This window comes from Symphodus melops (assembly GCF_947650265.1).
Source record: "Symphodus melops genome assembly, chromosome: 6".
In the NCBI taxonomy this organism is placed as follows: domain Eukaryota; kingdom Metazoa; phylum Chordata; class Actinopteri; order Labriformes; family Labridae; genus Symphodus; species Symphodus melops.
In genome coordinates this window covers 25,462,445-25,534,533 of record NC_136696.1, presented here as the reverse complement: position 1 = coordinate 25,534,533, position 72,089 = coordinate 25,462,445, and the positions used below count along the sequence as shown (strand labels likewise).

Genomic DNA, 72,089 nt, shown 5'->3' with positions numbered 1-72,089 from the left:
AATGGTACTCATGCTATTGGTACATCACAGCATGGCACTCTGAAAACTCCTGATTCAATTGCTTTATTTTACGCAAAGATTAACAACCTTGCTGACATACTGCGTATTGTCCTTCTATCTCAGTGTCTGTTCTCTTTCCTTTGTTTCTCTTGAAAGAATGATCCCTCTTTATGTGACCTAAAAACAATCTATTGTGTGTGTGTGTGTGTGTGTGTGTGTGTGTGTGTGTGTGTGTGTGGTGGGGGGGTGTCGGTAGGATTTAACGGTCTCTGTTCTCCACATACATGTAAATATATATACGAGCACTATCACCCATAAACCTTGTGAAAGCTTGTTCAGAAAAGATTTGCATATACAGTAGAGGCAGGAAGGACTCTACATGTGTGGCAAATTCTTTCGCCGAACTATTAGAAGAATGTTTGCTCCAGGGGGAGCACACCCGAGCTTGAAAGCAAACCTACGATTATAGGAAGACGTAAAAAAAAAAAAAAAAAAACGTTTAAAGTGGCGCAATTCTGCAGGAAATAGTCGGGGGTGGGGAGGGGTTCTGGGTGGTATGACGAACATTAAAATTGGCTCAAAATAAAAGTTTTGTTGATGTGACACAACTTAATAAATTAACTTAATAAATCAATAAGTTTGGGTTCGGAAACACAACTAAATCTCTTCATAGTGAACTGACCCTTCTTCTTTTATATTAAAGGTTAACACCTGGTGAGGCTCAAGAATTTGACAGTGGTCAGTTCATTATGTAGATAACGTTGTACTTGTAGTTCAAACATTTGTCACTTATATATGAGTGAGAAATAAAGGGACTGGGCCACATTTCCTTGCAGACAAAAAACAATGTGATAAGACTCCATGCTGATTTCCAGGGAAAGTCCTTCCCCTGTCTTGTAAATATTAGTCACTTTTGCATCTGGATCATTTTGTGTGTGCGCTTCGTGCTGTTCCTGTGTTGATTTTCATGACAAGCAGTATTCTGGGAAAAAGAAAATAATCTGCGTTCGATTATACAGTCTTTAATAATGAGCAATTTGTGACTATCCCACTGCCTTTTATTTACACAACAGGCTGAACGTGTTGCAGAGAGAAATAAGTAATATTCTCTTTAAGCAGAAAAATTGTATTTGAGGACATAGAACTAGCTTAGGTGTGTTCTGTTGTTTTATGCTCAAAAGCACATGAGAGCTTTGTAACTAAAATTGTTTGTCAAGTGACGAACACCATCCATGACAACTCTGTTGACAATGAGAGGAATCCTCAGGACAAATGTCTGCAATTCTTAACTTGATAGTATTTTAAAAACCCTATTATTGCTCTGTGGAGGCAATAATTAGACTCTCGTTTGTACCTTAGAGAAGCTCTAGAGATCGCTGTTACGTTCCCTGCATTACGAGGCGATGTGGGGAGCAACAATAAATAATAAGCTTGCATCATTAAAAAAAAAAAATCAGAGTGTTATGAATAGAAGGATGTAAGGATTCATTCACACCGAAAAATCACCAACAAAAACTTCGTTAAATGCACCAGCTGGAAAATGACTGAGAAACCAATGATGTTGGTTAAACAACGGAATCCAAGTCAAGAAACAAACTAAACTAAACTCTCAACAACAGTGGAGACTAGTCAGATAGAATAGAACAATAAAGCAACGTCAACTCTTAAAAAAAACAGATTAACAGCTTGCACTCCTGCAGCCTGAAGGTCCAGATTAAAAGATGCAGTAACTCTACACTTAGAAAGCTGCCTTGTAGCTGTGGGGGTTTGTCAAACTTTTTATGAGAGTTATACCTCATTCAACCTTAAAAAAAAGAAGAGATCTGGCGGGTTTGGTTTTCCTGCACATAATTTGGATACCAACCTCTAAGTCTGTTTTAGTCTGACCTTAGAAGTTCTAACTGTTATCATCATTAAAGAGGAACGATGTCCCCCTGAGGTTCGAGAATTACACCTGCACCAAATGAACCTTTCCATTTCCAGGCCTCATGCCAGTGGATGATGGAGATAAACCAGGATGGCATGAGTAGGGTTGGAAAAAGAATAAATAACATTTAGAATATTTCCAAAATTCCCAAGCTTGACTTTCCATGGAAAGTTTCTGGAAATTTACCGGAAACTTTCCACCCCTTTGCAACCCTAGGCATTAGGGATGTGTGTTCAGACCCTCTTAAAGCTGTCACTTAAGGAAGGTCATGGGTGCAACTCATGTAAAGGAGTAGTAGTAGTAGGAGTTATGACTGTGAATGCCCTATCAGCAAATTTAGCCATGAAAAGAAGGGTACATTTTAGAGGAAGGCTTTTTTTGGTTGTCCTTGTGTGAGCCATAGAAACACTTCATCATAATAATTTACAGCCAAAGCCTTGGGAGTCTGACTGGATGTCTTTTGGTAAGCATTTGAAAAGCTTATTTGAAAAACTTGTGAAGTTTGTACTGGGTGTGTGAATTTGCACTCGGAACGGATATACATGGCTGCGGGGAGAGAAAGTTGGTTTGCTCGTACACGAGCTGTATTCACACGTGCAAGCATTCAAAGCTTTTCCCAACATCTATCCAACAAGTGTTTTGCACATTTCCCAACGCTGGCCACCCTGGATGTGCCTTCCGGCCACGCCAACAGATACGCAGCTACTTTTACAGACCTCCTTGCTGAGTTTGACCAACGTGTCTTTGACTGTTAAGATTGAAGAAGAGCTGGAGCTGATGTCATCACCGCTCTCATTTGGCACATAAGCACTAATGCAACAGATTGACAGTTTGACCTTGCTCTCAGAGAGACTTTTCCCTTTCGGTTAAATGTCATGGATATTGAGCAGGGTGTTGCTTTTGTATGTTAATGATTTATATCTTGCATGTTTAATTCATTTTCATAGTTTCGTTGCAGTTACATCTTAGAACAGAAATAATGTTGTTGTGTTGTTTTGATGAATTGTTAATATTAGCCCGATGTTTACTTCGTTTAGTGCTGTTTGTCTGTTTTGCATTTCGTACTCAATTCATTTTAGATGGCACAAGATAAAACTGTCACACACAGACAATTAATAACAGAACAAAATGTGATGTGAGTAAAATGAATTCACATTTCATGGACATGACTGTGTATTTGTTCATGATCACAGGGTCTGTGGATGATATGTTCTGCATTGGTTGAAATATGTCCTCTTATGGTGGAAATTCAATTTTAACTATTGTGACACAGTCAGCCTCGAGTCCATTTTTGAAATTTAATGTAATTTGTCTTATCAGTAGCTTGTGCAGGAGCGCACATCAAACAATTGGCAAGATATAAGCAAATTTAAACTTTCACAAGTTGTGACTGTCCCAGTTTTACACATTCAGCAGGTCTTCAACTTTGAAAGATGAGCAGGCCATCCGTCAGCCAATCGCTCACGTCTGTCATCTGTCTGTATATTTTAAAAGAGGTAAAGAAACGTTCAAACTCTGCCTTTTTTTACACTTTGTGTTGAATGCTTTGATTCAATTGTCCAGTTTGTGACCACTTGCTCACCTTTTCAGTATACGGCCCTAAAATGTTCCCACCCTGCTCTTGCGCTTTTCATGTTAATGTTGTATGTACTATTTTTCTCCTTTCACAGTCTTGAGGGGGAATTGCTGGCAGAGGAGAGCTTTTGTTCAATAATTCAATAATAAAAAAAAACCTTTTAACTACTGGAACATTTACAGGAAGAAAATGTCAAATCAATAAAAACTGTCATCCTCTTTTAATGTAGTTCACCATGTGGTTTTTTATGTCATTCATTTCCCCTGATTTATTTCAAACGATTGCTCAGCTTTAAAGTTTGCTTGAACAATTTGTGTGTGACAGGATATTAACAGCGCTTAAAACAAGTACTGTCAAATAATATTTATATATCCAGGATTAACACTGTAAGCCTATGAATACATTTCTTCAATGTGTCTAAAAGCGCAGCGGACAAAACTGAAAGTGTGGTGAACATGAATCTGAGTAATACTCATCCACTAAGTCTAATTCTGTCTCTATAGTATTGATATTTACTTATATAATTTGAGTGGAAACCTTGACTGTGTTTCTACCTGAAGAAGTTTTTTTGTCTGTGCAGGACAGCGCAGATTATTTATAGATCCTCAACAGCAGAAACTTCCCTTTCTGACTGTTCCTGAAACAGGTTTAACATCCACTCGACATCACCGTGAAATGGAGACCGAGAGAAACATGTGAAGGCACGAGGTGTCAACAGTTTGAAAATACTTGATTTGGGTAATCATGTAATTGAGAGGAGAAAAGGAATGCAGTGATGGCGGCTTGATTGACAAACACGGCAAAGCAACACAAAAAAGTAAAAATCCCCACGGGAGGTGTCCATTTCCACAGCCGCCCACCACTTAGTTGAATGATTGTCATACACACTCGAGAGGCCTGTCTCTGCCAGCACAGCTAACCAACAGTTTTTGTAATAGCTGTCCTCCTCTTGACACTATAAAAACCAGAAGAGCAGCAGCAATAACATGACCTGTTCCATGCACGTTTGTTTTTTCATGTTGAAGTGAAAATTGACCCGTGCGCTCCTTCAGTGTTTTACTCTCAGCAGTAATTTAACATAACAGCATTTCTCAGATCATCAGTGATACAGAATGATAATACAGCAACAAGACATCGAGATCTGTTCACACCGAACATTTCCCAGCTGAACAAAGGCACGTGAAGAGAATTGCCAAAGTCCTCAGGACAGACGAAAGAGAGTCAGGCCAACATTTACTTCTCGTGCAGCGCACAGTTAGCGTTGTGTGCGTCACAAGCTGTTTCAGACAGCGAGCTTCAGATTGATTAGAAGTTACAATCATAAGGTCGGCCCCTTTTGAATAAACATGACTTTGAACATCGTCAAAAAAAGTTGGTCCACCTAAGGCTGGCTCTGAAAAACAGAAATCTGATACACACTCCATATTACAAATGGAAAGCAGAAATAAGGTTTTCCTCCTCGTACGAAATGTGTCGTGTTTTTATGGGCACACACTTGAATTCACTTTTCCATAAACCACCCGTTTAAATTCTATGAAGGATTCGAGTTATGCGCAATGAGGGGACTGATCTGTCTGAAAGGTATGTCAGGATGCCAAAGGCCTGTCTGACCGTGAGTATGATAGAGTTAGCATTTCCAATAGATAGATATTGTATTGATCCCGAGGGAAATTCAATATGACAACTGCCATGGATGGGCCCTTCAAAAACCAACAGATAAAGCCACTGAGACATTGCGGAAAATTTTAATTGATGTACATCCAAAGACCTTGCATTAATCTGTTATTATCTTTACTTTAAAACTGCATTATGTGTTGCAAAAAAAAAAAAAAAAAACGTCTTTGCAAGTTTGATTCACCGTTCAGCCATAGTTGTTTTAATGTGTAATGTTACTGCTCCAGAAGTTACACAAGACATGCATCAGCTCAGAGCACTTCTAAAAAATAGTAATAATAAAAAAAAAAAACGAGTTCTAAACTAATCCCTCCGCCTGGACATTCCTTTAATCTTAGTGTCTGCACAGAGTTACTGTCGAACATTTAATGCTGGGCATTATGGCATCCCATGTGCTACATCTGTTTCTGGTTGAAAATAATAAAATGCTCCAACTGTGACAATGACTCCTGGCCAGGTATGCTGGGCTGAGGTTGCGTCATGAAACATGATTTCAATTGAATATGTGTGTTGAGGTGGGAGTTTTTTTTTCAACAACACGATTAGTTATGTTTTCATTCAAACTGTAAATCAGATTCATCAATAGCTCTGCAGAAAAGCTTCAAAGACTCAGACAGAGATTAAGATTTACTTTATTGATCCCGCAAGAGGAACTTGTGTGTCTCCACTCTGACAAACACGCTACACACACATAGGCTGAAAAATATACACGTGCACAAACAGGACATGCACTAATGGAGAAAAAGTGTGAAAAGTTTTTAGTCTGTGACAAAGCACAGTTCAAACAGCCAGCCATCCTTTGAAGAGAGCTTCAGCTACATCACAGATGTAGAGGTGATCATCAGTCTCTCCAGGCGATGTTTAAGGGAAGTCGTTAGTATTGGTTGGCATGTTATGAATCAGTATTTGCATTATTTGAACACTATAACCGTGAGACTTAAAGGACAATAAAGTCAGCCAAATATAGCTTGAGTCTTTATATGGAGTTTGAATTTGAAGTGGCGACATTCAAGTAGCTAATATCACGCTAGATGAGGAATAGCAAACTGGAGTCTCATCGTGACTACGTGCACTCTCACCATCGCAGGCTGAAACAGCAGAAATGTTTATTCAGTGTTACGCATTTTGAGCAATGTTTGAACTTGCAGAGGTATGTTCAGAGTATTAGAAAAAGTGAGTTGCGACATTGATTGTTGTGCGGTTAGTACAAAACTATTTGACTCTCTTTGAAATGACGTCTTACAGAATGCTAAGTCAAACGTTTGGCTCATATATTATTTGTGTGGTGAATGAGAGAAAAAGCCGTAGCTGTCCTGAGGATTACGTCTTGTTTGAGCTGTGCAGGAAAGGGGAAACAACTTTGTAGCCAGGCAATGAGCACACAAGCAAACAAATGTGTTCTTCTGACTTTTTATAAAACGATGGATCTCTATCTCTTGTAGAATCCCACTTTTTTTTCTCAACACTTCGACCTTGTTAAATGACTAGCTGTCCCTATGCCCCCTCTTTTTAAATTGCACGCTATGTTCCAGGCTTAATCCTATTTTTTATCTGATCAGAAAATGAACCAATGTTTCGGGCTACCGTTGTGACATAAACAAGCATTGATTTGTTTTTAAAATGTCCCTTTTTTTTTTTTTTTTTTTACGAACAACACAGGCCCTTTCACACTTCTGCTGAACATGAACTGGAGCGACTTGCCCGTTTATTTTTTCATGTGAGAACATTTTGTTAAGCCAATTTGAGGTGCAAAGAAAACAGAAAGAGCTACTCACTGCTGGGAAAATGTTTCAGAATGTAAGCAGCTTCAGCGAACGCAAGGAGTATCTTTTAAACATCTGTAGATTATCATACATTTACATCCTTTTCAAGACAGGTTTGGATTTTTTTTTTTTTATGCTGCCTTTATGTGATTTGAGACAGTTATTGATGTAAACATTTCTCTGACCATTAAAATGATCCAAGCTGTCCGACAAAAGAAGTAAGAAATAGGGAGCAACATACAAAGTCAATATTCTGTAAAAAAAATAAAAATACAGTCTAAAAGTGGAGCAAATCTAATGTGGGGATTCTGCAGTTTAATTTGCACTGATCATGTGTTGTTGTATTTTTTAAAAAGTAGCTTTGTTTCAAAATGAGATTCACAGTTTGAGCCTGGAGATTAAGCTGTTCTTTTCATGGCTGGAGTGAAATCCTAGTAATTGTGTGTTTTATGTGTTTGTCGCCAGAAGAAAACTCTACAAGTAAATTTGATTTTTTATGGACAAAAAATACAGCCACACCAAGAGTGGCTTCCTGGCTATTTAGAAAAAAATCTCTCTTTTTCTTGGAAAAGTCACATTTCTAGTCGGACATTAAGGCCATTGATTTCTTTAAGTGCCGACAGCTACTAGTGATACTGGCTAAGAGGTAGGGACGTTGAGATTAATCATACAATCGTAAAACATTGATTCAAAGATGTCTAGGTTCACCTCAGTACACCGAAGCTGTAGAGCAAGATTTAGAAATTGAGGACGCACCAGGAAATCATTTTGGCTTTCCTGAAGCAGAAAATTAAAGAGGTGAGAAGAAGACAAGACGAGACAAAACATTGAACAGGCAGTGAACGACCCAAACAGCACAACCAACATGATGCAGCATTCAATCGACATCACAGTGAGAAGCTCCAATCACCTTCCCTTGTTGAGATGTAATGTACACCCTGAAACCAACATGGTGAACTTCCATCATCTTCAAGCTTTGAAAATTCTGTCATTATGATTGCACATACAGCAAGTGTGATGACTTAGATCTACATGCCAGAAGTCATGTTGGACACTCAAACAGCTCTTTTTTGACCCGTATGTCATTCATCTTGTTTGTTTGTCTTTGGCGGGGCCAGTGAAAAACAAGGCAAAGTAATATGCTTTGGTAATTAACAGCCATGTTTGGATGGTTTCAGTCTTATTCTTAGCAGACTCAACAGGCAAGGCAGACATTTGCCTGCTTGGGGCCCCAGGGCCAGTCGGAGTCCTCCCAACAGCTGACAAACTTTAAACCACAGCATTGCCTCAAAATGTACACATTTTGCAATGACAGAACCCCCCCCCCCCTTGCTGTGTTGCATGCATTAATGTTGTTAAAATAATAATGTACTATGGTTAGAGGGGCCCCCAATGAATGTTTGCAAATGTACCCATTTTACTGATGGGTACATTTGCTCCACATAATTTCACTTGCATTATCCTGTAAGGAAATCATTTGACAGTGCTTTACTTTACCGCTACCCTTTATTTTAGCAATACTTCAACTCACTGCATGGCCTACAAATTCTTCCGCTGGCAGTGCACCGAAGGACAGGAGGAATACTAAGTTACCTGAATGTGCAGGTTGTAACGAGGACTGTCGCTGGGAAGGAATTCCCACCGTTGTGATCCAGGGTGGCTCAATAGCATATGTGGTGTTATCAAACCATCCCTTTTTCTCATATAACCTCATTTAAACAATACTGAACTATCTCTTTAATTCATCATACAGCAGCCCTGTCTGGAGCTTTCTATGGGACGACACAGACATGAGCCGTTAAAACACCCTTTAACCTCAGCCAGTAATTCTATTGATTTTAACTCTGCTCTATTGCAAAATCAATGTGCACCTCACACTCTATTAAACAAACCAAGTGGGTCATGTTTCTTATGAGGGAGGCTCAGATTACTGGTGGTAGAGGTAACACAAAATACTGAATGGGAGTCAAACATGTGGGCTATTAGTCCCACACATTTGGTGAAGTATGGAGTTAGGAGAAATGAATAATGGGAATCCAGGGAGGTAGGGAGGGATACTCTAAAGGGACCACTGAGGAGTTTACTCTGTAATTAGTTAACTGTCACTTTGACCACCATGAAAGATGAAAAAGTAAAGGGAAGTCCTGTTTATGCTTGCCCTTCTCGCTGACTTTCCTTACGCTGGACCCTGGATGAATTGAATTTTTCTTGGTGATACTTCACCTTCAGCAGCACACACTGTAGGACAGCAAATTATGAGTGAAGGTGTGAACAGATAACATCTTAGTTATTCACTTTTGCAGTGTTGAAGGTCAACCTAGTTGTTTAGAGGATGTATTTCACACAATCAAAGGTTTAATTATTTTCCTTGAGACAGATTTGAGTAAACACACAAGTAGCAGATCTTTTATTTATTTGGTTTTAAACCATTATTTTGGTACATGAAAACACTGAGAGACTCACTTTTCTTTTTTTCATTCCATCCAGCCTCTCTCTTTTCCTCAGTAGGTTTATGATTTATTTTTTGATGTTAGACATGAACACTTAACGTGAGAATAAGGGTGTATGGTAACTGGTTCCATTGTATTCTGTTTAGCCAACGAGGAAGTGCAGAAAACTGGCGTTCTTTAGTATCTCCTCAATAAATGGCTTCAAGCCAATAAATCCCCATTAGATCTCGGTGTTTCTCCTTAGATGTACAGCTTGTGGGAAGTCCTCTAAGCCAGCAGCCTGGGTTCAAATCTGACCTGTGGCTCCTTTCCTGCACACCATTCCCCACTTTCTTTCCCTGATTTCCGACTCTATCCCCCATCCTATCACTACAATAAAGGCACACAAAGCCCCCTAATATAATGGACACTGAATGCCCACCTTTAGAGCACGAATAAACTTTTTTTCACCTTAATCTTGATGCTGATGATGTTGTGTGTGAAGCATTTTAAATCGCCTTGCTGCTGAAATGCGCTCTATAGATAAACTTGCTGGAAAAGACTGGTACACAAAAATTAACGTTGTACCAAGAGATCTTTATTATTATCACACTGTATGGGGGAAACATTGTTAATAACTTGTCCGTTTTGAATTTTAAAAATAAGTTAGATCACATTTGCATAACTTGGGATGTGGCCAAGTTTATATGTAAGCGGTTTGCCAGGAGTCAAAAGGCCCAACCCAGTTTGTCGTTTGATTCAATATTAGGTGGAGATAGAATCGTTCAGCTTTGACATTACTTTTCTTATGCAAATAAACTCTGAACAATCCCAGCTCCTTTGAAACATTTGACCTGCTGTTGTGCAGTTTGGTTTAATAACTGAGTGTACAGCATGCCTCTCTGCTCCAAATACTTTCTTTTTTTAAAACTGAATTCCTGGCCTGGACTCTGCTGTTATATTTAAAACTCGACTGGGCCATTGACCATGCCGCTATATTTAACATTTCTCACAGCACACAAGGGAGTAATTTGAAAGGGAAGTGGCAACTTCAGCCAACCCTGCTTCTTACTGCTGCACTGGTTGATATTTGTCGAGATGTGTAACATTAGTTCCAAATAGAAGATTTGTATCTTTTCAAAAACAGAAATACACACTCCCTATCCAGGTTCATCACATATCGACAGTCTGTCCGTCATGGAGGAATAAAGGGCCTGCAGCAAAGACATACTGTACAATGCATCTCAGTCGTCATATTACATTAACTCCTAAAATATAAGTTTTTATAGAACTGAAGCCGTGGTTCTTAAAAGTCTGCAAACTTTTTTCATGCATTGTATTCTTAACCTCTGTATTTCAGCTTAACTAAATTATGCATTCCTAATAGGTCAATATGAAAACATTTTTTAACTCCTAACTCGGCACCAGTCAAATGTGAGCTTCATCAGAGTACTTCAAAGGTGTGTGAATGCTAAGAACAGCAGCACTGGGGTATTCTATAAAAAAGGCAGTAAAAGCTCCACAGCTGGTTATGTATATGCTGTTGAGGAATGCTAGATTGTAACAAGTGGTTTCTCAGGATGGTGTTATCTAGTGATCTAAATAAAATTTGCCATGATTGTGCACTAGCAAGAAAGAAAGAAAAAAAGATGCATAAAAAAATAAACAGTCAAGTAAATGATGGCTGGTTTTCCATTTGGCAAGGCCAAAACAATGACTGAATTTTACTTTTTATACCTTCCATAACAAAGCAATATCACAATTAGATGACATAAAATGCTACGCCCCACACTAACTTATACACTTTTTACACAGTTCGAAGGCGGTTCCTAAATTGCCTTTTCAAATAAAAAGGTCAAAGTAAACCCCACAGCTCTCTACAGCGGAGCAAAGGTACAGAAATGGATGATTACTCCACTCAAATTTTTCTCAACTCAGTTTTGCTTTGTGTCAAACAAAATGTTGTTCCCCAACACATTTGTATCCATTTTAATAAAGTAAATACATGATTAAGCAGTTGTAAAAATGTTATGTCCAGACAATTAGTAACTGCTGTTAGCCCTCAGGCTTACAAGCTTTTGTCTGTGTAAATTTATATCAAAGTGGTTGACGGTGTTGGCACAATAAACTTTTTAAATCTGCTAATCTAATGAAAAAAAGAACAACTCAGAGGATGGGGGTTAAAGAGGAATTATAATAATGGAAAATAAACTAGTTTTGTTGTGGTTAGGCTTTGAGGAAACTAAACACTTCACTCAAAAAACAAACATTGTAGGTCTATAAAAGGACACAAACACATAAAGACACTCTATTTCCTGAGTCTGTACACCCTAAGGTGCCGTTTCATGCAATATGAAAGTCATTTTTTTGTGGTTTGTGGGCTGTGCGAGTCACAAACAGCTGGGAAAGGTTTTACTTTCTTGACCTGGTTCAAAGGCATTTGAATTTTTTTACATGAAAGGGACTTCTAGCACACAGATAAAAGTACATAGTTGACTAAAATATTTTTTGGGGTACATCTGTAAGATTTTTGAGCACAATTAAGTCCAAACCATCAGAAAGAGAACACTGAGTAATTTCAACAACCTAACAACTGTTGTATAACCATCAATAACAAGCTTATACAACAACTACACATCTTTTTTTTTTTTTTTGGCAATAATTAATGGACTTCTGCTACATTTCTTGAGCCACACACACGTCAACGTCGTGTTAAGATAGAAAAATCTCTTTTCCAAGAGAGACCTGGCGAAGGCAGCAGCGAAACACAATTCATTGTAACGTAATGTGAATTATTGGGATGGTCAGGTTTTTCAGATTTTCCTCTTTGGAGAGAAAAATGAATTGCGCCATGAAATCTGCAAAGTATTTGTCCTTTGTCCAAAAAGGTTTTTCTTTCTTTCTCTCTCTCCTAGACCTTATTTTGTTTAAAAGTGAAGCTCAGTCATTTAATTTTCATCAGATCTGAAGTCTGGGATTAATGACATCTTCTTACATCCTCCGATGACTAATGGAGGTTCAGGGTTATATACAATCTGAACTGTGTTCAAATGAGTATTTGAGATTTTTTTTCCCCACTGTTTATGACTTTGACCAGATAAATGATTATTTTGAGTTATTTGTTTATTATATACAAAATGTTCATCATCCCAGCCTTCCAATGTCGCTGACGTCCATTTTAAAAGAATCCTGTATTTAAACAGCACCTAATATTTTGTCCAGATTTAATGTCACTGCTCTCCCCAAAGAGAATCACAGTGGCAGAAGAAAAAAGCATTGTTGAAGTTGACGATTGAAATCAATGAATCCTACCATATGTCCGTTACATAGCGATTTTGTTAATGGCTGTTTAAATAATTTTTAAAATGGGAACTAAATGCAGAAAATAAATTAAAAGTATTATTTTAATAGATAATTCAATATATTCTTGATGTCATTTTATATAGAATAAAAATGTGTCCACTGTAAATGAGTACAGGAAATAAAGGGTTTCATATTCAACATTGTCTGGGAGGAAAGTTTAAGAAGAAGATTATTTAACCTGGTGCGGTTAATCAACTGTTAAATTATTCATTCTAAATCAATTATAATCAATTTCCATTAAAGAAAAGTTCCAAAAGTTATGTGTTTAGTTGTCAATAACAGACAATCGTAATCAGCCCAAATCTCTGCAAGTCACACAAGGAAAACATCTGTAAATATAATCTCACATGTAGCAAACCATGCAGCTGTGTCTTCTTGTGCAACAGTGACAGATTAATAGGATTTAGAAACGGCCAATCTTGTCGCTGATGGCAAGTTTGCTTGAATAGAGGCGCCATTATTCATTTTGGTCTATTTCACAACCAGCTAAAAAGTCTTCCTGGGAGTGCTGAAATTAAGTTTTATAAGTGTGAAAAAGCACAGCCTGGTCAGGGAAGTGTACAAAGGGACATTGCAAGTGAGGACGAGCTGTAGAGGGATTTTACAACCTTACAAAGTCGATCCTTGATGCAACTCCAGGCAAATATTTGTGAAGATTAGGGGCCCAGGCCAAAACACGCTCAAACTTCACCTTCAGAAGGAAAGTGAAGACGTTGCTTTGACTGCGTCAATGTAACAGAGTGCGTGTCTGTGGTTTGTCAGTGAGATGGAAGTGAGGTTGTGAGGGGGTTGGTGTTGTTCTGTGGTTAGTCTATGCACATTGGGTCGACTTTTACAATAAAATGCGTCATAATACATAGTACAGTGATTATGATTTGACTTGACTTGCCAAACGTATACAATTACTTTATAGATGTAATAAACTGATATGGTAAAGGGGCTGAATGAACCCAATAAAATTAAAAAAAAAAAAACCAAAAAAAACATATCAGCATATATGCGCAGAAATAAAATCAAACATCTGGTACAAAACCATACATATTGGGTTTAACTGAGCAGTCCCATGATTTTAACTACATGCATACCGGTTGGCTACTCGCCGAGTACAGTAAAAATGTAGAAGGCTTATGTAAATAACTTATTAGCCCTTAACAGTGCCAAGCAGTAAAATATTACTCTTGTAAAAGTAATTATTACAATGACTCTTCAATGAAATAACACATAAAGCCATGGCCGCCCCTGGCCAATTGGGGGCCCTAAACTGGATTTTATTTTGGGGGGCCCCCTTCCAATAACATAATAATAATGAAAAATTACAATAACTAACGAATCAAATGAACAGCCTCTGTCAACAGTGGAACAAGAACTTTAAGATCAAAAGTGGAACAATAAAAGCATAGATTGATAGGCTATAAATCTGAGCCAACACATGACCACCAACTGGTCAATTCTCCTTTTTTTCAATGAAGCTGAATATATTCAGTTAACAAGACATTTAATAAATGGTCATCAGGGCCGCTTGAAAATGTAATCTCCAGTCCACATCTCAACACAGTTATCATCTCTTCTGTCTCATGATTAGCACGAGCAGACATGCCAGCAGTTTATGTTTATATGCCACAAAGTTTATTCTTTTTTATTTCAACAACAAGCACGAGCCTCTTCTTGTTTGGACTTTTTCCTTCTTTTGCTAGCTCCCGAATTGTATTGACGTTTGGAAGTCATCTCTCTCTCTCTCTACTCTCTACCTGCAAACAACTGCCTGCCGGCCCATCTGACCGCTGATTGGTCAGATGGTGATGCTTCGCGCTTTCAATCATTGCGTCTCTTTTTTTTTTTTCTCTCCTGCCTCCGGCTGACTTGGTCAACCCCCCCCTCATTCATTAACAGTCAAACTCTGCTTCATGTGCAACCTGTGTAGGTTATTGTTGTCAAGACCACACTTACAGAGACCATAGTGCTACAAGACCAAGCCAGATAAGAACAGGACAAAGACCATAAATCACTGAAAAATCTGCAACTAGTCTGCAGTGGACATTTCACAAACTTAGACCGTAACAATTGCTATCAGTGGTGGACTTCAGCAGGGCTGTATTGGAGGGCTGCCTGTGTCCTGGTAAGACAGCAAATGAAAACCGTTCAAGGTGACTGACTTGTAAAATGGGGATCAGCATACGTAATATATCAGCTTCAGGAGAACTCAGATCTCTCCTGACAAAAAAAAGCAATACAATTGTTCCCTGGGGGAAATTCATGACATGTCCTGTTAGATAGATGAAGTATACTTGTTTGACTGAACAGACTAACAATTGTCGACTCAGCTTTTCTCGATTTGTGGAAAAACAGTGTATTTGGAAACATGAATTGTTAACCAAGATTTTCTTTTATACTTACGTATTGAATATTTTTTCTTTCTGTTTAGCAGTTGCTTTGTATGTTCGGCTCCTGTTTATAAAAATCTCATCTAAAACGTGGATTCATGAATGCCCTAAGCTTTACTTGTCTAATATAAATTGTGTTTGATCACTGCTGTCATAATTTAAAGAAAGAAAAAAAAAATCTGTGGTTTATGATGTAATTGCTTCAAGGAATACATACAATGTTTCTTAGAATGAATTAAACATGTTTGAACAAAAGAGTTTCCTTCCAGGGGTGAAGAAATTTCATATAGTACTCAAAAGACCTACCAGTTTGAGAACAGCTACTGATAATATGAATGAGTCGTGAAGTAACCTTTTTTCAGGTCAAAAGATAATACCACATCACTCACCAGTTCAATCAATCATGAGGTGTTAAGATGTTCTCGCTAGCTCTTGCGTGGTAGATGAATCCTCAGAACTGTCCTTCAGGAAACCAAAGCTCAGATGTGTTGACATATTCAGAGATATGTATAGGTTCCCCATACATTTGTTCCTGAACTGATATGGTTGACGTGTACTATGTCACACAAAGTAAAAAAAAAAAACCTCAGCATGCAGTTGCTCACGGATCACTGCATAGAACAGCCAGGTGAAGACTAGGAACTCAAACAAACACGGCTTCTGCCTGAAGGTGCTTGCTCAAACACTGAACAGTAGCAGTTTAAATGACCACACGAGGAGGCTCTAGATCTAGATCTCTGGAGGCATCAAGTCTGCTGCCAAAGATACAGCCTACATAAAACTGAGGTACAACAAGCATGTATGATTTATAAAAAGGAGGGCAAATAAAATACACATGAGTCTGGCAGACTGCACTTCGTCAGCTTTTGGGTGATGGGCAGTGGGTTGAGGGCTTTAACCAGAATTTTGACGCATCGTATTTTCCGCACTATAGGGCGCACTTCAAAAAGCCTTTAATTTTCTCAAAAAGCGACAGTGCGCCTTATAATCCGGTGCGCCTTTTATATGGATTACGGTAATTCTGGTTGTTATGGCTACCGTAGTAAGGAGCGTCGCGGAGTAATACACACGTGCTTCACCATAACATTGCAGTGTGTGTGTATAAAGACCCTTTCAAGAGACACGCTTACGGCACGGACTTAAAACTCAAAGCTATCAGTCACGACATCAGACTGCGGTTTTTACGTGTTACAACAGAACCAGGTTGGGAGTCAATGTGAATACGGTACGCTCATTAACATTTGAACAATGAATTGTGAATGTGTTTAATAAAGTTTGACTGACTGATTTATCTGACTGTTTTGTTTTGCTTAATGCACCTTATAGTCCGGTGCGCTTTATATATTAAAGAAGTATGAAAATAGACCATCCATTTACAGTGCGGCTTATAATCCAGTGCGCCCTATAGTGTGGAAAATACGGTAGTAGGGTCAAGAGGTCATGAACTTTGAGTAATGTCAGAAAGAACGAGATCCCTGATACAAGTGGCTGAAATGGGTTTCCTCCGAAGAGTGGCTGCGTGCTCCCTTAGAGAGATAGGGTGAGGAGGTCGGTCACCAGGGAGGAGCTCGGAGTTGAGTCGCTACTCCTCCACTTTGAGAGGCGTCAGCTGAGGTGGCTCGGGCTCTGTTCCGGATGTCTCCTAGACACCTACCTAGGGAGGTGTTCCGGGCGTGTCCTTCCAGGAGGAGGCCTCGGGGTAGACCCAGGACACGCTGGCTGGCCTGGGAACGCCTTAGGGTTCCACCAGAAGAGCTGGAGGAAGTGTCTGGGGTGAAGGAAGTCTGGGTGTCTCTGCTTAAACTGCCGCCCCCGCGACCCGGCCCCAGGTAAGGGGTGGAAAATGGATGGATGGATAGGTCAGGGGGTATAGTAACCCCAGGGGATACATTATTGTAGAAAAGTCCAAATGTGATGGCCTATGGCTCTTTCTAATTACAAGATTCAAACTTAAACACAGTTTCAAAATCATTCTTTTGATAATATTTGAAGTCTGCCTTCCCACGTGTAAACATGGAGAGTATTGTTATGAGGAAATGTAAACAACCTGTGCAATTTTAGGGAAGAATAGGGCAAGAGATGACTTAGAAATTAATTTGAGGCTGAAAATCAATCTTCACCAGATGCCACAAATCTGTTTCCCCTGTAAAAGTGGCTTGTTAGTTTTTTCTCAGTTTATTGTCACACACTACACTTCCTATTCTATAAATTTGAGGAATGTGCATGTTGATATAGGTTGATGTGTATGCTGTTTGGGAATCGACTGTGTTAGGCACATGCTAATATTTTCTGTTTGCATTTGATCAGTACAAAGTGCCTCTCCTATTGTCTATACCAAACATCTGCACAAGAACTTGCATATATAACCAACTGAAAGGCAGGGTTGGTCATTTTTGAAAAGCTAGCATGATTTTGAAAGTAGCATTCTCTCTGTGTGCTGTCTTCACTTACCCCCTCCCCTCTGTGCTCTCTCAGTGTAGTGCACGCACAGAGAACAGACAGGGCGGCGTGAGGCTTTTCACATGTTTAATACTGCTACAGATAATGGACTTTCTTGGTTTTCTTTTCAGAGCACATCAATTATTAATTTCTGTCATGACCTACTGTGAATTTCATCCAAAATATTAACAAATGTATTTGGAGAAAATTTCTAACCCTGCCTACAACCTTTTATTTAAACAAGGCCTCTTTTTTTTCGCTTCCAGTACTCGGGTACTCATAGACATTATAATTGAGTAATGTTTTATTTTTAACTGCAACACTTGATTTGAAACAGATAACAAAGGTTTGACCGTTTCAATCAAAAGTGAACATTAGTTGCCGAGAGCAGTCTGGAGAATATTTTTAGTTTTACACAGAATGATTGTTGTTCAGTGAGAGGGAAGCAGAGTCAACACCCACTGACACAAGACAAGTATAAACTGCTGCTTAGCCACAGACTGTATTGGCAACGTGTAATGCAACTATATGTATATGAAATCTTCAAATCTGCTGCCTGCAAATCCATGAATTAAGTTTCCACCCAGTTTAAGGCCCAATCACATCAATTGTAACAACAAAGAAAGACACCAATCAATTCAAGGCAACAGAAGAAGATGACTTCTTTGACGAGGCAAAGGATAATTTGATGTATTTAAATTTTATAAAGTTGAAAGTCTGAACTGAATGGTTTTAATTGTTTTAAATATTTAACATCAGGCCATAAGCTATATTCATCTTATATTATGTTTAGGCCTAGCACCATAGTGGTTATGATTACTGAAACTGAAAAGTGCCTTCATTCATTGATGTCAAAGGCATGGCACTAAAACCTTCCTCCCTCTTATACACAGATAAAACAGCATTGTGGGTGTTGAAAGAAGCACCCATAGGTTATCTCCACAATCTCCTTATGCCTCTGGCAATTAGTCATTACTGTCACAGTCGGGCTGCTATCAGAAAGATTTATGCTGTTTGCAGGAAAACTATTTGCATTGCAGGTTGATCTCTGATGATGATATTGAATTTATCAAACAACAGTAATGTTAACAACTTGAGTTTACAGTACTCTGAGTACTGTTGTTGCTTTCCTTTTAAAATTCCATTTGGAAAACCAGTCCGCAAATAGTGTGGATTGAAAAACGGAGTTCATCACATTGTTTTACTTTCTTTGAGGATTGCATGAAATACGCAACGTGACCCTGGAAGAAAATCATTTCGCTACGGTGATACCAGGTTCAATCACACAATGACAGATTGAACAGGCAATCTAATTTGGATGTTTACATGTTCCTGAATCATTTCTCAGTACTTGTGTTAGTAGTTAACAGACAAATGGAAAGGATAAGGAGCTGTTTATTTAAGCTTTCTGGTTCTTTTGACAACCCATAAATGTTGGTTGAAAGTAGTTGATTTAGCCCTGCAGCCGTTATGCACATTGTTTTTGTTATAATGTTTGATTTGGACAGGGAAGGTTGAAAGCCATTCAATAGATAATTAAAGTGTTGCTGGGTTGGTTAAAAAAGGGTGGGGTATGCCCACAGGGTGAAGAGCAGGCCAGGTCAAAGAAGAGAGGCTTGAGTTTTATGTCAAAGGAAGGAGCAGGATAGTTAAAAGCTTTATTGCTTGACAAATTCATCTTTGATCTTTTGACTCATAAGGAGGCCTGATGTGCGTCCTTTACAAAGCCCTGTTCAATCCAACTGAAAATAAGGAGAAGCATTTTTTATTTATTCATGTAACTCCTAATGAAATCAGTTATATCATGTTGATTTAAAACCACTCATGTTGAATGTCCATCTCGGGAACCTGTGCTGGGCTTAAAAAGTCGGATAGAGGGAAATAACTTGCCTTCCTGACTAACCGGTGCATGTGTGTACAGTCACGTAGGGCGAAGATCTCAGAAAGGAACCGGAGCAGGAAGTTCCCAACAACCAGCCTGAGAGTCGATAAAGCAAAAGCAGACTGTGAAGATTACAAGGTTGTTTTCCCCTGGTGTTGACGCCTATAGCAGGGTTTGGCCCAAGCAAGGCCTTAACCAACCCCTTACTTTGAAATGAAACAAAACAAAGCACATTAAGGCCTCCTTTTTTAAAGTAAAAAGGTTTCTGCTTCCTGTCTATGAACTGGTAAATAAAACATTTAGACCAATTGCAGCTGCACTTGCTCATTGAACTATTTGAATTCTAAAAATAAAAAAAAATCACAGACAATTCACGGAGACGCCAGAGGACAGTTGTGATTTGTGGTCTCCTACTAATCTTTTCTACTTACAAGTCAATACTCGTCTTAATCAGAGTCATCTTCAGCACATTTATTAGCATATTATGAGACTATTATTGCTGTCTTGGGTTCACCATAATATTTAGCATTTTGGTAAACAATCCCAGCCACTGATTAAAGCCGACTTCCACAGCACCATCACCTGACTCTAATAATGCAATCAATAATTTTACACAGCGTTTTTAATGAGAACTGTCCCCTGTTTTTCCACAAGTGGAAGTGGGTAAAGTGCATGCCTATTATTATGTTCTCTCTATTTGTATTTTTCTTGACATATTATTAAAATGTTTGTTTTTTTAACTTTTGGCTTTTTTTTTTGCTAATTATAAAGTTGTTTTTGAGCTGTTGTAACAACTACATTTCCCCCAATGGGCGATCAATAACGTTTATCTTTATCTATAATACTAGTGACTCTGAAGTGTGGCTACAAATTTGCCGCCCAGCTCAGTGCTTTCCTAGGGAAATGTCTGAAAGCACAACTAAGCATTGTTGTCAAAAGCTATGAAAAGTTACAAAAGGCGAGCATTTTGCAAAAATTACAACAATGTCAGTCAGCCATGAACATCTAAGGCCCTGATTGCACGACAACGATTTCATCCAAAAACAGAAACAGGTTTTGAAAACAGGTGCTAGAGTGCAAACGTTTAGGAAAGGCAGACTACAACAACAATGGCAGACTCTAAACTGTTTTTTTTTTTTTTGAGAAAGTCACGCTCTAACAACTGGTCTGGTTTGTATACTACACAGTTTTCAGTTGTTTTTGCAGAGCTGTGTGCATGGCAGTTGTTATCAAGGCGTAGTCAGGACTTTCTTGTAAAAGATTAGAGACTCAGTTTTAATACATGCACGCGAGAACAAATGGTTGCGATGTTTGTCTTATGGATAAATTGCAATGTTGCGTCGATCAATAATTTTGTTTAAAGGTCACATATACTCGTCCTTTTCTAATTAAATAAGTCTAAATAAGTCACAGAGTGCCCGATCTTGATAATTTTTTTGACATATCTTTTAATTGTGTCAACAATCCAAGAGTAATTCTTCTTTTTGGTTTGTGAAGCTGTATTACATACAGCATGTGTAAAAGAGATCCTACAGCAGCAGAGTTCAGTTTGGAGCCAACTGTCCATTGTAAGAGAAGAATGTATGTCCGACATTTACGAGTCAAGCCAATGTCTTCATTCAAGCCTTATAAAGAAGCACACAAATAGAAAAGAATTTTTGGGCAGTACTTCTAGCAAAATATAAGCAACACTATTGCGATGAATACTTTGCCAGTGATCGTGAGATCCTGGTCCATAGATTGGCAGTAATGTTAACATCCTATTCAGCATAGCCAGTAATTGCGAGATCCTGGTCAGCATGTGACAGTCATTGTGAGATCTTGGTCAAGCAAGTTTAAGTAATTGTCTGTAATGTATGTTGTGTTGTTTGATCGTGGCTAAATAAATCCACAGTCTGTTTAATGATGATGTTATTGTTCATTTAACACAGAAACAGAAACCCCCACCATAAAACCTATAAAGCCCTCTATTTCAGCCCTGCTCAGAACAGGCTGTTTCTGTGTCTGTAGCTTTAAATATGTAAATAAGCTGTGTCTGACCACGCCCCCTCTCTGGAAGGGCTTGGGTGGCTCCGGCTTTCTCGCTCCATTTCTTATCGTTTTTTATGGTGAGAAGGCTGACACAGAGGGCAGAACAAACACCTAAGTGTGAGAGTGTCACCCACCTGGGGGAGGAGTTACTGCCCCTTGTGATGTCATTAAGGGAAAACGGCCTGATTGAGCACACATTTTCTGTGGAGCAGGCAAAAGACAGAGAAATCAGAATTGCTTTTTTTTTATTTTAGAAAGGATAGACTTTTCAAACTTGGAAGGGTTCTGGGACAGATTATGGATACATTGGTGTTAGAAAAAACATGGTGAAGTGTGCTTAGCATAATATGTGACCTTTAGAGACACCACATGAGCAAGGCCCAGCCTCTTTCAGAAAAAAAAAAAATTCATTAAAAACAACAAAGTGAAAGTGAGACAGGAGGGAGTGCCACTCAAACTCAAACAAGTCAAGCCACACACAACTTAGAACAAATGACGCAGATGCAAACTTCATAGCTGTTGGCATCACTGCATGTTGGGGGAATTACGTAGGAATAATGAGCGTGATGTTTCTTTGAACATGTTTTTGATAGTTGTCAAAATACAAGAAGCAAAGACAAAAAAACTGAAAATTGAGTTAGTGATTGGCTGAACTTGGTGTTATACTCGCTAAATCAGAAATTAAAGACTGTTTACTGCATAGTGTTGCCAGATTAAATGGAAATAAAAGCAAACAATTTACAACAGGGATGGTATGTGTGCAATTATCATCAGGCAGAATCACTTTTCCCCATCACCCCAATTACTGTGATTTTTTATTTATTTAACTAACTTCGATTGGATACATTAAAATTGACTAAACAAGTATAACCATGCTACTGGGAATATAAACAATATAGTGAGAACAAATAATGCTAACTATTTACCATATAATAAGCATGACATGGTGGTATATAACATTCATGAGAAAAATAACCTTTTCTTGAGTTGATTGACGTTTGTAAATTGCCCAACAGTGCATGTGCCCGTAAGTGACCTCTTGAGTTCACAGTCACACTTTTTTTTCAATACATTGCTTATTTAATCCACTGTGAGGTAATCCCTAACAGATTAAAGTGCTGTGATCTCTTGATGATGGATTTAGATGATGGATTCTGAGTCGTTCTCGGTCAGCCTGAGGGCGTTTCTGTTTTCTAAATTGTAATCGCAGGCTCACTCTGACTCACCCGCTGACTCACACAAACACTTTTTTTTTTAAAAAAGAAAGAAAGAAGGAAGAAGATTTGTAGTCTGAGGTTACAAAACAGAACGTGTAAATGTGGCTCCCTCATTTAAACAGCTGCTTTGTTTAACCTGATGTTTAAAACTGCAGCTCCAGAGCTTTCATCTTCTCGCCACTGAGTGGAGCGCAGGGTAAGGCTGGCTGTTCTTGGGCTCCGTGGAAAAGATAAAACATTTTCCACGTTGAGTGCAGCACATCCTAACATCACCTCTTCGTGTCGAACAGGAGGGTAGCTCAAATCAAACGGTGTCTCACTGTCCAGAGCTCTAGTTCAAAGTCCGACCGTGACATCGGCAAGAAAGCTCTTGTTTGGTTTGGTTTCCAACAGTTTGGGCGTAGCAGGTGTGTTTGAAACAGAGCAGTAATGTATGTCATGCTCGTGTAGCAGTTGTTTTAGCGCAGCAGCTCCTCGATGAGCCAAAACTCTGCCACATCCTGAAGTGCCCTGAGGATTACATGAGCACACGCCCTCTTCATCTTTGCTCCTTGACTCCACCTCCACGGCAGAAGGAAACCCGGGCCTTTTTGTGGACACATAGTTCTGCGGCATAAGCTACTTTCTCGAGCTATTTTCCTGAGCATTATTTCGGTCACCTAGCAACGCGCACTGCAGCTTTTTGCTCGTGTGCGCTCTCTCCATTCGCTCTGCGCACTTCGTTCTATCCGAAAGGCCCTTTAGAGAGGCACACAAAAAAAGAATGTATGTATTTGTTTAACTGCAGGAGAAAGATGTTAAATCCTGTCTCTTTGAAAAACAAGACGACGTTTTAAGACAACGTTCTTCTGTGGACTTAGGACCACTGTAAAACTTTCTCCTTTAATGTCGGCCTCTTGTTTTCATGTCTTTTGTGGCTCCAAATGGTAGACATAGTGTCATGGTTTGGTTTTGTTTCATTCTGTCCTTAGTGTACTTGTTTCCTCGTGTTGATTGTTTTTCCTTGGGTGCTTTAATGTTTCTTAGTCTTGTGGTTTACTTTAGTCCTTAGTGTGTTTCCCTGTGTCCTTGTGTTCTTCTACGTTGTCTGTAGGCTTGTTTTCCTGTTACTTGTGTTTTCAGTTTCTTAGTTTGGTGTTTAATGTTTCCAAGTCTAGTCTTTAGTGTTTCCTGTTTTATTTTGTATATCTGGTTTTGGTTGTGGTGTCAGTGTCAGGTTGTACTTTGTACTTGTCCTCAGTGTTATTTGTTCCTTGTGTTTCCCGCCTTAGTGATTACCCTGATGTTCCTCACCTGTCTCGTTAGTCTCACCTGTGTCTGATTACCCCATGTCTATTTAGTCTCTGTGTCTGCCTCAGTTCTTGTCGGTTCATTGTATTGTCAACGTCATTGTCTCACGGTTTGTCGTGTTCCTGGAACGTCTTTCATCTCCCTGTGTTTCTCATCGTGGTTTTGGATTTTGGTAGTGATGGTGAGATGAAGCCTCACGAGGCATTGAACCACTTGAGCCAATTGGTTCGAGAAAGGGTTCATCTCACGAAGCTTCATGTGCACACGAAACCACCTACTGGCCAGGTTTATAATTACAGGCAGCTGTATCTTAATCTATGATCTTAACCACATAATGTGTGATGCATTGAATTTTTGTGTCTGTAATGGCTCTTGAGAATTACTATGAATTACAAAAAAATGTATGACCAAATAATTTCTCTACATAAATTATCACATGTGTATAATAAAGTATTTGTAATTTTTTTCTGTGTACATTTTCAAAAAATGGTAGTATATATATGACGAGTTGTGTAGTTTTTTTCTGTCACTTTAGGAAAATGGCATGGCCTTAAGCAGGCATAGGACAGTTAAAGGGCTTGTGGAACTAGGAAAAGGGCACTGAATATGCTTGTGTAACTTGGACAATGATGTACAGAAAAGGGGAAATTTTATTCATTTTTATTCAGAAATAACAGTTTCTCAACAGTTTTTGGTTTTAAGCGATTCATTTTTTTTTTTGACACAACCTCTCCGGCCATTGAAAACACCCTTTCACAGGGTACAGAAGATGCCGGTGTGCACAAAAACGCAAAAGCTAGATCGTATAAAGTTGGGTACAGTAATTTTTGCCTCTCCCAGTCCTCCAGAGGGTTTTCCAGCCTCCGCGGCAAAATCTGAACCACTTCCCGAAGCAGTCACGTGGTACAGCCGGGCAGCGAGGCTTCAGACGTCATCATTTTCTGCTCCTCCCCTAAATGAAGCAAACCTCGATATGCGCTTCGCAGAACCGCCCCCTCCATTACTCGACGCACGCTTCAAAGCCTCGGCACATCTCGTAACATCACTAGATTTTGGTTTTTTCGAAGTAAGTTTTTGTTTGCCTTTTTGTTAAAATAAATTAAGTTATCCTGCACTTGGGTCCACCTCTCCTGTTTCCTACCCGGAATCGTGACACATAGTAACTGATTCATGCAAACATTTGAATGAATTGTGGGACAGCCTGTAGGTGCATCACATTCTGTGTCCTGTGTTGCATTATCTTGTTCTACGGTCAAAATTTTCTCCTAAAATGGGATGTAGGGCTTCAACTAACAGTCTTTCATATGTTTTCTTTTTCTCGATTATTCAGATTACATTTTTTGTTTCAGAAATAAAACAGAGATTTTCTAACAACATGTCCCGTAGCAGTTAAACCTGGAATTATAAATACACAAAAAAAGATCAATAACGAAAAGAAAACTAAATGTTGACAGACCGGTCAGATAGCTTTAAGAGGCCAAATACAACCACACAATGTGTGTAAAAGCTCTATGCTTTACCCCACTTGAAAAAGGACTTACTTCAAGTGGGATACTAAATTCTGAATATTATCTTCAGCTGTGTTTGCTGTTTATCCTGTCGTTATTCCTTTTTCTGATGTTTCGTTTGCCTGCTATTTATATCAAACACATGAACACAGATTTACTGTTGTTCTTCGGGCTCTGTCTGCAGCACAAATATATAACAGATTTTGAATCTCTGACAGCCCACCAGTAACGCAATCCTTGTCTTGCAACCAAAAACCAAACTTTGTTTTGTTTCGTTGTTTTTAAAGATGTATTTTAAACTCCCTGACCTCTCTGCTTCAAGGAAAAAAAAAAGTTCATATTTCTTTTCATATTTTTTGTTAATTTTTTACAGTATTACAATTATTGTAATAAATGAACGTTTAGATTTGTTTAAAGCACATGAACAGTTTATGCTGACCAAGTAGCTCGCTCTTTTGTAACCGCTGCTAATCTGGATAGAGGTTACAAAGTGCTGCATAAAAAAATATGTTGTAAAATGCAACTCTGAATCTTTAAAGTAAGTAACGAAGTAACGTTTATTTATATCTCACCTCTCAAGAGAAGATGTCACAAAACGCTTTACACTATGCCCCCCCCCCCAAAAAAGGAAATAAAATAAAATAAAACAGAGATAATACAAACAGTTTCATAAAATCAAATACAGACTGTTCAAACAAAGGCAATTCTAAACAGATGGGTCTTCAGCTGCTTTTTAAAGTATTGTGCAACCCCCCAGCTTGTTGATTATTGATGACGATATAAAATAAAATGTTTTTACAGTAATTAAATGGTTTCTCAGGAGCCGATTCCAGCTGTCATTAGGCAAGAAGCTCGGTTCTGTTCTCCAGTCAATCACAGAGACAGATAACCAGCCACACTCACATTCACAGCTACAGGCAATGTAGAGTCACCAATTAACCTAATAAGCACGTCTTTGAACTATTGAAGGCAGTGCCGGATTATTTAAACAGGACCCCGACGTGCACAGGGAGAACATACAAAAGTCCCACAGTGAGGCCCCGCCTGCTCGGGATTTGAACCATGAAACTTCTCGCTGTAAGGCAACAGCGCTCTGGATATTTTCTATCTAAACTTTAAGAGAGTTTAACATGACTCAGATTTTTATAAATATCTAAATCAGCTTTGTTAGAATATTATATGAAGTTCTAGCGTAAGTTCCATAAGGAAACTATAAGTGATCCGCGATCAGGTCTTTCTCATCTCTTTTACATGCTATCACGTCTACGCCATCAGTTTGGGCTTGTTTTGGGTAAATCAGCTGTCCTGTCATCTAACCAATGGTATGGTATATCTCCTTCATTCCTAGCCTATCGTTGAGCTCCCCTTTTAAATATGATTCTTTCTCTGCCCTAGGTCCTTCATGCTGGTTTTTCGTGTGCCCCTCCACCTCCCCATCACCGCCATCTTCATCAGCAGAATCATCATACATCAATTCTTCATCCCACTCGGTCTCATCAAGTCATCAACCTCACCACCATGGACTCCATGGTGGGATCTATCCTAATGACGCTCAGAAATGAATTCTCCAAACTCATCACAGACCTGCATATTTACAAAGACATGTCGAAAAGTTGAAGGAATTTGCTGGGAGGGACAATGTCAGGAGGGTGAGTGTATGCTAGGAACTTTGACTCAACCAGTGCAGTCATCTCGGTACCAACAAATGAAACTTTGGACACTAGAATGGAATCTCAAATAGTTTCCTGAATCGCTTGATTTTTTTTTATTAATGCTATCATATTGAAAACGTGAATAATTAGGTAGATGCTGTAAAGAATTACCTTTCAGTACCAGGGCTAGCTTAACACCTGTATTGTTTGATTGACAAGACAAGCCAGTCGTCGGGTTTAGTTGCAGTGGCAGCATGCTGAGCACTGAGTATTTCAGACATTCCTTTCCCCAGATAAATTCTCAGCTTGTCCTTTGGGATACTGAGACGCTCCCAGGCAAAAGGAGATTGTTAGGTCAGTGACTTCTGAGTCTACCTGGGGGCGTCTTCCAAATTAGACGTGCCTAGAAAACTTTGGAAGAAGCAGTTGGTGTAAGCTGAATACAACACACTCTTAAAAAGCCTCGCCTTAAAACCCTTTCATTTTGGGGAGATTTCACAGGGTATACTTGTACTTTTCCTACTTAGTACAGCTGTTCATCCATAGTTTAAGACCTTCTTCCCAAGAAGAAGGTCTCAAACATTTCATCAAAAGGACATCAAGGCCAAAACTCAGCTGTGGCCATCAGTTATTTCCCCTTGCTTCTGTTATTTTCTGTCATACCCTGTTTGTCACAGTTTGTCACAAAGTGTTATGTTCGTGTGACACTGTTTGTTTTTTTCCACACTCAACATGCATGCTTGGCATTGCCAGCAGCCGACCTTTAGACACAAGACAATCGTAAGAATAAATTTATCCTGGCATCAACATCTTCAGTGAGCTCTGAAAGCAACTGAAAGTCTTCTGACTGTTGCACAATGCAAAGTTTAAAATCCAAAATATAGATTTGAAAATATAGGTTTAATGTGCATATTTGTTGAATGCTGACCAAAAATAAAAATCAGCATTTGGTAGTTTCCTTCATCCTAAAGGATGTTAATTTGTGTAAGTTGGTTGAACTTAAATAGCCAAATCGTGAAATGGGGAAACTTAAATGTATTCGAACAGAAGGGGGCTTGATGCCTATAGGCATCTGAGCCTTGGAACAGTGGCTTGGCTCTGACCCAGAGATACAGAAAGATATTACTGGTCGTTACACAAGCTGTTCAATTGTGCTGACATAACAAAAACGTTCAATTTGAGCATGGTCATCAAAATCCGATACTCTGTGTTTGAACTCATTATTTTTCCTGGAACTTAATTATGTTGTTTTCTACAGTTGCTGCTTTTGATTAATCTTTCCATGGGTCATTAGTATTAAGCTCCAAGGCCAATGTTACACAAGCCTTGGTATGTATGTGTTTGTGCATGCGTGTGTGTGTGTCAGAAAGCAACGATTCTCGCCTTGGTAATCCAACAGAATTTTTGATTAACTTGACAACAGAATCAATTTTCCAAAGCTCCTGTCTAATTATTGAATCTCAGACTGGTGCTTTTGCAAAGAGCCATTAGAAAATGTCATTTTTACTTTTTTTTAATTCAGGGAAGGCCATCATACACATATATCTAATAGGTTTTGTAGAGTTCCAATTTAGAATATATATTTTATTAAGAGTATTTTAGGATGACACACAGCTGAAGTGAAGCCAATTAATGGTTGATCTTATTTGAGGATTTTTGTCGTAGGGACTTTCCTTTTTACGTTATCCCCCGAGGGAGCAGAAAGTGGAGAGTACTGTTTATTAACGTAATGGAAAACTGCTGATTTAATTTTCTAAGAATTGTGTTTGAACTTGATTCTGGAAATGTCAATTTAAAAAAAACACTGGTCAGGTTGACGTACAAAACAGGCGCATGAACTCAAAACTACAGGAAAGAAGTCAGGATGCACCGAGTGACCCGGTCCTATGTCTATCAGACTCAGGCAAACAAGCTGTTACATGCCCCACACACACAACACAAACACTGACAGATGGCCAAACACAACAAGCTAACATGTCGGCTGTGTTGACAGGAGGTGGCTAATAGTAGAAGACAAAAAGGTTCAACATATAGAGGGAGAAACACAACTGTTTTCCTGCACTAGCCTGTGCTGCCTGTATGAATACACGCTGAGTGAAGCACGTCAACATCTAATAAATATTCCTGTAATATTATTTGGTTAAGGAGGGACACTTGAATGAATGAAAAAATGTTCTGTAGTCACAGACAGCCGGACTCACTGTAGACAGTCATGAGTCAGAGAGTTTGTTTCAGAGGATATACTGGATTTCTGCCATATTTAATGTTGCACATTCTGCCTTTAACAGTCAGTGTTTTATTATAAACAAAAAATGAATCCAAGACATTTTCCAAAAAATTGTTTGCTTTCGCATAATAGAACTTTGAAGACAGAAAATCGGTATTGGCCAAAATCGGTATTGGCAGGTCAGAGCAGGTAAGAACCAGAATCAGCCAGAAAAATTGTGATCAGTGCATCTCTAGAAAGAAGCCAAACTGAGTGTTGTAACAATACAAAGGTTTTTTGTGAGAGTTGGCTTGGGTTAAAGTATTGTTGTGTCACACATGTATACAGTAGGTGGACTCGTAATCCTCCCCTGACAGAAAACGGGGGCTTACATCTTTAAAAATAGATAATGGGGACAATAACAATCACCTCATGATTTATGTATCACATGCAACAAGGCAGAAGGTGTGAGGAGGACATGTAATGATAAAATAATGCATTTTATTTAAAGGCACCTTTGAAAACTCTCAAGGTCACAGTACAAAGCAAAGAGAGTGTTAGGGTTTCTCAAATCTTTAATTTGAATAAACTGTGAACGGAGAGTAAATGATGCTCTAACTCTAACCAACCCCAGTTTGTGTGAAATACACATGCTTTGCCTTACCCCAAACATGTCATAGTTGCCTATTTTACAAAAATGTTATGTGAAGAAAGAAAACTGGAACCTGGCCCAAAATATTTCAAGTATGGTGTTTAACAGCAGATGTTTAAGATAGTGGAGATAAGGTTAAATCTCCTGGGATTAAACACAAGTCAACACCATTTCCTTCAAATAAAAAAAAGCACTTTCAGACAGCAAACAAGTCTCTCATCAGTCGCTCATCCACTGAGATGTTGGTGGGCTCACTTACAATCTGTTCCCAAAGGAACTTATACAATTGTTAAACCAACATCACAGCGTCTTAAATAAGAATATTTAAAGAAAACATTTATAACATGTTTGAATGTGTTATCCCTAAAAACGTGTCTCTTCTGGGAAGTAGCCTGGGAACCAGAGGAATCTGTAACATCATGTTTGTTTGCTCAGATATGTCTCGCCAACCTCCTGTTTACTCAGATTTCCACATTAAATACCAACTAATTTAATATACGTTGGTTATAATACATTCATAACTGAGCAGTGTTTGATGCATTTCTAGAAGCAAACAATATGGCCGCTGTGATGTGGATTTCGTCGAAGTATTAAACACTGGGTGGTATTTTAAGTTACAAGCAAATGGGAAGTTTTAAGTCGGAAATCGTGTAATTCCAAGCTCCTGTGACAAACCATAGAAGATTCATTTGGACATGTAAATGGGCCACCTTGCCTTACAGCCTTCATCACATGTTCTGTTTCTCTAAATGGTTTTACCACGGCTGCCCCTGGTCAAAGCCTCAAGAAGAACTTTTTTGTATTAGGATTGTTAAGAATTGTACTTCGAAGTTCTGTGTATCAAGGCATGTTTCTGAAAAGGCACTCGGGCCCGATAGATATGAGATTTTTGGGGCAGATACTGATCTTGATATTAGGAAGAGAGAAACAATATGATTCATTTCAAAGAAAGAAACCAATATCTTTCTTTGATCAATGTTCGATCTGAGGATCAATATTTATTGCGTTTATCCCTCAAATACAGTCATCAAACACTTTTTGAATATAATAATGAAGACAGGACGGTCCCTCAACTTGAGCCTAACTGGGCATATGAGCGTCAAAGCTTGACATTCTGGAGAGTGATATGGTTTGTTGTAATCCAAAAACCCCTTCGCTGGTGTAAGACAACTACTAGTGTAACACAATGAATCTCAAATTAAATGCTGTTTGACTGTTGAATAAATAGTAATATTGGCTAATATCTGTAATAAAATTGACCGGTAAAGATAGATACTGGATATACTCGGTCAGTATTATCGGCTGACTGATTAATTGGTCGGGCTCTTTTAAGCACCATATATTTTTTTCACATCTTTGCCAATCCTTTGTCCCAACAAGTCAATATTTGGAGTGATCCATACCACAGAGTTGCTTCAACTGCAGGTCATAAAACATTTCCTATCATCTCCTAAAATCACAGACTGTAGTCAACAAACTCAATCTTATTAAGTGGTCTTAAGTTAATTAGCAGACAGCTACTCTTCGAAGTGTAGGATGCGGTGTAGACGTTAGCGCCTCAAAGTCAATCTGCCAGATGATGTGCTTATCTTCAGTATTCATTACACATTTTTTGTGCCACTTCTGAGAAAGAACAGGTGTCTTTCATGTCATAATACTAAAAGAGGGAGAAAGCTTTTGTTTGCATTTTTTGTCAGCTGGCTTTCAGTGTTATCATGTTTCCCTTTGAAATGAGTCAAAAGGGGGACTGAAAGGGAAGCGGCGCGTTATTTAAGTCAAGATAATATGGCTACACCCATCCAACTCCTTTTGTCAATGCATTTACAAATAAAGTGTCTATAGGGAGACGTTTGGCTTTGATAGGACCATTTAATAACTCTTAAAATGTTGACATTCCTATTAACAGGAATGATTTCATTTGGGTTAATTGAATACGTTGAAGAAATTTTGCGGATTTAGAATAATGTGATATTTTTGGTAACTTTCTAAAATGTGACTGAGATGCCTGTATTTGTGTCATTGTGGCGCAATACAGTATCCTGTATGCTTTGGTCAGTACATATACTGTACAAGGGCTGAACAAGTATAAAGCCAGTACAAAGCATACAGTATTGTACAACAGTATGTGGTTCACTTATGTGACTCTCATTAGAATAAAAGCTCCGATCAAACCTACGGCTGCCCTCGTGTGGGGGCGAGGCGCTGACCACTGTTCCCTTCGGAGCGGAAACTCGGCTGCATAGAAACGGGATCCTCTCCAGAAATAAAAGGCTGAAGTTAAGTGATTCATCCTCATGTAGAGCTGAAGAGGCCTGAAAGCAGTATTCAGGAGCCACTGAGTCACACTGTGGAGGGGTGACCTTAGATCAGATGACGGGGGCTGGAATCGTCGCGCACTCCCGCTCTGCACCGAGGTGACACAGAACAAGAGCTCTCAAGGCCCCCTTGTCTGACCAATTCATCCACTCACCTCCTCCCCCCTCGGTCGCTTCCTCCCACACATCCATCTCCCTTTATCACTGTCTTTCTGTGTCGACAGTTTTTTGTTCAGGCTCCCACTCTCTCTGCTTAACCATTTCATTTACTCCAGCTACTGTACATTTCTGATCCGCATGCGTTGGTATTCGTTTTGTGTTTTTTGTGACGCTTAAGGTTCTAAAGCTCTATTAATGATTACCTCAATCATTGATTGTTTTTATTTCTGATTTATACACAAAAATTCAAATGCACAAAAATCACAATAAACAGATCCTACAGGACCCCCGTCACCCATCTCACAAACTGTTTCCCCTCCTACGAAGTAATTTTATTCCTTCGTCGTTTCTTTTTACTGGACATTTATGTGTCTCCGTGATACATGTTCATCTTTTTTCTCACACTGCTTGGTGCTGGGAGAATAGCATTTTGTCTTTTATGTATGCAGACACAACAATCTTAAAAAGGTCACTTGTGAGGTTCACAGTCTATAAATGCTTCCCACTGTTATTCACTAATTCAAATTCATTTTCATCTCTGAAGATAACAGTATTAATCATCATATTTATCATATTGCAACATGACGCCTCTTAAAGTCTAAATTCCTTGAAATTAGTGTGAAAAATTAATCCCATTACTATTCACCAACTAGCTTTTCGAGTTATGTACAAAAAACGTTATTGATAGTAAGATGTTGAATGTTTTTGATTCTAGATTACCATCATGAGAAAGACCTCATGAAAGACCTCATGCAACACAACATTTTGCCTTGAGTTACATTTCTCTCACCTGATAACCACATCTTAATCTTGAACTAGATTGAGACAACCCTTGAACTATAGCTCATGGAGATTCATCCGGTTGAAGTTATTCTAAATACTATTCTATACTATTCTATTTCGATATCCATTGACTCTGTACCGCACTGGCGTCATGTGTTAAACCATGGTAACGCTGACTCCCATTAGCATGACAAATTTACCTTCAGGCACCGACAAAATAAAAGTCTGTTTCTTCTGTAGTTTAGCGGAAGCTTCAAATGATCACGATACAGACGTCTTTTCAATTTAAGCATTTACGGCTGCTCATGGATTAATATTGACAAAGGAAAAGAACGAGCTGTACGGACTTCATGTCGTCTCGACTACATAACATCAAGCTAGCAACAATGAGATTGCATCATGATGATTTAAGGTCTGATTCCAACTTTCCAACCATCACTGTGGGGATGATCTGCCCAGGTTATTTTTTCTTGTGAGTGGTAGGAAGATCCAATCTTTACCTCCCTGATCTGCTCAGTGAGCATCCGGGTCAAACGACTTCTATTTAACATGTCTTGAAGATTAAGGTTTGATGTAAATGTGGCGTGGGTTCAATAACAGCGATAGACAAGTGAGGGTGGAGCGGATATCGAGATAAAACCCTTACAGATGTTCTGGCTACCTGGAATGCATCAGGCAGGAAACATCTTACATCCAGCTTTTGCCCAACCGCTCATCCATTTCTTCACATTTTTTTCATGTCCGCACCACCTAAAAAAAAAATATATACATACTGTATATACATTTCGCCGCCAGCTCCATTGTGTACATGAGTTTGTGAGAGTTGGTGCGATCCTCATCCAGAGCAATCATTTCAATAACAGTTTTAATAATGCACCATGTTTTTACTTCTCGTCGTGTGTGCCTGCTTGAGATTATGAAGAAGAGTATCTGTTAAGATTCTCCATGTGTGCGTGATCAGCTGGAATTTAAAACTCCGGTGGTCTGTCCTAGACTGAAATGATAATAACGATAGGGATGCAACTTCTCTGTTTTTGTGGTACGATGGTGTGAAGGCTTCACATCTGTTTGTTCACATCTGTTTGTGATATCAATACCAAAAAAAGTTTTAAATTTGGCTCGACAAATTATTCTACTCTGTTGTTTACAAGATAACAAAACTTCAATCAAAGATTCTACATTGAAACATTTTTACTTACATTCTACTGTTGAACTTAGGCGCAACAGAAGAACGATTATTACTTCAGGAAATGATACACCAAACAGTGACAGTGTTCATGTTGACGTAAACATCACACGGAGAAGGAAGTCATTAATGCAAACCACTATTTCATTCTTTCCCTGAGGCCGTTCGTCTATCAGACAATGAGAGACGCTGATTTACGATTGGAACCAAGATTCTAGTAACAATTACATTTGATCAAAGGAAGTTGAAACATCGGCAGCATTGTTGGTCTATTATGTTAAAAGATAAAAATGAATTCAGACAACACAAGGGCAGTGTGGCTTGTTAATTCTTGACTACTTGTTTAAGGTTGTTAATCATAAAAGTAATTACTCTTTGTTTGTCTGTCATCTGTGCTCAGTCTTTAATGGTAGCAGAAAGAAGTTTGTGGTTGGTGCTTTATTTACATACATACAAATGAGCAAAGCATTAACCCTGTATGGCCTACTACGGCTGGGTAAATGTAGCTTTTCTGTCCTCTTGCTATCTCCCCCACTCACCCCCCCCCCATCTGAACCTTCTATCTCTACCTGTGTCCTCCTCCACCTCCGCAGCTCCTGTGCTTCTGAAGGGGGCCTTCTCGATTTCCCTCCTGCTCAGAAAAATCAATATTGGGAGGCGGCCTGACAGACCTTTCACAGGAGTATTACAGCACAGCCCGGCGCACCGATAAGCCTCCTGTTACGTCCTCTCGGGACGGGGCTGGCCAGGCCTGCACTCCCCACCTGGGGGGAAAAGCATTCTCCTCTGGCCGCAGGGAAGAGCGCCATAAAGGGCAAGACGTGGATCACAAGTCTATTGGTGTGGGCTATTAGTAACCTTAGAGCCCCTGACCTGTGACTAGGGTCCTGTGCTGATTCCCACACACACACTCACTGACAGAATGGGAGGGGACACGCACAGAAAAAGACAGTTGATGACGAAACAGAGCTTTGTCATGTATTCAAGAGAATGCATAATACGTTTTTTTTGTGTTTGCGTTGTTGATCATGTATGCAACAACAAAGTCTGTAACATCAGGGGAACAGTAAGCAGAGCATTCATGCTGCCCTGTCACTGCCTTGGCCTCTAATGACTTTATTGTGGCATGTCCTCCCACACACACGTACGCACACACACACACACACACGCGCGCGCGCGCACACGCAGTGGGATGTGCACCTACATACCTGGACGCACCCGAAAAAACTCACACCCACATAACATTCTTACTGGCATGACTCATGAGGACAAAATGTGAAGAAAGACGGGCACAAACAGAGCTGGCCAAAATTTGAATAAGTGTGACACATGCTGACACTTGTTGATGCATGGCTTCAAGGATTTTAAACTTACAGAGTTACAACATGAAAATAGTAACAAACATCTGATCTGACCCAGCAATAAATCACTCTGTCTTCTGACAGTTCACAAATAATTTCCACAAAAGGTATTAGCATATTTTGAAGTAAGATACCCAATATCACTTTAAAACCCAATCTCATAAAAGTATAAAATCATGGTAAACTCTGAACATATTGTGAAAGTAAATATGGAACATGATCTTGAGCGAAAGATAGTTGGCACCTCAGATACTGTGCCTAAGTTTACACACCTGCGCTTCAACTAATTGAATAAATATGAACAAGACCGTCATTCTTTAGAAAAACACTTGGTTCAAATCCAACTTTTTTATGTCTTATGATATCAATATTAAACCTGATCTGCTTTGAGCAGGTCATTCCAGAAACTTGCACTGTTTACTATTCAAAGGCATGTCAAAACCAGCAACACTCATTACGTTTTTGGTGAGGTTTTGGCAGAACTTTAATTGACTTGAGAAACGTGAAGCAGGTTGTTGTTAAAGTTCAGGCCCAATCTTGATGGAAACAAAGTCCTGTTCTAATAAAATTGCCCATCAGGAGATGAACAGTTGTGCAGACTTTATCCCTTTTTAATATATAATGTTTTGAAAACAAACGTTAGTGGGATACATGTGGAGGCTGAGATACAGGGAGACAGGACGCTGCTTCATATGTAAAAGGAAGCCATTTATCAAAGCCCAGAGGTTTACAATTAAAACTTGTTGACCATTCTTGAGGTGAATGACATTCATGCGTAATAAATCATAGCGCTAACACCACCCACTTAACATGCAATATCAGAAAATGTTGATACATTTCAAAGAGACAATCTGAAAAACAGTTGAAAGGTTACTTCTTATACTTTAAGAGAGTTGATATTATGAATAGAAGATGATGAATACCATAGTTAGAAGCTAGTTGTTTATTTATATTTCTCGGGGACACATTTCATAAGCAAGATGCTTTACTATATCAGCCTGTCAACCTTGCACGCCCATTGTTATGAAAGGGTATGAAGAAATCTTCCCTTTGTAAAAATCAAAACAGATGATTTTTTTTTTTTTTAAATCTAACAACTGTACATTGGCGACTTACACTGAAATAGCCCTAAAAATTACTCCAGCTGACATGTAGTTTGTCAGATCTAGTTGTTTTCAGAGCAGTCATCTGAACCCAAACTAAATGTAGAAACACATTTATCTGTGGCAGAGAGAAAAGCAGAAATGAAATTTAATTTGTCAACAATAAAAAACAAACCCCCTTTTTAAAACATATCTCAATTGCATTCATCGTTACATCAGGGACTGATCCATCAAAATGTACTCGCCTAATGCGCCAGCACACTGTGGCCTAAGTTCAGCTGGCTTATTTTCACAAAAAACAAAAGGAAAAAACAGTTGTAGTTGCTTAATAGTGCAGCTTCAGGCCGTCTTAGGGTCAGGATGGTAAAAGCTGAAGCTCCTGACTGTGAGTCAGAAACCAGCGAGGTTACGAAAGTTGGTGTCAGGAGAGAGTCCTCCAGGCCGTGTTTACGAAAGCAGTAGAACTACTTCCACTGAGGCTGTCTGGGGTTGTAGGTCATTTCCCCTGTGTTGAGCTTTGGGTATAAAATGTCCTGTACAATTCCCAGATCCCTTGGATGTGGTTTTCTGAAAGATTTCTTAATTGTGTTTGAAGTGTTATTTATCAAGACAAAATTCATACTTGGCAAGCATGTTTTATTTCCCATCATACAATTGCCCTGACACATCTGTTGCTACAGTATGTACTACCTCATGACTTGCCTTTTTGTTTGTTTTTGAGATTTTCGCTTACATATTCTGGTGATATAACGTCCTGTGTCTAACATGATACCACAAGGTTCATGTTCATGAAGTTTCCTATTTTTTTAGTGGGATTTTTTGGTTTATTCCTTTTTCCTGGAAACTATGACCTTTATATTAACCTCTAGTAAAAGTTATGCGGTCAACTCTAGAATTGACTCAGGGAAGAGGACGTTCCCTGCCTTGCATAGTCCCATGAGCTGCACCATTTAAACAACTGGTTTAAATGTTGTCAATTCTCATGATTGAGCATGGGACATACGCTTAGGTTTGATCAGCCTGTAGCTGGCCACTTTTGATGAGGGTGTCTAGTGTTAAAAGGCTGAAACACCCCGTGACTCAAAGGTACACTACTAATGATGTGTCCCGTGGTTCATGATTCTTATGAGTCCCTGAATCTTTATTATGGGTCCAAGCCCATTACTTACTTTATTTATGAGAATGGTTGTTTCTTTCCCTTTTGATGATTTGAGTCTCTGACTATTTTTAGTCTAGGTAAGTATCTGTTCGTGTGCCTGTAAAGCCCTTTCTTTGGTCAGCTGAAGCTGTTTGTAAATGAGCTATATAAACTTGATTTGACTTGACTTTTGCAAAGATACACCACTGAAAATCTAGGATCCACATCCAAGGGCTTGAAGCTACAGAACTGCTGCCAGGACAAAACTATTTGAGGGGGGAATTGAATCAAACATAAGTGTGCTTTGCACCAATAATTTGTTCTGGGGGGATTCCTTAAGCTGGCACAGGATGATAAAGGAGACTTGTTTGACCCTGGGAAACAGTTGAGCCACAGTTGTATACATACTTTATACTTGTCCCGGGCTAAAGTTAGTTGACTTGTTTATCTTACATGCCACATAGCACTTCTTAAGTCAAGCTTCATTATGCCTATTCAAAGTCAAACAATTGCACATTCATTGTACTATGTCTATGAACAATGGAAATTTCACTGCCTTCCTGTTGTTTCTGATAGCAAAGATGAAATCATAACCCAAGTCAGTTTGATGCTTGTCCTTTATTACCGCTGTGGAATGGGAAGTGAAGATTCCCAGACTGCAGTGCTCTAAACTTTAGGGTCGATTCAATATGCTTGGTACCCCAACAGAAAGGTACCAAAAAGTTGTGTGTACCAAACGGAACTGGGAGGCGAGGTGGATTGTAGCTTCAAGCAGAGGCAGAGACACTAAACGGTGTCTACAATGGTGCCCTTGTGTAAAGGACAAGTTATAAAAATCACTGTTGCTCAACCTCAGAACTGTGATGAAATGATAATTTAAAAAAAAGTTTTACTTGTGTTCTTGACACCAGCTCTGTCAAAGGTTTCATGGGTTACATTTTGTGTTGATGATGCAAGGAAATGTGTTGATAATTTGGTGTTTAGAATCGGTCTTGAATTAATACAGCGCTACATGACAATTTCTGTGAACTTGTCCCTTTGATCAAAGTCGGAAGTATTGTTGCTGAAAGCTTTTCCTAGATAAAATCATCACGCTTTCATGTGAAATTTTTTGAAGACTACAACTAACAAGCTCAAGAATGTGTAATTTTTAGTAGCAAAAACTCTCTCGACAGTAGACACTGTGTTTATTGAGGTTTTGATTAGACTGATTTTAATGAAAATGATTGCAAACTTAGTCCACATCGCACTGAGAACTAGAACGCCCTGAGCACTACTCTTCTCTGTTGGTACACTAATGGCACTATCAGTTGAAAGAAGCTCAACTTTAAGGACAGCACCCGATTATCACTGTCATTTCTGAATTGTCTTTTTTAAGGTTACAATTTCCAGGTCCAGAGATGCCGCTAACGCAAGGACATGACTCCTCTTCATTGTTTTGGTATTTTGTTAAATTAAAGCCAATGTTAAGCACACAAAGCTATCTAGAGATAGAGCACTAGAACTGAAGGAAGCAGAGGTTAACTTTTGTAACCTAGCAACAGTGGTCACTGCTAAGAAGTGCTCTGAAATGGAGAATGTGGGCGCTGCCAGTACAAAACACGTTGTCTGTAGACACAGGCCCTTATTGTAGAGCGATAAATCATAATGCAACTCAAGGCTCCAATTTAAATGGTTTATATGAAATTTTCAGTTGGAAAGGGGGTCAGTATGTTCATTCTTTGAATCTTAATAGCTTTATGTAGGAGCTGTTACACAATTGCCACACTATATCAGATTTGACAAATCTAAGTAAACTTAGGTCATCATGTAACCAATCATCATATGTCATGGCACTTCATGTTGTTTCGTCAGCAAAGTGCCGAGTTGTAGGAGTAAAAGCTGAGTACATGCTTTTAAGATTATCAAGATGATGTTGGGCCAGGTTCCCCTGCTTCTGACTACAGTAAGCGAAGTCCCAATGTTTTCATTCTAAAGATTATCTTGCCAGATTTTCCTGTGATTTAAGGTGAGCTGATCGGCTCTTAACGACAATTTTCAATGTTAAATATTTATGATCCAATTTCCTCTTCTGTGGTGGAAGCCCTGTGGACGGCAAAGCAGATACTCTGAACTACACATGAAACTAAATGATGGCAAATGTCAGCACTTAAAGACATATGTTTACTTCTTTATTAATCTAAAACAATAGAAATCAATGGATACCAATCAGTTTGTTAATGTTGTGTGATATTGACACTATTTAGAAGTGTTTGCAGAAGGATGTGGTTTAAAATACTCCCTGAGGTGTTATTGCTTTATTGACACTTAATCTTTATTGATAAAATAGGGCTTGCATTTTATGATTACACACATCTGGCAGAGATGAAAACATTAAAAAACGGTAACCTATTTCCAAGTTATTCATTTAGGTAAGTGTGATTTAGTGGGCACAATTTGATAATTTAATGGTAAATCATTGAAGTGCAAATGTTTCCCAAGAACTCTGAATTGTCTTTATGGGACTTTAGCTTACGAAAAAATGTGGTGTTGACAGCCAGAAATTAACAAATGCTTCAGGCCACTACTGGTTGAACTGGTTTGCTTTCAAATTGCTACAAACAGTTTGAAACTTGTAGATTTTTTCCCCGGAGGCATTTAGGCAATTACAGTCATCCCAGATGTCTGAAGCTATGCTAATTTGTCAAGCACAAATGTTTGTAAAATGTGTGTGGCCAAAATTTGACTAAAGATCAACAGAACCTTGAACAAACCTTATCGTGACCAACCAGAACCAATGTTGGAGGCAATGTGGTAAATCAATGGCAGATTGCTTGCATGTATGTATTTTGGGGTTAGTCTCTGGTGCAGCCATTTTGGAAGAAAGTTGCAGGTGTAATAAGTTTGATTTTTAGAATTAAAGTGGACTGTTCTTTTTAGTTATATAACTGGGCTAAATCACAGACAGTCTTACGTCACACAATAAGTATCTCCTAAAGTCCTTCAGCCATAGCCATTACACCAAGTGCCTACAGGTATACCTGCCATCAAAGGATGACTTATGGCATGGAGAGACTGACTGACTGAGAAGGTTGTAATTTGACCAATATGTAAAGGTCTGGAATAGATAGACTATATATTTATAACTGTCTGGAATGTAACCTGCCCTAACTCAAAAACTCTTTGTATTTTTTTGTCCATGCTCCATTTGTATGGTCCATGTTTGCCTTTTTCTCCCTTGTTTTATTCTGAAAACATCAATAAAAAGAAAGTCCTGACCAACATAAAGGCCCATAAGTAACAGTTGGATACTTGTACTTTATTCATATCTCATATATGTTTTTTTACATTTATACAAAAATACAGAATACAGTAGTAGAGTTTTTACCCAGAACATTAACTGGGTAATAATTACATTTGCTTTTTGGCACCCAGACTTATTTCCTGCCCAGAGCCATTCAATTTACCCACAAAGTGTTATGCATTTGATCACTCAAGCCTTAAAGCCCTGTTCAAGATGATGCTCTGCTCATTCTCAGACCACAACCCACAATGGAACAATATTTGAGGACGGTCATTCTCTCAACAAATGCATGAAATCGTTCCGTTTCAGGCGTCCATGCAGCCATGACGACTGTTTGTAGCTCTCGCATAGACAGGAAAATGGGAGACCTTGTTTTCCTTTTTTTTTCACAGCTTAGACCTTGCAGCTCATAACTATGTAAAAAAACAATTTTGACATAGTATACCTTTGTTGTTCAGTTTTTTTGTGTGTGGTTTTTTTGCGGCTAGACCAGCCTGTGTCTGTCAATATATCGGACATAATAGTCTTCATTAAGAGAAGTGAAACTGTAAGATAATCGTATAGAAAGTCTCAGGTCTAAACTGCAATTGATAGTGTACTCCAATGTTCTTCAAAAATGCATTTTTGAATAGAAACAGTCAGCTAAAAGCTTTGAAATAGATTTACTTTACCACACTTGTAGTATTTGATATTCAACCTTAAAATATATGAACACCAATGTGGTATAACCTTTTTTTTTACATAGTCGGGTCTAAACTGCCAAACAGTTTATAGCCCAGGGAATGCATAGCCGTAATATAAGGATCTCAAAAATGCATGTTTGAATGATTAAATTATCTCGCAGTTCAACACAACAAACAATACTTAACCACACCAAAGAATTCCAGCTATTGATGCTGAAAGGTATGGTTGCTCTTAACTATATATGAACACCAATGTGGTATACTTTTTTTCTCAAACACAGATTCAATTTTGCACAGTTTACTCTTGTCTCATATTATCCAAAATACACAAGAATCAAGCAGAGCTTAAGTGTTTTCTAAAGGGTACAAAGGCTAACATGTAATGTGGACAGAAATGTCACAACCACTGCAGTTTATTCCGCCTATAGGGTTTAAGCACTGCCTTTTCTCAGAAGACTGAAATATAACACAGCACAGGCCACACTATCTAAACTGTTATGGTTCTGAGTTCCTTTAAAAGGGACAGAGACAAGGATCCTAGGTATCCTATCGGTTGGGTTGTTGGTGGTGAGACATTCTAATCTGCAGGCTTTTGACATTTAAACAGAGTCAATCACACTAATTAAACAAGGCACAAAACCAAGCATGGACATGGTATATTGTAAGACCACAGACTGTAACAGCATTTGCTTTGCAAGCATAAAGTTGAGATAAGTAAAAAACAAAACAAATAAAGGCATTGTTCAATGAACATTAACTCAAAGAGTTGAACATATGAGTGACACCTATGGACTGACATCAACATCTTAAAAGACAAATCTTTGATCCACAGAAGTCATTCCTGATACTTGTTAGCAGAATGAAGGTTTTAGTGGTTTAAATGTAAGCTAGTCAAAGCAGCATATTTTGTCTTTAAGTGATTCTTCTTTTATGTAATGTATTAAATATAAATTCCCAGAGTCAAACAAACCAACATCAACATCAGATGAGGAACTGTAACTTGGGCAGGAATGTAATTATAAGGGAGTTACGTTGTGTTAGTATAGAGGTTGTTATTTAATCCAGACCTGTTTTTAAAGGTGCTTGTAAATGTCGGTTGAAACATTTCAGTTGTAATAGACAGCAGCAGCTCAGTGCCACCACCAATAAATAAATACATCATACACCTCTGCAGATAATGTGACTATAATCTTGGAACTACAATGTTCAACATTTTATTCTTTGGGAAATGGGATGTGGTTAACTTGAGGGTCACCAGAGGTAGTAACACATGCCTTAGTCCATTCCAAAGATAACTAGTGTCAGTCACCGTGCTTTGTCAATGGAGATGAACTGGTTGCCATCCCAAAACACAGGTAGACTGTAGCAACTTGCTGAGCAGGGAGCAACGCTTTCTCAAAAGAGTTCATGAAGCAGCAGGTTCTGATGGTCGTTTCGTGGAAGCCATGAGGATCCATTCAGGGTGTGGTATTGGGATGTCTCTCGACTAAAATCTTTACAGTCTGTTGAAAGCATGGGGTAAGCGCAGTCTTACAAGAAAGGCAAGCTCATCCATATGGTAGCAGGTGTGGTTAATCCAGAATAAATTGCATACTGTGAATCTGCCATCGTAAGTCAGGATTCAGCTTTGTGTTTGTTGTTCATCACCTTTGGACACCAACAGGAGAAAACATTAGATCCCTGTAAAGGGAAACATATGTTTAGGCTGGTTTATAGAGCTCATTAACCTGACATAAGACAAGAGGAATTGTGTTTGTCACTGTAAATTGAATGAAGAGTCTCACCAATTGTGCTGAAGAACATCGAAGGGTGGAAGTGTTACACTGTTTCAATGACGTTCAACTTGTTCCTGTAAGACATAAGGCAGAGAGAAAACATTTATCTCTATCTGCATTTCTTTGCAAGCTTACTGTTCAATTAAGACTGAAGAGTCATAACTAAATGTTCAGAAGATAGCACAGACATTGAAGAGAAAAGCGTCATGTGCAAAGTAAAGCCAAAGTATTATTCAAATCATATGACTGTTTTTCAATTCATTTAATCCAGTGTTAAAAATAGATGTGAAACGAATAGGTCAGATAGCTTCCGAAGATTCATAGATGGGTACACCTCAAAAACATTCATTTAGTCATTTATTTATTAGTGGACAAAAACAATCGGGATGAAGTCCAATACTAGCCTCCCTAGGTAGTGGCCTGTTTGAAATTGCAGACGGACGGTCCGGTCTGTTTCCCACATATCATTCTCCACTCTCTCTCTCTCTACACAATTTCCGGCTCTATTCACTTTCCTGTCTCTAAACCAAAGGCCCAAAAAGCCCCAAAATAAATCTTAAAAAGTCCAGTCTCTTCTTTGATTTTAATAGTAAGTGCTCGTTTGAAACTTGAATGTTTCCAAGCAACCACCTCCCGACATTGCTTTTTTTCATCCGTCTAACCCTGATTGGTTGTTTGATTTTAGACCTGATAAGATTTTAAAGAAACTAAATACAAAAGGTGGTCGCAGAAAGACACGGATCAGACTCACATTTATTCTGGAACATTATGAAACTATCAAATGTTGTAATTATAACCACGATTCCAGGAAATAATACAACATAATCGCTTTCAACACTTTTAATTTCATTTGCATTCATTTTCAAGGAATTTTAAACTCAGCAGTGAATAAATATAACTTAATAATAACACTTATTAGTTACATTTCTGACTAGAATTTTGTTTGACATTTTGGTTGTATTACATATATATTTATTTCGTGGTTTCCATTACAAGTTTCTTTTTTTCAAGTGGAAAGGTTTCTTCTCAAAGCCTTGTCCTAACTTAAAATGCATATAAAGTTTTAAAAGCTCACTTTTCTGATATATCAGCATCTAGTGGTGGCGCAGTCCCTTCTGTTCCTGTGAAATGTCCAACTTCTCCAGGATTCTGCTCAAGATCCTCCCCATTCCTTCGTGATCGGACCTGTTAAAAAGTAGGCAATCATGTTATGCCACAGTTTCCAGTTCCAGCTGAAATCACCACAACTTAGTCTGCATAGCATCTGCAGTTGAAAGGCTATTTGCCGACTATCATAAATTCCATGGAACAAAGCAGTATCTCCCGACGGCACTGATAAATGGTCATATCTGCGGAACCGCTCAAGTCTGGGGTCAAAGATCAGCTCACCTTCCACACAAGCAGGAATACCAGAGCTAGGAGTGGAATGAAGAGTAAAGAGAGAAGGCTTCGCTCCACCACCTCCTTTAGGGATCTCTCTTGGTGATCTGGGGCAAATGAGAGAGCAAAAACATGACTGTCCATTCCCAGTTCAGTTTCCAACAACATCAACAACTGATTACACAAATAAGATTTTTTTCAAACAAGATAAGATTTTATTTTAAATATTTCACTTCTCTAGCCAGTTAACCACATGGTGCACATTACATTAATTTGTTCTTTTAGTGTTTGTGTGTCACTTGACACACAAAAAAACAACAACTTCAAATTGGTTTGTGAAAAGGAGGGAGATAAAAATCATCGAAACATGTTTTGAATGCTCATGTTGCTGTTCAAACACAGCTTTGACATCCTTATCAGTCGTGATGAGGAATTTGCTCAGCAAAGCATCAATAATGAAGTGACAGCAGCTCCGGGGAAATTTTTCGACAATGTGGCAAAAATTATAGAGGGCGAAAGCTGCCACTTTGACACACCAGCTGGACTGGTTTGAAACCAGATCACAGACTCGACACGTTTTTTAGTTTTTCAGATATAGTGGGAATTGCGAACTTACGTGGATTGCAGCCTGTTACACACGCTGGGAGTTTAGTTGTTGTCGTGGTCGAATCTAGCAGAGGGAGAGACAAAGTAAAAGAAAGGGTGTGTTGGTAAGTTTGGGGTTAAGAGAGGGGACACACAGAAAACCAGAGGTGGGGGACAAGGGTGGAAAGTTAGTGCAGCGTGATGAAAAAGTTTCTTTGTCAGGTGCTAAAAAGTTAACTCAACGCTACCTTTTTTTTTTTACCCCTCTCACACACATAAAAGATCTGATCCGACCACTCTGGCAAAGAAAAGCTCGGCGCTTGGGAAGATTGGAAGATTGCTCTGTAATCAACACGTACACAATCAGGTTTCGGCCCTTTTCTTCCTTTTCATATGCGCCGCCTGGGGACATCTTCCCTCAGTCCTGTGACTCAGCCGCGTCTCAATGGGCCGTCTACGCACTGAGACCGTTTTCAGTTTTTATCTCGAAAGTTCTTGTGAAGGAATAATGGTTCCTGGATTAAAAGCTTCTCAAAACAGCCACAAGAGATCTGTCCTAAATACAACCTGTTCACAACCTTTTTTTTTACTGGAAAAAGTGAAGTTGTTACTGGAATGTTGTTGATTTAGACGGGGTTTGAGGTCTGACCTACTTCATCAATTTGATTTTAAAGCTAAAAGATTCGCGTAACGAATCATAGGAACACAACTTTTCCTTGAACACTGGCAGTATTCACTTGTTTGTGGTGCTCCAACCTCTAAAAAAGGATTTCTCAACCGTTGAATTTCCCACCAGAAAGAATTTTCTTGTTAAATTGCTTTTTCCATTCCAAAGAGGTCTTCCAAAAACACACTTCAAGGGAGCTGTAGGTACATAGAGTATATCGAAAACCGTCAAAGACTTGAGGTTAGTGCGAAAACGTGAATTTTTTTGAAAAGCTCTGAGGATTCACAATTAATCTTGAAAGTTGATCACATGCTTTTTCTAAGGTTTTAATAGAAAACCCAACCCCACAAATCACGCAGAGGTTGGTAGCCTCTCAGATAGACTTGTCATTTCTCCTGACAGACTCATTGGCCGACCCTGGCAGATTGCACCACTGAAACTGAATAACTTGCAAACATGATCACCAAAGCTTGAGTTAAAAATGGATAACTTATGTACAGAGGCTGTAGTCCTCTAAGCAGGCAGCCCAGCACAGGTTGTTCATATCCTACCTGTGGCTCCTTTCCCACATGTTATCCCCACTCTCTCTCTCTCTCCATGGTTTCCTGACTCTATCCACTGTCCTCTCTAAAATAAAGGCCAAAAAAAAAGCCCCAAAAATAAACCTTCAAAAAGGTGAGATATCCAAACAGTAGGTAAAACATCTTCTTCTTGACTGACAGATCTCTTGCCAGTCTTGTCATTTTGTTTCAGAATCAATCCTCCCGATGGGATGAGTTCTCAGCATGCAGGTGTTGGTAAGGCTGTTAACATGTGAGCAGTCATATGTCAGTTCAAACTGAATCGTGGAAGCTTTTCACCCTAAGATGTCGAATCCCAGCTGTGTGTGGTTTTTGTTTTCACTATACTGAAAGTCTATTTTTGAAGTCTGAGTGCAAAAATGTTTTCTCAGGCGAAGGCTTTACCTCATAAATCTGTTAAAATCATCCACAGATTTAGCTGCTGATAATGCAAAAAAGAAAAAACCCGATGGTGCCAAAATAACAGGAAACCAGATAACTAAAAACATATCTTGGCAAAGTAAATGTTTGATCATGTTTTTTTTCACATGCTGATGAAGGTGTGCTCAAGGCCTTGTTCATGCATGACTTCTTTTTTCATAAAAAAGCGCTGCCTTCAAAGCCTTTTGAGCGATTTTACCCGAGTGTTCTGTCACCTTAACAACGGGATAAGCCAAACGGTGCAACCGTGCCAGAGCGTAAGGCCGGAGCACGACCTGTTTTTTTATGTTTATGATAATAATATAGAGTTTTATAACACATACATCGTATTATTGCTGCGAGTGAATCTGTAAAACTACTGCAGGATTTCCTTTGTCTTTGCACTCCAGCTGTCCTGCTGGTCGGTGTTGACGGACGATGGTGCACGGAGAAAAAAGAAGTTAAGTATGAACACAGCCCAACATCCTTAGAATAATATGGGCTGAGGAAATGATCTGCAGCAGCTCCTTCCTTCAATGCACAAACACTGATGAACCAGGCAGAGCTAAAAATGTGACCTCTCCACGTATCACCCACATTCAACTGCAAGTTCACAACCATAATTACAGCAGCCCTCAGAAGGGGTTATACAAATGATTGTAAATATTTCAATGTGTAGTAGCCATAATTAATAAAACAAGTTGAGGATACATAGAGCTATATGCTAAGGAATCATAATTTGACTGATTGTTTGCTTTTAAAATAAACATAAATGGTTTTTTTTGTTTTTTTTTTAAAGATGAACATTATTTTCCATTGTTCTCTATTCAAAATTTAGTTTTTAGTTGTATTTATTGATAGCTGTGGAACAGTGGAAGTCATACTTATATAGATGACTGATTTCAAACACAAACCAAGACATGGGAAAACCTGCTCTTGTCCTCTGTTGCTTGTTGTGACTCCTGTAAATCCAGGTTTTTGTATTCGACATGTATTGTCAATAAAGTTCCACCAACACGCTTAGTTCACAAAAAAAAAAAAACAGTTAAAAAAGTCAACAAAGAACAGTGTAAATATGACAGAACATTCACCTGTTAAATATGTTTTTGTAGTTTCTGTGTATGATGTGGTGGGACAGGTGGGAGGCTCACAGTCATCTGAATCTTCTCTATTCTGTGCGGCTAGAAGAAATTCTTTGACAAAGTCAAAGTATCGCACTGTCTGCCACCGCTCTTCCCTGAAGTGGCACTCAAAGTCATACATGATGGGCTCCTGCACAAAGCACATAAAAACAGTTCATGGACATTAGGTGTTGTCTTGAAAGAGATCCGTTCAATGATTAACCTTTAGTTTGAGGTTTAAATCAGTACAGGAAATAGTGACACAGAGTGCGTGTTTGAGAAGCCCGCCAGGGTAAAAGGCAAGGCACTCGTAAAAACCAAACCAACTCATAATAAAATACTCACTTCACACATGACAGCCATGTGTGCAGTGTAGTAAAGGCCTGTGTCCACTTATAGCATTTTTGTACTGGCAATGTCCACAACCTTACAAACAGTACAACTGTGAATCATGTCTTGGCATAGGCAGCAGCTCTACGCCTGGAAATTGTCTCCAAAAGACATGTAAGACTAGTTTCTCATCAGCCTTTACCAAACCCTTCTTCTATGTTTTGATTGGTCCGTGTTACCAACCTAGAGTGCCTAAAGAGCACAGCAGGAAGAAACCTAACACTTGGGCATTTTCGAGTTTAGGATGATGAGCAAAAGAACATAATGAAGCACACAGATTTTGTATAGAATAAAATAGCCAAAACAAAAAAAAAAGCCAATAGTGGATAAAGGCCCCAAAGGTAGCTAGCTTCTTAGTTTGCTCAAAACTAAAACATATATATTCATCAATACTTCATAGAATAGGAGAATATATCTTGAGTTACTCCCAAAAGAGAAGTTGTTTTATTGGAAGTAATGTTTCAGACTTCATACAGGCATGTTCAATGTGATGGCTGTATGAAGACATGGTTGTGTTTATTCTGAAGTGTATGTAATTGGACACATTTACTATGTTTATTGTACTGCAGAGACTTACCACAGGACCCAAATTGAGCCGCAGTTCTTCGAGCATTTGGATGAATATGTTAATGTCTTTTCTGTTGGATGAAATGTTTCCAAACTTGTGTGATAAATCTTTTAAACTCTCCTCCAAGTAGAAGACGTTTAATTTTACCCAACACATCCCAGCCTAGAAGGAGAAAAAGAGCAACAATATGGTTCAAAATCATCAGTTGTCAATACTGTATGATAATAAAGTACATTGTATGCACATTTGATTTACTTTAGATTTTACTTTAAGAAACTCACGGCACACACAAACATATTTGAACTCACAATAGTTCTAAGGTCAGCCAAAGTTTGATGAGAAGGTGTAACTAAGCATCTCTGTCAGTTTAATGAGTTTATTGCTGTTACACTAAAGTACAATTTGTTCCAGTCTGTGTAAGGGTGAAAAGATCTGCTCGTTTGAAAGAAAGAGTTAAATATTTCTTGTTTACAGTGGAAAGAAAGAAAGACATCTTACCTCTTCTCGTGAAACGTAATGTACAGGAATTTTGTAATCTTTAGGAATATTTTGTCTCTGTAAAAAGAACACAAAGAGTAGAAAGGTCAACGCATTTGATAAACGTTTTAAAACTTGTTTTTGTCAGATTGTTTGAGTGTTTAGATTATATCATTTTTTATAAAGCATCATTACAGAAAATCTTTTTTTCTTTTTTTTTTGGATAAAGAACCTTGTTTTCTGTACATGTATGTGTTTTAAAGGCACCAAATTACATTGACAAAAACAGTACTTTACCTTTGAGAAAATGGGAGCTAGTTATTTAATGCTGTAATGATCAGCTTTTTTTTGTGTTATTGCAGATCTTTGGCATTTCTAAGTGATTGGCTCATTGCAACCACTTTACCACATAAAACTAATCCAGCAAGGAAGTAGTAGACAAGCAACTCCCATTGTCTTGGATTATATTTACAATTTATTCAAAGAAGTCTTACTTTGAGGGAAGCTGTTTATGGTTTCATAAAGCTGGTCAAAGTAGTTCTACACTCCTTTTTGTTGTTCGACGCTCAGCTTAAATTGGCACAAAAAAGAGGTAACTGTGGACATACTTCAGGACTAATCAGGCTCGATTGCCCCAAAGGATTACATTATAGTCATTAAAGCCTATGTTGCAGTAACTTGTACACTGGAGCAGTTTAAAAAAAAAGTTGCGAACAAATTAGCCAGTCGGAACTGTAAATGGTTTAAAATAATGACAATTCCCCTTTAAGACTCAAGTGAGAGCTTGAGACCTTTGTACTTGCTAACTTTGCTCATAAAGCAGTAGGCCGAGGGTAATTGAAAGGCTAATAATTACAACAGTATATATCCCTAGTAGATATCCTGAACAGGGTCAGATTGGACATGAACATTGCTTAATGTAAATGGGACTTATGTAACACAGTCACACCTCTGTCTGACCAGACGGACATTGGGTCTACCGTCGCAAATGGTATATCAATGCTTTTTATTAAACTCTTGCTTTATATGACAGAGCGATATAAAGCAGTACTGTGTCTATTGAACATTCTATTAAAGTCAGTTGTTAAAGTTTAGCCAGTGAAATTAAGGCATAAAGAAGGAGTTTAAGCTAAACATCTATGTAATGAAGTTAGATAAGATTGTTGTCTTTACCAAAACTGAGAGTCGAGAGATGTCATCTGTCACTGGGTTGACGTCAAATCTACTTGAATGTACCCCAAGCGTGATGAACAGCAGTATATGGACACAAATGCGTATCCAAATCTGTAGGACAAAGATGCAAACATAAGAAATTAGTTACACAAAGTCACATACAATATATATATATATATTTACTCACATTTAATAACATTTGTGTATTTAACAAGCAACAACACCGAGTGACGAAAAGGAACCCAATGAGGAAAAGCAAAAAAATCTATTTGAGTGTCCAAAAGCTCCAAAAGCCCAGAAGACCCATGCATATTAAAATGCTGACTTTTACTGCAGGAATGAACCTGTTTATAATCTCAATTCAATACGTGTAGCTTCTGCTGTTGTGTATTTGTACACACTGTGGGGATGGATAGGGTTAAATTTGCTATTACTCTCTGATTTTGATTTAATGAGGCTAAGGGTAATTTATTCAGGGCGTGGTTGAGATGAGTGATAGATGGGTGCATTGAGGCTGTTTGCCAATATGCTTAAGGACAGCTTCAGCGCCACCTCTTTCCTTGTTTCTCGGTTGGCAGAAAGTGCCAGATGTGGTGACCACCATCATTGGGCTTTCAACCTCGCTTTGGCTACCACTGGATAAAGTCACTAAGCTAGGTCCATGTTCTATACAGTCTTTGGTATTTTTCAGTTCAAAGATATTGGTGTCCATGATGGGTAACAATCAACAACAATGTAGTTGATATATTTTGTAAAAGAAGCTGCAACTAAGCAACAGGTTTGTCAGATTATTTGGACGCAAAAATACCTGGATACCTGGAGTGTATTCATACCTAACTTTTCGACCAGCTAACACAATTACAGACAGAAATTCCATGTTCCAAGCGGCTCTTTGAAATATGAAATCATTCAGACTCTAAATTTATAGTGCTTTTAGTGCAACTGTTTGACAATAAAGTCTTGGATAGAGTTCTAAGCAACCGCTTATGGTTTCTGACGAAGACACCTGACAATTATTTTCAAGGGAAAAGATTGATATCAGATATCACAACAGTATTGCAAAGAGTGGTAATCAGTGTGGTCTTGGTTGGAGATTGACCCTTAAAAAAACCATTACCATTACCATCTTTCTTAAAAGATAGTCTGAAGTTGGAATCCGAAAAAATGAGAAACACATGGGGAGTGACATAGACAAAGTGCACATTTGGTTGTCAGCTTTCTCCATGAAAGGCTGTCAAATTTGGAACACATTTCCCAGATGTTTAAAATGAATCCCAGATATAAATCCTTCACAACAGTGCCTTCAACAAATCCTCCACAAAGCAGCAGGTATTTTGGCTTCTCATTACTTTAAACTGTTGCAATGTTCTGTTTACACACTTGTAAAGCTAACTGCCCGATTCGTCATCCTCTCTCCAATCCAACAATATAATGCTCCATAAGTTTGATTATTTTTGACTTTCACAGCAGAAAAGAAAACACCCGTGTTAATAGTTTCTGCCCTCCAAGCATCTTCAACAGGGACTGATTGGCTCTCTGTAACCACTGTGGACAGTTAGTTGCAATACACAATACAATAGGGCTCAAAGATTAGCATCCAAATTGTAGTCAGCCATCAGTCATTTTAATTATTACTCCAACATCTTCTTGACTTTGGCTGCTGACACGCAGCTGGCTTTCTGCCTACTCTCAGGGCCGTGAGAAATGTAAACTTCAGATAAGTGACTGTCATGTTAGAGCAGGTGATACGGTGGCTATTGTTCTAAAACTCTCATATATGTTTACACATGTGAGAGGTAAAGAGATCGCTTTGACGGTTGGAGTAAATCTAAAGAAACAGAATTATAATCTAGATGTCAGTTTGTGGTTGTGTCGCGTCTCATATTCTGTTTTACAGCTCAGTCACAAAAAACAAAGTTTGTCTCGAGCTCATCATGTTGTTGTCTTTGTGAGGCGACTATCTGTACCAAAATAGTAAAATGGTAATTATTTGGTTAAGTTTAGGTCTTTAATAACAAATTGTATTGATGTATAATAGATACATTCTCAATATATATGTCATTATTTGAATAATGATTAAATACAAACACCAAACTGCTGAATTTAACTAAAAATGATGACTCAGGCAGTGAAGTCTGTCCCAGAGAACCTTGGACCACAAACAACACAATGGAGCTCATGTGCATAAGGAAAAAATAGAAAAAAACATGTGAACTTCCTGCTGGTAATTTCAAGCCATTTTTGGATTGACAGTTAGTGATGCAATATACCAACAAAGAAAGTATTGCGCCAACAAAAAAAATTGTTTCAAATAATGACTTAGCAAATGTCCCTGGGAGGAACTATGACAATGCAGTTAATATTTTTCTTAAGATGGCAAACAAAGTCTTTTGGTAATGAACACTGATTGTAAGCATACTTGTGCTCACCAGCGTGTCTTTGAGAGTCATTTGGGAAATGAGAAGTACTGGGAGTGAAAGGTTTTTCGCAAGATTGCAGACATTTGACAGAACTGCAGATGCATTGTCTTGGTATGCATCGACAGTTGCCTTTTCTTTGGCTAACCTTTCGTCACCTCTATTTGCTAAGGTGACCATATTATGCAATGCACTAACAATTCTCCTCTTAACAGAGATTAGTTGGGTCAGAGCCCAACCCAAAAGAGTTCCACAACCTTGAAAGTGAACCTCCAATTTTGTGAATAAAGCATTGAGTGTTTCACAAAAAGCATGCAGCGAAAGGGATAAAAAGATCAAAATTGGCTGAGCCAAGTCTAATCTCCCTGCAGTTTAACCAGTACACCAGGGTTGGGCTGTATAGTTTATTTAAGATATGGTTTGATGCCCCGCGCTCTCTGTTTTGCAGCAACAATTACACACATTCATACCTCTACTGTCTCTCAGAAACATTTAAGTCTGTCATTTGAAAATCTTTGAGGCAAAGTCCCACACCCACGTTCCTGCTGTGGCTATATATTTGTCAAACAGATCTGCTGCAGGAAGAGAAGGAAACAATGACCCATTAACAGCAGGAAAGACCGACGGAAAAGCCTCCAAGTAAAGGGTTGATTAGATGTTAATCAATTACTTTTACAGAAACTCATAACTTAGCATCTTTACATAACAGGCAGGGAGGATAAGAAAGAGAAAAAGAGATTAGGGAATGCCAAATGTGTACACAAACGTGTGATTCATCATTAATGTGACAAGCTTTGGCTGTCATGAACAACATTTGTACAAGAAAAATGAAATCAGAGACCCTACAGTAGGTCAGGTCAGGCTTTTTTTTCCTTTTTTTTTTAAGTAGCAGTACAAGCTGTTCAGCTGTAAAAAACTTGACACTTGCCCCCATAAATATTTTCAAATGTTAATAGATACTAGTGTTTTGGTCAGGAAAGAGCCTGGGAGTTGTCTCCTCTAATTACACAGCCGAAGCAGGGAACAGTGGTTTGTTGTTCTTGCATAATCACAGTCGAGCCAATATATGATTGGATTTAATCAGTCGATCCTGTTTCTTTGAAGGGTTGTTTTTTGTTTTTTTTTTACACCAAATGTACTTTATAATAATGTTATTCCTGAAATTATAAAACTTAGTTAAATAATACTGAATAATTTGGAAGCAGAGAAAGGCAGATCTTATCATTTCAATGCCAAAAGAACTTGCTCACTAAAGATAGCAAGAACTTCCATCACTAATTGGTCCCACTACTGTCTAAAATATAAAGTAATACAAAGAAGTAGAAATGAAACATCAAAAGAAGGATGTTCTGCAAAACGTGGGCTCATTTGTACGGAAGCCGAAAGCTGGCTTGCATCAATGCGCGCAATCTCGATTTAACGAGATGAATAAGCCAAGAGCTCAAGAAGACGGCTGAGATGGAAACAATCAAATGTATGAATCTACTATGTTCGTTTAGGGCTTCCATACATGTGAACAAAGTGTTTTTATTTAAATCGAGACTGCAAAAGCCAACATTACCAGCACCTCAATCATGTGTTGGTCTTTTACACCCTTATACTGAATGAATTAAGCATGACCTGTTTCGTGTACTTTGATCAGACACATGGTCCTGCCTCTTTTACTGCACAAACAGATAATGTTCTATATTGAAGTGAATCAGAAAGCCTGTTACTAATGTACGGAAGCCTTGAGGGAAAAAAAATCCATGTGCTCCCAACATGTGATGTGATACCATCAGATGTTAGCCCTACATTTTATGGATTAATTCAGAGAGAGAGCTGTTTAAATTTGCCTTCAAGCTGCAACGGAGCAGCAGGGCTGACTGTTGACATTATTTCAAAGCTACAAAGACACTTCCAATTGATCTGCTTTTTATGAATGGGAGTTTCACTCAACACTTTCTCCGACACTACCCTGTTTTATCCCTGTAAAGTTTGTCTAAACGACGAATCATCTAGGTGTTGGCTGCTAATGCCTTTGTGTCACACACCATCACTTTCTGTTATTTTTCTATTTTAAACCTTATGATCAACCCTCTGGGGTGTTTTTTTTAGAACAAGAAGGGGGCAAGTAAACACAGCAGTATACACAGCAGGTTATGACGTGTTGAATTGAGACAATAATTTCTGTAACCATTCCCAAAGTCTTAAAGAGACAGATTCACAGCCCCTTAAAAGGAGCCAGCTGACGGCCGTTAATGTTAGAGGAGCCGCAAGTGTTCACTCCAATTGAGTTTAAATCTCACGGGAGCTCTTGGTGCTGACAGGTAGCTTTTCTAAAACACTAATCAACATATTTGAATTACACTTGGTGGGTAGTTTGGCCTTGGGAAACGACAAAAGTAATTAAATGTTTTCAAGCGTGGTTAAGATTGAACATAATTATTTGCATCAAAGGGCCTTCCAGTTTCCAGTCAAATAAATCATGAAAGTCATATTGTTAAATACAAGTAAATGTTGTGCATACAGCTCAGTTGCATGACTTGATTTGTCTTGTTTTTCAATTAATTTCTAAAGCTACAGTAAAGAGTTTTCTTTCTGTTAATGGAACAAACTGATAGTAACTATTCAAGGTTTCTTTTTTATACTTAGGTGTCAGACAGGAGCTTTCAAAGGTTTTTTCATTGAGTCTAGAATTGTTTCCATCTTCATGGCTTTTCTTCACTTAGCAGAACCCCCATTAGTATTTCACACAAAAACCTATACTGACTCAGCATCTTCTGTCAATCTCAGTATTGATCTGTCTAGACTTTTGGACTTTACCAAACTTTCTCCAGCCATGTTCATCATCTTCGATGATATTGATTGTATCTCTCATGATGTTACTCTTTACACTACTGCTGATTCTGATCTAAGGTTTTGATCTGACTTAATGCGCCACAAAATCGATGGGTTTAGTGGTTTTAAATGTTTTTCAAAGCTTTCACGGAAAAATTTAAAAATGAGAGTGTAAGGAAGGGGAAATTATATTTTTGTTAAAATTACAATTTACATCAGTATTCTTGATAAATCGGCTGAGTTTTTAAATTACCAAACAGAAAAAACAGACCTCTTTAAGAAGGGTCAAAAATGTATTTTGTAATCAGTCAAGCTGCAGTTGAAGCTTTTACTTTGAAGCCGCTACAGACTAAGTGCAGGCTTATTCACAGGTTTAAATACTCTCTTTGGATTATATTTGAATATTATGAGGACATTCACATAAAATACCCAAAAGTAGAGCTGTTGGGGGAAGCATTATAAAGAGCTACAAGCATTAGACTGTAGTAGTTTGGAAAGGTCAATATCTAAAAAGCTAATATGTACTTGTTGCAAAACATTACCATCAAATCAAACCAATTGGTTGTTTAATATCATGGAAATATCAAATGAAGTTGTACATTGCTATGCATTATTGTTGTCGAACATACACCTATGACCTAAAGCTTGCAGCTTAGCCGCTACCAATGCTCGCTTTTTTGCAAAATAACAGGTGACATATATCTATGTTAACAGGATAACACTGCAAGATGACACAGCTACATGATACATGTGCACTGCCGCATAGGCTGTGGGCTCTTCACGTGGGGTGCCCGCTCGACCACCACATTTTGATTGTTTTGAAACCTGCATTCTTCTGTACCCTATTTTGCATTAATTAACGTGACTGTCATTTTTTTCTGTTAGCTGAGGCATGCATTGCATCAGCCACCATCAGCAGCCATATTACGTGCTATTGCTGTTATTTGATTATTCCTGCTGATATCTTTGTGCATCTTCAACTGAAAGTGTGAGCATTCCTGTGGTTTCTTGCATGCATGATTGGCAGGGATGGAGCGAGAAAAACCAGCAAGATCTTAGCTAACGTGCAAAGTTGTACCACGAGAGGGTAAATGTGTATCCAGTGTGCTCCAGCATTAACATCAAGTTTAAATGCGATTTAGTCAGAATAAATCTGACATAAATAACGTTGTAATTGTTCATGTTTGATGTTCACGAAAATGTTGACAGTCAGTTGTGATTGACATTGTTTAACATTATAGATCAGTGGACGTGTATTACTTTAAATCTCAGGACTACATTTAGGATAGTTTATTGAATGTGCTAACAATTTGGTTTTAAACAGTCAGTACTCTGAGACATCCCTTTGGTCTGAAATGTAGTCTTCTAATCATAATCTCTCAGTTTTTGATGCAATTTGAGTTTTGATGCAGCTCTTTATAAAAAGGGCTGTTTTGTTTTTGCAGAAAACGTATTTCAAAAGATTTACCTGTTTTCATAAAGCTTGCAGCTTTAATCATCAATCAATCAATCAATACTTGATTGTTCTTAAATGCTGTCCACAGAAACTTAACGACTCTGGCAAAATAAACAAGATGCTAAATGGAAAGCAAATTCCTTTCTTATCAGGAGTTGTGTTGTTTCAACAGGATAGTAGATGAGAAAACATTTCAGTTAAATAATCACCTAGTAAAAACAAACACATCTTGTTCGTACAAGTTCCAAAACATACTCAGTGACTCCCAACAAGACAGCCCATGCCAAACACATCCATGAAGCGCAAGGCTGCAGTGAGAATAGCCAGATGACTTCGACTCACTTATTGTAATGTTTGCAGAACACTAAGTGGTGCAAATGGTCCCCGCTTCTGTCCAGAGCACCGATAACAACCCTGTTTCTGTGTCCTTCACGAAGAAAATCCAACCACTTTTTGTTCTCAACACAGCAGAACCAGCTCGAAGGTGCAACCCCTTCAGACTAAAACCCTCTCATGCGTCACGGTCAGAAGCATCGAGGCTCTCGAGGCCTGCAAGCCTGCTCTCTCTCATCATACTGATGCTGAGGATGATTACCCTGTCTCATTTTCCACCACCACTTTGAACAGGAGGCGTCATTAGCTGAACAGGCTCTCCAGACCGCAGGCCTCGTGGCCCTCTTAACCACATAATCTCATAAAAGCTGAACACAGAGTCTTGCATGACAATAGCCCTCCATAGCAACACGCTGCTTGTTTTATCTGAGTGGGATGCTTCGTCCTAATCGTTTGCTGAAATTGTTGTTTAGAATTCTGCCATGTGATATTAGTTCCCATGTTTCATAATGAGGATTAACAAGCATGGCAGATGACCCATAAAAGCTGTGCAAAGAAAACACAAGCCTGCTGTTGGTGTCCAGATGTTCTTTGATCTAAGCTAAGCTTGAGATTTTTTTTTGCCCCTTAACCTGACTGTTTTTGCTGATTTTTCATTTTTCTGTTAATGTTTAAGAAACAAAAAAGGTATTGAGACGGCATTGCTGTGTATTGAAAAAACAATCTTTAAGAGTCTTTATATCCCTATCTGTTCCCAGCCTTGATACCTCCCCAAAATGTTTAGAATTTGAACAGCACCTTCAGTAAGAGAGCTTTTTTGGATCAGATTTTACTTTGTGCAGTGTGCCAACATTTTTTACCACTTTCTGCTGTTTATGGACTGGGAAATGAAATCATGCTTCTTTCTCACACCATACTGTTAAGAATTAGCAGTTTGCAGGCCACATGGAAGGATCTTAGTCACATTCACATGTAAATATTTAACCGACCAATAAAGCGCACAGAAACAGAGGCCTCAATATTCAAAGCAGTCCTTGCCTCATATGAACCAACAGATAAGACTATGGAGAAGCAGTTCTATCTTATCTAACTTATCAAAGTTATCTAAGTATTTTAACTTATCTAAATATGTCTTATGTTGAGCCTGCCTTCATTCTAAAATTTGATGTCATCACCAAATCAATCAGGTTGATAGCTTATTAAATTATGACTATGTGTCCACAGCATCAAACCAAAAAAGTTACAAAAGAGCTTAAAGAACTGAGCCTTAAAACAAAACATACATTTAGACAGCAGATTCAAAGGAACAAGAGCTCGCTGACCTCATGTGTAAATCAAATTAGCATCTGAGAACATTAAGTCTGCTGTCTGCTGAGGTATGCTTACAGCTGTTGGCACTAACAAAATACACTTCAAGGTAATGGAGAAGAGCCAGACAATTAGGTTGCATTAGACAGAATCAATCTGGTTGTGCAGACACTCAGAGGCTCTGAAGGTTCTAAAAGCTTCAGATTGAACGGTAACAGCTTTGTTTACTGATGAAGGATCTGAGGATTTTTGTCACAAAAAAATAATGCATAACTCAAGATCCTGTAGGCTCCAATGTTTACACAATATGAGCAGGCTCAATGAAGGTGTTCTCAGATAGAATGTGGTGGGTGCTTCGCACCACTGTCAAGCCCATTCATTGTCTATGTGTTGCGCAAAATGAGTAAGTATCTGAGCCATGCTGAGCGTGATCTCTTTTCTTTTGGTTCTGTTGTTTTGCACTGCCTGTAAAGTATTTTACTCAGCTGAAGCTGTTTTTAAATGTGCCAAACAAATATACTTGACGTGGCATGTCTGTTCGTATCTCAACCTTTGAGAGCCGATGAGGAAGAAGTGGGCAAAAAAAATGACAGAAATGTTATATTGCTGAATACTTTAAATGACAAATGGAGAATAAAGACCGGCATTTTTTGGGGATGGAAGTGAAAGGTTTGCTTGATGGACAACTAATGACACCCACGTAATTGGCATCATTCAGACTGGACACCTACGCAGGGCTTAACATATGCATATTGGCAGCAGTGGTAATTAATTAACCAGCTGCTACACTCAGCTATAGCTAATACTTTGAAAGTCTGGCACCGAATCGTTCTAAAACCATCTTCTTTTTTCACTGCAGTTCTCACTAATTGTATGTTTTAGAGGAAACAAACAAACCCTTTCAAATGTCCAATTAGTTCAGAGCTCACCATGTCTTGTGTTATACAAGGGCTTTCAAAGAACAGCTTCAACCAAATGCTGTTGTCTTTTTTACCAAATATTAGCTTTGGTGGTCTGGAAAAGAATCGAAGTTGTTGTGGTGAACATGGAAATAAAATAGCTAAGGCCACAATAGAAGAACTGATAGTGTTAGTGGAATTTCAGAAGGAGATTCTTCAAACAAGTGTATGTTTTTTTAGTGCATAGAGGTGATGATATCTTGTTCCTGAGAAGAATTTCCTGTTTGAATGGGAGAAAGCTTGGGGCATATAACTGCAAGACTCAATGTGTTGAAATAAAGTAACGGCCATCACTTTGTCGCCAAACTGGACAAACAAATTTCTTTTTCACTGTGAAATGTCTGTTGAATTAAGCTCATGAGTGAACCCAGACATAAATTAACAAAATAAATCTGTTGGCCAGCAGGAAATCTTATCTTATAAAAGAAGGAAGACAGAGATAAAATGCATGGATGCTCTCTGTTGTTTTCTTTGGAAAGCAAAAGCGTAATTTGATGTATTCTTTACACTCCCTTTATATATGCACATAACTGTGTCAACAAATAACTGCAGGGACAGATCTGGTTAATATGCACCATAACTGCAGGAGGGGGAATTCAGCTCGGACAACAAGGAAGAAGTCTGAGTTGTGCAACGTTGCTTTTTTTTTTTTTATCAGATTCCCTGACGGAAGCTCTGCCAAGTGTTTACCTTCACAAGTTCTCACCCACGTCTCAGTCTTTAACTAGTTTTTCTCCAAAACTGCACTTTTGAGTGTAAACAAAAACAATACTTTTTTGATCTTGTGATTCAGACAAAGATTTGCACGACTGTGGTGGGAAATGGATGTAGAGGAGTTATTCAAATCTGATTAATCTATTATGCTGTTTGCTTGGAGCACACAAGTGCAAACAATGTGCTCTTGCTCTTTTCAAAGTTATGACATCAACCAAAGGTAGAGATGGGGTTAAAGTAAGACGGTACAGTCAGTAGTGTGCAACCCACTTTATAATAACAAACTTCTCTTCCTGCTTTCTATAAGGCTCAACAGCTTCCTTGTGCTCTCTCTTGGACACTGATGTACAGATAGAAATCTTCTGAAATATGTCTAGTTATTAAAACTCTGCTGCTTTTGTGGGACACAATTATAAAAATTGTCCCACAAAAATTGTCTGTAGCAAATCAAAGTTGAACGAACTGGCACTTTCCTCACTAACCAATTGAATTGATCGTTTTATTCCTGATTAAAATGATAACTTTTACAATAATGACTGCTTGTTCTTAGGTCAAAGTAAACAGTTGAGAACTTTGCCTCCTTTGTTATCGCTGCCCTAAAGGGATCATGTGTTTGGTCCTGTGTGTGCACTAGTGTGTGTCTTGCTGTGCACTTTAATTTACCACTTGAAAAAATTATACTTATATTGTGCGTCTACATTTATTGAGGATGATATTTTTTTGGACTTCTTATTACTGAAAATTTTAGTCAGCCAAAAAAAAAAAAAAAAAAAAAAAAAAGAGATGAAGTTGTGTAGACACAATAAACATGGGCTGTACATGTTAGTGTGATCTGGGGGTGAGTAAAAATGCATTTTCTTCAGTTGTTGGGCTATTATTTGGTTCCTTTTTACAAGTGATTTAAAATAGGTGCAGTCAAAATGTTCTACAGAGCAGATGGGAGGGAATTAAAATCACTCTTAACATGCCCAAAAATCGATATAGCCGCTTAAATCACTGCTGTAATTAAAACAGCTGTGTTTTATTCTTATCCACTCTTTATCTGAAACAAATTGCACAATGAAGGAAATTAGTTTTCTGACTGTAAAAATCTTATTGGAAGACCACCTGACCCCTGCCTTAAATTGTATTAACAAGGGGTTAATGGCATGGTCTCCATTTTTCATCCCCAGAAGGTAGATGATGGTTGACCTTTAAAATCCTGGAGCTGTTAGTGATTTTTGTTTTTCATTCCTCTTTGCTGACAAACCTCTCTGAGTAAAACAAAATGAATAAAATCCCTGTATTCTATTTATCTTTCACACCATCTGGACTAAAATTGAGCCAGGAGGGACAGCGAGGTACGCTTCAGCTCTTCTTGTTTTAAAATAAAGTGGGAGAAGATTTCTGTTGCCCAACATAATTGATACAAGGATTTAGACTTTTAGAAGTGAACTTTTCTTGTAAAATCCTCAGAATAAGTTCAATTGATGACGCTGTTTGATGCCACAGCTCCTTAAATTCATGAAAAACACGTTCAGTTGGCTGCCCATCATGCCAAGCCTTAAGCAATGTTGCAAAACCCATGTCTGCTTAAATAATGTATCTTGAGAAAAAAGCATGACTAACACAGTTTCTGGCTTCCTCTATTAATTGGCGTTATTGGCCTCTCATCCAACCTTGAATACCTGATCATGTGGAAACTACAATTTCCTAACAAGCAGATGCACTGTTTGGCATGAATATTTCTAAGAAGGAGGGGACAAATCAAAGTCATCTAAATGCCTTAAAGCGGCAAGCGCCGAGTCAGATGTTCACAAGGATAAAATAAGCAGTCCTGTATGCAGCGATAACTCAACCCCCTGTTAACTATGTGGATGCAGGACATCATGACATGACATTGTCCTGAGGCGTATTAAAAATAGCCTGATTACACATACAGTTGATAAGGAAAAAGTCATCCAACACATGATTCTACTACATGATGAACTCTTTAATATGACGTACTTCCAATGTCCAACAAGCTCTTATATCTAGACATTGGTAATCAAAGAACCCATGGAGCATTTAATTAAACTAAAAGAATGTGGGACGGTTTTTAGAAAATGGCTAATTACCGTAAATTCCGTACTATTGAGCGCACCTGGATATAAGCCGCACCGGCTAAAAATAAGTAAATAAATGTATTTGTACATATATAAGCCGCACTTGATTATAAGCCGCAGGTGTCCACGCTATAACAAGAGCTATTTACACAGACGTAGGCTACCGGTAACATCCGCAAATACTGTAGCGTCCGTACGGACGTTAAAGGACGACGAGAGCGTTCAAATAATAACTTTTAATAACGCGATCACTGTCGGCCGTGACCACGCCGTTTACAGCAGAGAGCAACACATAACTTGCCGTAACAATCCAACTCTCTCCCCCAGCGTTCTCTCATACAGCCACTCAACACGTTCTCGCTGGTGCATTCACTGACTCTCCACATAATCGGAATTATGAACACATTATCAACTACTGACTTTACAACATGAACCGTTACAATACGAAGCCTAGCCGACGGTGTCTGTAACACGGCTGATGAAAAAGATGACCGTAATATATTTCACAAGAAAAAGTCCATCCATTCACTGCCTCAGAATGACTTCATTACTCACTTCCTCAGTCTCTGTTGTCGCTGTCAGTGTCATCTTAACGTGCAGCAGCTCTGTTAGCTTCTTTGACAGCCAGGTCGATCGCCTTTAACTTGAAAGCTGCATCATATGTATTTCTCAGTGTGTTTTCCATCATGAGGGTGCGTGCATGAAGCGCAAAATGACTGATATTAAGATCCGACGTGACGAAGTCAAATGTTTTTGCGGCAGAAGCTCATTGTCCCCCATAAAAAATCCATGCATTAGCCGCACCGGAGTAGAAGCCGCAGTGCTCGAAGTGTGAGAAAAAAGTAGCGGCTTATAGTCCGGAATTTACGGTAGTTTATTTTGAATGACATTAAGTTACAAAGGTCAAATAATTAGTGGTTTGTGAATATTATACTACTCACAACATTAAATTGTCTGTTGTTGATGTTTCTTTTCCATTGGGCACAAAGTCCAAGCTTCTGTGTGAAAGCCTCGTTTGTTTGAAATCAACATATATCGAAACATTCCAATCTCCCAGTACTTATCCATTCTACTCGCAAGGACAACGTTACTGTGCACCGGGGGGTTGACATTAATTGCTTTATTACAATTTTTTGTAAAGGTAATGGCGTCCGTTTTATCCGAAGCTTGCAAATAAAACTTTTGAAAGATGTGAACAGCTGCCATGTGAAAACCTTCTCAGCTTCTCAGGGACAAACAGAAAGTGGCTCGTTTGGCTTTGTTTCATAACTGTGCATTTTTCAGGTTCATCCACTGGACTTCAAAAAATGAGCATTATCACAAGAGGCAGGGACGGATGAAAGTAGGAGTGAGGTTCCTAATTTAGAAGAGCTGTGGGTTAAAAGTGGTTCACATTATGCTGAAGATGTCTCGAAATGTTTGTATTTGGGCTCATACATGAGAATACCATAGAGCAGCTATTGAAATTAACCAACAATGCACCTGCTGAAGTGGCTGTAGTTTGTGCACTACGTAAGTTAGGTTAAGCCTGTTTTAACTTAAAGACAACATCTAAAAAAAAAGGGCAATGTTTGGACCATGCTTTGGGGCTCAAGAGATTGCATATATCGTTTAGCTGCTGTTTAGTTTGCTTCATAAGTGTTTGCTGCAAGCCACCTGTCCAATGGAGCAGCTTTGTTGGAAAACCATTGGGGAGTTCCCATATGATCGTCTAAGAGCCAACATTGACCATCAGACCAGCGCACAAATATATTTCATTACAACATCAAACAGAGCAAAACAGGAAATCACATTTGAGATGCTGGAACAAGATATTCATTTTTTTGTTAAACACTGGACGCAGAGTACTCTTTGTTGCTCAGTATTTACGACACTAAGCCATACATAATTGAAAGAGAACTCTATATTGAACAATTAACAGGAATTTACGACTCTCATGAATCGTGCAACACCATGTAAAACAGTAAATATATCACTGCAGCCGACAGCTGCCGGATCCGACAGCTCAAGAGGCAGACCTCAGCTGGAATGGTTATTGGTTTAGAGAGCTATAAACATTGTTTTTAAAATCCTAAAGTTCTTTCAGTGTGTTTTCTAAGCTCTGGCTGGTTTTATGGCTATCTACCAAAACCTCTTCCACTCTCTGTACAAAAAAAAAAACATTTTTCAAACATTGACTTCAAGATGAGTTGTTGGTGGTCCAAACTTCAGAGGGATCAACAACAGCTAAACACCAAGATGTCAAACAGTCATAAAATGGAAAGCTAAATGTATATTTCCTGAATTCATTGACCCAAAGACAATCAAAGGCAGACATTGGGTTTGAATAGGCAAGCAGCTCAATGACCACAGACAGTCCTTAATCTTCAACTGAAGTGGCACAAACACATGTTGATGCTCAGACATAACGCCTGGGATTTGGGACAAGGCAACATGCTGTAATTTAAAACATGTTTGCTTTGTTTCTAGTAAAACTTTCTTGAAGCTTTAAACATCTTTGAAATAAATGTTTTACTTTGTAATACAGAAAAGCCCACATGTAGGACCGACAGCACAAACCTTTAGAACTCCGTCTTTCACTTTTATCCCAAGGCCTCATGAACAGTTTTACTAACTATCTTTCTGTATATTGTAGGGTTGTTAACAGGAAGTCTATCTTTGCTCTATTAAACAACTTTGCATCCCAAGAAGCCTCCAATGGCAGCTGCCAAATTGGATACACTATCTTGACCTAACTTTCAGTCTATACAGCACCACTGTGTTGGCTTGATTTTTCAAGACTGGAGGTTGAAACTTGGTTTTTCCAGTTAGTCTCAAATTTCATTTTATGAGTTTTTGTTCACTGCCAGATGCACAGTAAAACAGTTCCAGCTTGCTACTTATTGGTTTTGCAGTCATGTCATCATTGTGTTAAGTATATCATGTAGCCTTGCTAAAAAAATAAATAAAAAAAAATCACTGAAGAAATCCTAAACTAGGGATGCAGATGACCTAGCAGATGGGTCACACACCATGTACATTGGCAAAAGTCGTCCAAGTGGGTTCAAGTTCACCCAGGCCTCCTTTTTTTCACAAGTCATTCCCCACTCTTTCCCCCTAATTTATTTCTGTCCTATCATACAGTACAAAAGCAAGCAGCATAAATCATAACCTGCTCTGCTGGCAGGTGGATAATTAAATTATGGCTACCGAGGGACTCCATCTTGAAATCAAGCGGAACACCTTAGCATGGTGTTGGCAGTTCAAACACACCCTAACACTAAATGTTCTTGTTTTTTTTAACCAGTATTCAATCACTTGATCCTTTGAGAGTCATTTATAAAGTCTACAGCCTGCCACTCTGTTTCTCTATGTACAGAGTCACAGCTTAAACAAATCAAAGGTTCGACTTGGTTTGACTGATAAAAACTCAACTTTTAGAGGACAGCCCTCATAAAACACGGTTGGTTTTTGAGGGTATTGAGTATCTCCTGCTACAGCTTCTCAAGAACAGAGAGAATCTCTGCTGTTAGAGGTTAGATTTTACTGGAGGTTTTGAATTGTCACTCACTTGGTTTATAGTAAATGGACTATACTAAAAGTCCATCAGGTGCCCCAGAAACTTATGTTTCACCTCTGAGCCTAACCCACAGGACTATAACTAGTTAGTCAGAGTTGTCTAGCCAAATAATAGAGAATGTAAATACAATGGTCTATTTGATGTTGAATGGAAAAAAAATTGCATGTGAAAACACATGAATTGACTACTGGGGGTAATTAAGGTTTAAGCAGTTGAGTGGGCACACAATAACCCCATGTCTCACAAATTAAATAACTTGGAAGGACATGCAGTCAGCCATGAGCTGTGGTTATAAAACAAGTCATAGGGTTGATTTGTCAAGCACCACTGACAAACTAGCATTCGTCACTGCTGTAACTGATATATCTGTGTGTGTGTGTGTGTGTGTGTGTGTGTGTGTGTGTGCGTGCGGGGGGAGATTAATATATATTTGAGAATTATGCATTTTAGTAAAACTGATTCATTCAGCTGTGAATTCTGGAAAGTGAAATTCTGACACATCAAAAGCCTCCAGGCAGCAAAGCCTACTCCTTGTGTGCTTGTCCAAAACATGTGAGATAATAAATCTGAATGATGCAAACAGAGTGCCAGTCTGTTGATTCAAGCTTGTATGCGTCCGTTTGTGATAATCTGTATCCTTCTAAAAAGACATAAAGGACTATTAATTCCTCGAAATCAATATAAAAGGATCAGGCGTACTCCGAAATGCTCCCCTGCAGGTCAGAGGACAAGTCAATAAAGCAGAAGCAAACTGAGCCTGTGAAATTTACAACCACGAAGGGAGCTCAGCTCCTCTGTAGGATTAATCGTCTGTGTCTAAATCATCCTGCTACTTAAAATCCTTTTCATCTGCCTTCTCCCTGTCCTTCAGAACAGAAAAGTGGAACCTGGGAAAATAGCTCCCCGAGTGAAGAAGCAGAGTTTAGAGCAGTAAATAATGCTTAGTGGCTGCACTCAGGCGGGCGCCGCAGATGTCAGGCGTCTTTCTAAAACTCCCATAGCCCCAAGACCTGGGTGGCTGCTTGCAGGCATCAGAAAACTGGCGCTCCCTACTGGTGTCAAATGTTCTGTGAAGGTGAGAAGACGTTGACAAGCTCTTGCACTTTCTCTCACTCAGACACTTTCTGAAGCAGAAACCTCATGTGCTGTAGCATTTCTCAGAACTCTTCATTAGTTCTTGTGAAAATGTTGCTTTTCTTTTCCGAGTGTAAATGAATCTAAAGACAAAGTAACATGCTGTAAGTCCTTCGGTGCTATTTAAAATTCAAAGTCCAGTAGAAATATGGAGGTAATAAATAGATCAATGCATCCTTGAAGTGAAAGCTCTCCCTTCCTCACCCACCATTTTTTGGACAAATGCGACAAAGCTAATATCATAAACATGACCAAATGCCTTTTTTTTTTTTCCACATGTGGTTATGTGACACTGGAAAGCATCATGAGCTGCAGCAAGGACACCAAATAAGAGGATGAAAGATGCAGTCAGGCAAAGAGCACAATGTATTGTACAACTTTATTAAAGAAGCATAAAAGGAAATTGTGCTCGGCATATGATTAGCAGCAGCAAAGCTGCAGAGATGCCCGCCCTTCCTCCAGGAGACTTCATAGACTTTCATTCCCTGGTGCATCTACACACACAAATATACCCTGTGTTATTAATATAGATTATGTTTTACATTTTTAACTGATATTGGAGAAACAGGAGCTTAAGTTGTCATGCAGACTGAGGCTGAGCTACAGCAAAAACTTGATGTGCTCAGGGTTCAGGTAAACAGCCTTAGGGATGGAACGCAGGTTTAACCTGCCTTCATTAAAATTTACACACCTTCGTACACGCACACACATGTAGGATAAATGACTCAAATAAAATGTGCAAATACTTAAAATAAATTAAAAAAAGGTTTTTCTATTTTATAATGTAGTCATTGTAAGGCGATCATATGCTGGCACAGATGTTAAATACAGACTCAGTGTAGATGACAAACGTAAAATGACAGCTGTGCAGGAATGCTTTGGTTTTCCTTGGTCAAGAACTAATCCAACTCTGCTCAAACAGAAGCTTGAAGCTTAATATTTTAATTTCACATTTTATTGTCAGCCATGTGAGAGGATGGCTTGGAGGGAAGGGGGTTAAAATGGCCCTGCAGACACTTCACCTTAAAACAGACAAGAGCCTCTGTCATTAGAAAGTATGCTCATGAATAACCTGAGGGGCAGCCTGATCTGGTGGATAATTGCCAGCTATTTTCAGGCCACTTTACAACCAGAAACATGAACAGAAAAAGCAGACTGACACCCCGATTATGATAAATGATCTCCGTTAACCTGAAAAGGTAAAATAAAATAAAACATTACATTCATGTTTAAAGAGAAAACTGGTCAGCGTACATGAAGGTGATTAAGTGATGTCTTTGACCTGGGTGCTAACAATATATACCTATCGCATATAATTATTATGCATAGTTTTCATGTTAGATATTGTTGACGCACGGAGCCAAACGCCTCCTTCGTGGACAATTGATAAGAGGCAGACTTGCGCCGTTACTATCAACATATTGATCCGGATCCATGCAGTTGTTTGCCCTGCCAACGGAACACAGAAGGCGTGGATGTGGGTCAACCTGGATTAACTCCGGACAGGTGCTTTTTTTTTTGATAAGGGAGAGGTGAGCCCAGGTCTGACACTTTACAGCGTCGAGAAACTAAAGGCAATAAATGAAGCACTGCAGCTTTGGTCCTGCATGCTGGAATATCTGCTGCAACTAAAATGTGTCACTTATTAAGCCGCGCTAGACTGAACTAAATTCATATTAACTCGTGCAACAGAAAATAACAATAACATAAATGAGCAGAGTGAAAATGAGAGCTTTCTGGTTTAGTGTGAGCGTGCGTAAGCAGCAGGAGAGTGCTCCGCATGCGTCACGCATAATAAGAAACTGTTTATTTCCTCAAGTTAAAAACAAGCAAAGAAGAGTACTTACTTTTGACTTCTTCATAAGGAACGACAGGAGTAAATCCAGTGTTGTGCGAAAGCCTATTTTATTTTACTTCTACGGGGAGGAAAGGGGTTGTCACCATCCTGTGTGCACATATCCAATGCCTAAGTCAGAAGTATCCAAGCAGAGGAGAAAAAAACACCCCAAAACGACGAGAAAACGATGAGAAGCGGTGAAATCTGTGGAATCAAACTCTTAACCTTTGCAACCTGTCGGTTGACGGCGTGTGGCATGAAGCCCATCTATCTATAGCACAGATCCAGACAGTGGAGAGCTCGCGATGAGAGGAGCTGAACAGCGCACGGAGGGAGGGAGTAAAGCATTTATAATAAAAAGAGCAGCCAAAGAGCCGCCCTCTGACGAGCGGCACTGTGAAGCGCTTCACTCCAAAGGAATGACTTCCAAACTAAACAGCGGGTGAGAAACAGGTTCTCTGCGCTGGTTGCTCAACACTGATTTATTGCCAGCTAAGTGGTTTTTTGGAGGCAAGTGAATATCAAGGGTGAGAGATTGCGTTGACGGTTTACTCACCTTTATAATTATATTATCATAATGAATATCAATTACCGACGCTTTTAATGTGCCTCTATATAAAAAGGGAAATATAGGATGCTTGTAGGCTATAATTAAAGTGATTATTCCTGTATTTATATTGAAATAAATCATTTTTGTAACTCATCTAAACCTAAAAGACCATTTGAAGTTTACTAGAAAATGAGCTATCAAATCAATTAGGATACTATGAAATAATAAAGGCTCCAAAATGAAGTATTTAATTTCGAGGGAAAAAAAACCTTAAGTAAAATAGAGATTTGTCAGTCATACTTAAACATGTATGTTATTGCTAGCATAAATCCTCTGTATGGTAAAAGTGTTAGAACTACATCATAGTTGTCATTTTGACATACTTGTCTTCTTATATTTTTACACATGCACACTGGAAAACTTTAAAAAAAAGTTTCTGAGTTGCACACATGTCCCTCATAGCCTTTAGGGTTCTCTTTGCATAAATCCAAGATAGCAGCAACCAAGATATATAAACATGAAGACTTCATTATGTGAACAAACCTTGAATTTCCCTCGGGATCAATAAAGTATCTATCTATCTAAATCGAAACGGGTCACATCCACTAAACACCATCAATCCCTTCTGTTTTTCCTGAATTTTCATGAATGCTTTTTGCCGAATCTGTATCTGCTGTGTTCAAACATTGACTTGTTGACTTCCTATGGACATTTGACTAGAGGGGCTGGCAGAGAAAAATTCGGGTGCAGCAGAATTAAAGCCGTTTGCATCTGGAAATCCAGAAAGGTTTTATGTAAGTGTGAAAACACAATTTTCTTTCCTCTACTTTTTCAAATCAACTGCTTTTTTTAAAAGTTTTTCTTGTATGTTAGTGGAAGTATTTTCCTCACAAATGTTGCTAGGTTATTGCTTATGGCTGATTAACGTAGGCTTTAAAAAAGGGTGTAACATAAAGAGAATTGCATTCATGCTCTATAAAGAGGACAAATAAATCAATTGATTGCTGGGTTGAAAAGTGCAGCTCTGAAAACAAAATGGTTGGTTAATACAAAGTGCAAAGAGAACTCAATTTACTGAAGTCCCAATAAGTAAATAATAGTATCTTGAGCGTTCACGTTGTGCGCACAAGTTCGATAATAACCTGTGCGCACAAGTTCGATAATAACCTGTGCGCACAAGTTCGATAATAACCTGTGCGCACAAGATAACTTTCTTGTTTGCAAAAGAGAATATCATGTGTGCACAAGATTATATTTTGTGAATGCAATATATAATGATCTTGTGCACATGAGTTGTCTAAATAGTGCACAGAAGATATTATGAACTTGTTCCCACAGTATCATTACATTGACAAGATTATAGCTTGAGATCACAAAATAAAAATGTCATTTATCATTCATCATATCAAAAAGCCTCAATTTACGTAACAAAGTTTAATGTCGGATGCAACTTAAAAAAAAATACAACAAACTTGTTGTATTAACGTATTAACCAGCCGTCCCTCTTTGAGGAGTGACTCAGCAACTGAATGAGTCAAACTGGTGTCACATCATCATGGGTCTGTTAACAATCAACTGCCCAAAATCAGAGCAATGTGACCGACATACAATAGCCGTGAAACAAATGATGAGCAATATGAAAAGTATTGTCATTCAGTGTTTAAATCATCACTGTGGCTTTCTTTGATATTTAACTGTTGAGTGCAGGATGACTTTTAAAGTGATTGAATCACTCAAAGCTACAATTACTTAAAGGAAGACATTTTAAAACATAAATACAGCAGAAATCCTGTTATTTTGT

General features: G+C 38.6%; 1 protein-coding gene across 2 annotated transcripts; it reads right to left on the bottom strand.

Annotated features, from left to right (window-relative positions):
• Nucleotides 1-41,312: 41,312 nt before the first annotated feature.
• On the bottom strand, nt 41,313-70,071 carry kitlga (kit ligand a). Of its 2 annotated transcripts, none has more exons than XM_079345805.1 (10): nt 69,749-70,071; nt 51,118-51,228; nt 49,966-50,022; nt 49,477-49,629; nt 48,480-48,660; nt 45,773-45,826; nt 45,166-45,263; nt 44,852-44,961; nt 43,786-43,850; nt 41,313-43,681 (listed from the first exon to the last, which is right to left on the bottom strand). In XM_079345805.1, the coding sequence occupies exons 1-9, from the start codon at nt 69,761-69,763 to the stop codon at nt 43,820-43,822; spliced, it is 810 nt and encodes a 269-aa protein (XP_079201931.1). In that variant the 5' UTR covers nt 69,764-70,071; the 3' UTR covers nt 41,313-43,681; nt 43,786-43,819. The 2 variants fall into 2 exon arrangements, with proteins under 2 accessions (XP_079201931.1, XP_079201932.1); XM_079345806.1 differs by having other exon boundaries at nt 41,313-43,648.
• Between the last annotated feature and the right edge of the window lie 2,018 nt (nt 70,072-72,089).

Coding starts and splice junctions, on each gene's coding strand:
- kitlga (XM_079345805.1), bottom strand. Junction 49,630..49,965: donor ATTACGTTTCACGAGAAGAG/GTAAGATGTCTT, acceptor TTCTCCTTCTAG/GCTGGGATGTGTTGGGTAAA. Junction 45,827..48,479: donor TACAAAAACATATTTAACAG/GTGAATGTTCTG, acceptor TCCCTCTGCTAG/ATTCGACCACGACAACAACT.